Source organism: Quercus lobata, unplaced genomic scaffold (genome assembly GCF_001633185.2).
Source record: "Quercus lobata isolate SW786 unplaced genomic scaffold, ValleyOak3.0 Primary Assembly Scq3eQI_2022, whole genome shotgun sequence".
Classification (NCBI taxonomy): Eukaryota; Viridiplantae; Streptophyta; class Magnoliopsida; order Fagales; family Fagaceae; genus Quercus; species Quercus lobata.
The window spans coordinates 6,417-78,505 of NW_022154713.1; the positions used below are offsets into that span (position 1 = coordinate 6,417).

The window sequence follows — 72,089 nt, forward strand, 5'->3', positions numbered from 1 at the left end:
TTTGAAAAATTCCTTGAGTTTTATGCAAAACAAATTTGATGCTTGAGAATTTAAGGGGAATGGATTGAAACTCTTAATTTTGGGAAAATTGGGTTCAAAACTTGTGTTTTTGAAAAATATTTCATCTCATACTCATGCATTTTATTCATAAAATTCAATGCTTTGAGGAGTTTTTGTACAAAATTGCTTTGTTTTTCAAAAATTTATTTTTTTCCAGAATTTCGATCGATCGAACCTGTTTTTTGATTAATTGAAATTGCATTTAAAATCTTTGGTCAGCCTCTGTTTATTTTGATCGATGCTCAATTGATATTGGATCAATCAAAGCATTTTCGATTGATCAAACCTAATTTTCGATCAATCGAAAATCGTATAGAGAGTTTTTTTAAAACCTGATTCTCATGTGGTCAACTTACTTTTCAAAAAGTTTTCAAACACTCTTTCTCTCTATTCGATCGGTCAAGGCTTAAATCAAATTTTTTTGTCGTTTTCCTCCAATTCTTTTGCAAGGTTTTTCTCCCCTAAGGCCAGTAAGACTCTTTTACCCTTCCTTTTGCATTTATTTTCAAGTTTCATGCATTTTTTGGGAAATTTCGAACCTATAAATTTTTGGGGTTTTTGATGATTCAAGATTGTTTTCTTCAAATTGATCAATGGGTTTTTTGTTCTAAGATTATATATAACTATTCTTGATGGTTTAATTTGATCTATTTGGTGATTTGTGAGAAATTGAAAATTCTAGGGCTTGAATATACCTGAATTAGGGATTTTGTTCAAATTGAGATTAATTGATGAAATTGGCTTGTTGGGTTGATTGAGTTGATCATTCTAAACTGTTTTCCAACTTGTGTAATGATCAATTGGTCAATTTATTACAAATTGAACAAGTGGTTTTTCAAATTTTGGGATTTTTGTTATAAACTCTATGCTCAAGCCAATTTTGTGATTCTAAACTCAAATTGAACTTATTCTCATTGCATTAGAGCATGCATCATAACATTACACTGTTTATGCATCATATAGATTGTTATTTCTATATTTTTTTGTGCTAACTTGCAGTCTGCCCTTGGTTTTTCTTTTTGTTTCTTTTTGGTTCTTTTTCTTGTGTCTTTGTCCTTACCCTAGCACCATGACTAGAAAGACTAGAGCCAATAGGAAAGCCTCCACTTCTTCTGAGCCTTCTTTTGAGAGTGATAAGTTTTCGAGTGTGAAAAACCAAGAGTTGTATGAGACGCTGAACATTAAGAGAAAATTTTGGGTTGACAGAAAGGTTGTGTTAGATGAGCTTGATTCAGCCATTAGGGCTAATTTTGAGCGTAGGGGTTGGTTACCACTGATGGATATTGATCATCCACCCCCAGCTACCCTGATTAGAGAGTTCTATTCGAACCTCTCTATCTACGTCTATGATTTCAACACTCTAGTTAAGTGTTGGATATGAGGTGAAGAGTACACCATTACTCCTAAGGTAGTGGCTGATGCTCTTGGGGTACCGTTGGTCCAACATCCTGTCTATTCCTATTCAGAGTCTCCACCCCTTGACGACATTATGTCGTACATCACTGGATCTATCCAGTGAGGTTCTGATCCTCGGATCACTACTGCTGAGTTTACTGAGATTCACTATCTTTTCTTTAGGATAGCTTGTCATTCTTTGTGGCCTATCTCTCAATTGCACACCATTCCTTTGGAGCATTGTGCATTTTTGTATGCTCTTGTTACTGATGCTCTTATCAGTTTTCCTCATCTATTTCTTCGTTTTATGAATGAGGTCTATAGGAGTTCTTCTATCGCTCATGCTATTTTCCATCCGGTTTTCATTCATCGGATTTTGTTGTTTTTAGGTTTAGATGACTTTCCCGCTTCTAAGCTCGTACACATAGTTGCTCCTATAGGTGCCTCTTTTCTTCGGCAGAGGGCTGCTCATATGAGAGCTGGCTCTAAACATCCTAGGGATAAGCCTTCTGGTGTCGTACCCCCTCCTCCCATTTCTACAGGTGATACTTCGATTGAGGCGTCTGTTGCTCTTGCTGTTGCTACTGTTCCTCCACCATCTACTTCGGATGTTTTTGACATTTGTCGTACGTTGGAGACTGTCATGACTGTTCAGGTGGCTCATGGTCAGCTTTTGGTGGACTTGCGTGACGAGATCCATGCTTTGCGAGCAGATCTGGAGCATTTTAAACGATTACCTCCGCCACTTCCTTTTGATGATGGATTCTGATTATCCTTTGGCATTGCGTCATGAAAAGGGGGAGTACATTTGGACATTTGTAGAGGGTTTTTGTAGTTAGGGGGAGATTTTGTATGTTGGAGCTTGTGGAGCTTATAGATTGTATCTAGGTGCTTCATTGTGTATTTACCTTTTTTTGGCTCTTGATGTATTTTTGTTTGGGTTATTCATGATAGGGGGAGATACATTATTTTGTATATGTTTCTTGTTTCACATTGCTTATTGATTTATATTTATGAGTTATTCATGATATATGTCTTTATTTTGTGTTATGTGAAATCAAGAATTTTTTTTTTTTTTTACTTGTATTTTCCACACATGCGTTTATGCATTTGTTGAATGTTTCAGGAAATATATAGGTTGATTCAGTCGTGCTACTGTCTACACTTGCAATTGATGGATAGTAGTTAGGTTGGATTTTCTGTAATGGGTTTTATTGTTTGTAAATGGTTGTTTTCCTTGTAACTTTGAGCATTGTGTTTGTGTTTTTTCATGGATTGTCAAAAGGGAAGTTTGTTAGGTTCTAAGTAATTATGAACTAATGTATTAGAACTTTATTTTGTAATGTTGGCAAATCATGATCAAATAGATGTTGGTCTTGTTTAGACTTGCTCAAAGTATAGGTCTTTTATGTAAAGTTGGAATCGAGTTAACTGCAGAATTGAATGTGCAATTCTAACTGGCTCGATCAATCGAAAGTCGGGCAAAATGTTTTTTCTGCAAAATTTCCAACTCAGCCCTAAGCCCATATGCCGTGTAGGGTTTTTTGTTTTGCCCTAGGTATAAAAGGAAAACTCTAGTCACGTTTTTGAGGTTGTTTTGCTTGCTGTGTGTGTGAATCTTTTATGAGATCTGAGAGGCGGTTGCCTTCACACATGCTTAGGATTATCAAGAAGGAGATTTCATTAAGAGCTTGATGATCGTTTCAGTTGCTGCAATAAGAGCTTAAAGATATACAAGTGGGAGTGCTTGTACTTGCTGGGAATCCAAGAAAGAAGGAGTCTGTGATCTCGGAGCTTGCATATGGTCGTGTCAGTAAGTTTTCTACATGAGGTAGCAATAGGATGTTAGTGGTCTAAATCGCTATTGTATAAACTTCGATTCTTTCATGGTGGATTTTGTTTTACCTTGAGGATAGTTAGATTAAATCATTCCCAGGTTTTGCCGGTTTGGTTTCCTAGGTCATCATATCTTTGTGTTTTTTATTTTCCGCACTTTACATTGATATGATTATATGATTGTGTTAACCTAGATCTGAAATTTGGACTAAGTAATAACTTGGCTAAATAACTAGGTTAATCTGGTTGTGTTTTTAAGGAGTCTAAAAACAAACACAATAAAATCCTTTATTTTCTACTTTTTCTTCATGCGAAAATAAGTGAGATAAATGGATTTTTTACTATAAAATTATAATAATTATACTTAATTTAATTTGATACACACAGTGATTCTTAATTTTGTTAAGAAGTCTCAACTTTGTCAAGTCCCAATTCCCAGTATATACCATAAGATATGGCTGATTTGCTCGTTAAAAGTCTCAATATTGTATATCAACAATGATATTCTATTTTAATTAATGGTAAACCCATGGAGTTCTTCACTCCCACAAAAGGTCGATATCTTTTTCTTCTTTGTTCAAATGTGTTTTCATCCATACTAAGGAAGATAAATTGCTTATTTGATAAAGAATACTAATTCTCCCTTTAACTGAATTGACACCTTTGGATGTTCTATATAGAAACATCTAGATTCAAATCCAACCTCCCCCATTATAACTATCGAAGTTCGAATGATCAAAAAGCATATTAATCCACCCACTCAATTCTTGTCTTCTAATGTAAGCTCTTTTATTTATTTATTTTTTAATTGAGAAGTTAAAACTTACTTGATTATTTATGCATAATACATAAACTGTTATTATTGCTTTGATATTAATTTATTTTTTTTGATAATCTGCTTTGATGTTAATTTACTTACTGTTAAATATTTTAACAATGCGATGTGTTATACCATGTTGTGTATGCTAGAGTGGATGTGGAAGGGAGCATAGGATAAGAACACTTAGAACACGAGGGTTACGTGGTTCAGCCTTGTCGACCTATGACTACGGAGGAATCTCTCAAGGGTAGGAGTGTCAAATGGGTGGGTTTGGGGTTGGCATAATTGGTTTGGGTATGTAAAACCCATTTAACTAATTGTTTCTAACCCAAATCCAACTCAATCCAATTATTATGGGTAAACCCCAACCCACCCAATTACCTGATTATCAAAATTACCAAAATGCCTAAAGTGAAAATGACCAAAGTTCAATGCAATCATCTGAAGCTTTTTCTTCCACCAGCGCGCTCAGTCTCTCGACGTTCCTCATCGGAGCCACCACTTGGATCCTAACTACAACGATGAGCTACACGGTCGGAGAGATGTTGGACCAGAGGATGGTGGCGAGGCATAAGGACTTGAAGGAGATCGTGGAGGCAACCAAGGAGTATTTCGATAAAGAAGCCGCCATTGGAGACTAGGTCTCCGAGATGCTCAAGGTTGGCCGAGCTCAACTTGATCAGAGTTTTAGATAGCTCAAGAGTAAGTCACTGAGTTCCTTCATTTTCTGCTTTCCACTTGAAAAAATTTGTTTGGTTATCGAGAAAATGTAGGAAAATTTTTTTAAATTAAAATTTTTAAATAATTATTTTTATTGTAGAGACTGTGTATCATTCAAATAGTGTGTTGAGTAACTTAAGCTTGAGTGACCGGAAACGTCTGAAGGCTGGGTTTTTATTATTTATTTATTTATGGGAAGGGCTAAGTTGAATTTGGGTATATTATTTTTGCGTTAAATGGGTTTTTAGTTGAAATCCAATAATTATTGGGTTTAATTGGTTTGATGCCCATTTAACCCAGCTAATAATTGGGTGGGTTTGGGTTTAATTAGAGTGGGTGAGTTTGGGTTTGGGTTTAATTAGAGTGGGTTTGGGTTTAATTAGAGTGGGTGGGCAAATGGGTTTGGGCTTACTTTGTCACCCCTACTCAAGGGCTACATCTTTATTATGTAAGAGTGTAGTACAATAACCTGTATTATAATAGACCCTAACATGAGTGTATATAGGCAATTATACCCTAGACTACTAGTACAAATAGGAGCGGATTTAGGCCTATTAATATGTCTAATATATCTCTAACACCCTCCCTTAAACTCAAGGCTAAGCTTGATGAAGGCTTGAGGTTGGATAAGCATGAGAAGATCCCTTGGAGATGCCTTAAAGAATGCCTTTGAAGAAACCATGATGAAGAATGTGCCAATTAACCAATTTCAGAGCTTCAAATGAAGAAACGAAGTCCAAAATTGGAATCTACGCGAAAATCTTAGCAAGATAGGTCCTCTCGAAAAGTTTAACTTTTGGTCAAAGGTCAACGCAAAAGTAAAAAAAAAAAAGGTTCAAAGTCAACGGTCAGCCACGGTCCAAGTCGGTTCTAGGTTTTCGAGGTCGGGTCATGGATCGGGTTGCAGAGGCCCTGACATCATTCTGATGATGTGGCATTAACTAGGATTAGGGCTTGCGTGGCTGATGACATGGCACGCTTGTGTGTCGATGACGTGGACAAGATGAAGTCAGCATGACATCATCAGGGTTTTTCGGCACGTGACGGCGTCTATCGGCTCGTGGAGGCGAGACAGAATTCTGGAGGCGCATGAGGACGTATAAGGGCTAGTTTCTCAAGTTACGTAGATTAGAGGACGACAAGGCCGTCATGGCGGCACGTGTGCTATAATCTGATCCGTAAGTCAAGAAACTTTGGCGGCGCGTGGAGTCAAATCCAAAGCTAGTGATCGTGCATGTGGCTACCGATGGAGTCTGGGATCTTGGGTTTTTCTTGTGATATGCCATGGGGCATGTCTGTGTGGTTGGTTTTGTTAGGCGAAGGCTTGATGTGCACAATTCTAAGAATGTAAGTCACGATTTGCTTGGTCGTTGGATTTTGACATAGCATTGAGCCATAGTGGCTGCGAGAAGTCGTTGAGTCCTCTCAAATTTTTTTACTTGTTAGGCAAACCCAATGTTTTCTTGTTTTTTATTCATTAATCTTCTATACTATTAATAAGAGAATTCATTTGTTTCGTCTTCAATTTTTGGTGTACCAAAATATCCTCATACAAATTTTGAAATAACAAGCCCTTTAGTTTAATTTTTTCCTACAAAAAAAAAAAAAGGTTAAAACAGTAATACTATCTCACGTACAAAAGAGAGAAGGGGGGGAGGGGGGAACCATTACTTTCACCACGCATTTGAATTCAAATGTCTGATCCTTATTTGTAGTTGTTATCTATTTGAATTCAAATGCTTCAGTTATCTTTATCAAAAAAAAAAAAAAAAAAAATCCAAAAAATGTTAAAAGAGTAATACTATCTCACGTATAAAAGGGAAAAAAACACCATTATTCTCACAACCCATTTGTATTCAAATGTCTTATTCCTATTTGTATTTGTTATCTATTTGTATTTAAATACTTCAATTATCTTCATAAAAAAATACAAAATTACTTCCAAAAAAAAAAAAAAAAACACGTAAAAACTAATCATTATGGATTATACTTTTGAATATAAAAACTAATCATTTCAGGACTGTCATGAATCCTCTTGAATTCCTAAGCATTTCTATATTAGGTGGTCAATACTAAATAGCTCAAGGGTGTGGGCATATGGATTCCCATTTTGAGGGTTTATATGGACTCCATAATTTTTCTTTTTTTTGAGAGTTTCAACTTATGATGTCTGCTTCTGATGTTAGCTTTTTATCATCAGACCAAGACACTAATCAGTTTTTTGTGTAGGTAGGGATTAAACCCTAAATTTCTTATACAATCATAAAAAATTTTACTGGTTAAGCTAATTGAAACCCACCCCTATTTAAAAAGTGGGGTACCCACAACTGTGTGAATTGGAAAATTTTTTATTTTTTAAAGTTACAATCATGGCCCCAAATTAATATCCTTTAATTAGCAAAAATATGATTCAAAAAACAAAAAGGCTAAATATATAATTTTTTTTACAAAGTATTTATGCTAAGTAATCATCTTTTTAAAAATATTATGGTTTATTCATCTTTATGGATTATACTTTTGTCTCTTAATTAATTAAAAATATTATGGTTTATTCATCTTTAAGGATCAGATGATTTTTTTTTTGTTTTTTTTTTTTACATTCAATTTTGTCTCTTAAAATATTTTTTTTGGTCTTTTAGGAAAACAAATCCTAAGCAGTGATATCCTAATAAATAATTAAAATAATTATTTTAGTATTGTATGCGTTGATGTTAGACAATTATTTTAGGATATTTGATTTTGATCACCTTTATATTATTATTGTTTTTTTTTTGAAAACTTAAAACTTAAAAGTTATCATGGGATGAAAGTATCTAGTTAAGTAGTTATACGGTTGAATTTTAAAATAGGAACTTAAGGAACAACACTTAAAAGTACTAAACCTAAATTTTATCCATCTAAATATATATTAAGAAAATGAAATAACTCCTTTTTTTCAAGAAGAGGAAATAATTATAATAACATTCTTTGAATAAAGATATCATATTCCAGAGAATATTTTTATATTCCAAACCAAAAACTAAAATTGGGCTAACTTTATTTAGAAAAAAAAGGGGCTAACTTGTGTTGTATTTTTTTTTTTTTTTTAGAATACTAAATATTTTTAATACACATGAAAAAAGAAGAGAGTACACATTTATAGTACTCTGGGAATACCTAATAATTTTTCCTTATATTTTGCTTGAATCTAATAAACTCTTTTATCTTGCCTATTATTATGCATTTATTTTATCCTACCTAGAATTAGAAAAAAAAAAGAAACCGAGGATTTAGGGTGAGAGTGAGGAGGTGGCACGTGGGACCCCAATCCTCCGCCCACGGTTTTTCTTTGTAATTTAATTGGAGTACATCTCTCTCTCCCTGTCTCTCTCTTATTTTCATAATTTGATCTCCCTCGGTTTTCTTTGTAAGTATCAAGTTTAATTTATTCTTTCTGGGTTCGACTAATTTTCTCTCTTAACACCTTTCCTATTAATTAATTAATAATTTATTTATTTATTTATGGCAAACGGACTTCGATTCATAATTCTTCTTAGTTTTATTCCTTGATTTCTTGGATTCGAATTTGAATATCTCATTCATTCTGTGATTTATCTGGTTTCAATTTACTTTCACTCGGTTTCTCAAAATTTAATGTCATACTCGATTGACTAGATCTACTAATTAATTAGAAATTCTCAAAAAATCTGATTCTTTTCATTCCTGACTAATGGGTTGTTATTGTTTGTTTGTAAAAGTTTTGAGCTTTAGATAGACATTTAACCCAAAATTTTCTTTTGTTAGTTCACTATTGTGAATAACATTTTCTGGGTTTCTCAAAGAAGTTTCAAAATTTGAATAAAATATTCAAAATTTTCATTAGTTGTTTGGTGTTTGAGTTTGTGGGGTTCTCTCAGAATGGTCACAGTTAATATTGGAACGCTCCATAATGTGTTGGACCACGTTTATGGTGCATTTATGCACAGAACAAAGATAAGCCCACTATTTTTCTCTGGAGGATGGGGTGGCTCAAAGCTTGAATTGCTGGAGAGAATGATCAAACAGCTTTTCCCAGAAGTGGTTGGTCAGAATTGTCCTCCCACATTGGTGAAACCTGTTTGGAACACAGTTTGGGAGACCAAGACTGCTTGTTTAAGAGAAGGGGTCTTTAGGACCCCTTGTGATGAGCAACTCCTAAGTGCATTGCCTCCTGAGTGCCACAATGCAAGGGTTGCTTTCCTTACTCCCAAGTTTGTGCCGCCACAGAGGATGGCCTGCGTGGTTCATCTTGCAGGTATATTGGTTTTATTTTCTTCCACAGTAATTCAGAAATAGGACTTTGCATTGAACTTTAGCTTAATACTACATTGTCGATGGAGAGTTTAACCGTTTAAGCGAGTTTCTTGTTTTATTGCTTTGTTTATCTGTCACAAAGTGTTTGTTTTGGTGCTGTGATTAATGTATTAGCTTGTGCATGGTTAATGGTAGGATTTTTTATTCTCAATTGGTCAAGCCTTAATTTGAGTTTACATTGTTTTACTGGAGAATTCATCAGGTTTTTATTAGCCTTATGATAATTTGCTGCAACCATATAAGGTTTTGACCTGCAGCAAAGTAAAGAGGGCTGGTTTAGATTGATTGGATTGGCTTTACGCTGGCTGAAATCCCTACTCTAATTATGCATTTCAATAAAGAAGTAAAATCTGGTGTTTAAGTAAGGTTCATACGGGAACAGCTCAAGCTTTAATAGTTGACTTGGTAAATGAATGGCTTCCATTTGTTTCATGAGCTAGGTTTTTGGATTAGCTCCATTGGCTATCAATTGGTTGGAACTTTAAGTTTTGGTTTAAATGCATGGAAACGACTCAAAGCTTTAATATTTGACTGGGTAAATAAATGGCTTCTGTGTGTTGAGCTAGGCTTCTGTGCGTTTCATGAGCTAGGCTTCTGGATTAGTTCCATTGTCTATCAATTGATTGGAACCTTTAGTTTTGATATAATTTGTTTCCTTTTGAAATGTTTGACTCCTTTCATTTTTGCTTTTGGTTTCCTTCCCCCCTCGGATGCAGGGCCAAGGGGTTATCCAAAGGGAAAATTCCTCAATGAAGTCTAACTTTAAGGATAATGTGATAACTACACTTAGTAAAGGTTAACTAAAGTATTTTTAATATTTTTGGCAGATTTATATGTTTTTGCATTAGGTTTTGTTTATATTCCTCCAATGTATGTTACTGCTGGAAAATACTATATCCATTGGGAAATAAGTATTGAGGTTTGTCCTCTTGGCAGTTAGAATGTAGTTATTAGTCAGTTGGTGAAATGTTTAATTTTTGGTTTATTAATTCCAAACTGAAATGCAAATATTTTTCATTTGAGCATGTGTCTTCCATCACTATTGTGAATTATTCAAGTAATTAATTATTCATGGGAATTTCTATACTAACTACAGTTGATATTACAGTGACCTTTCTGATACTTTGAAAACTACAATTTTTTTTATTCCTTCTGCACACATTCACTTGAGTATATTCTTGTTTGTGCTACTTTCCAGATTAATTTCTGAATTTGTTATACTAATTTCAGATATTAACAATGTTCATTATTTCCTAGTATCCTGCCAAATCTCAAAATTCTATTTCAAATTACACCCTTTCCACTGAAGGAACCTCCACCCTTTGGTGCATTTGACATTTGGTAGTTAGCCATCTGGACTACAACTTGTAGCCTCTTTTTGCAGGCACTGGGGACCATACCTTTGAACGGAGACTGCGCCTTGGTGGGCCTTTGTTGAAGGAAAACATTGCAACCATGGTGCTTGAGAGGTAAATGCCAATTCTGTGTATTCCTAGAAATTGATAGAAGTGCTTCCGTTTAAATTACTTAATGTAAACTATGAGCTTTTGAATAAAGGTAAATATTTAATTGCAGCCCTTTCTATGGACAAAGACGCCCTATGATGCAGTTTGGTTCAAAACTTTTGTGCGTTAGTGACTTGCTTTTATTAGGAAGGGCAACCATTGAAGAGGCCCGTGGACTGTTACATTGGTTAGACTCTGAAGAAGGGTTTGGCAAGACGGGTGTTTGTGGATTGAGCATGGGTAAGGCTCAAACTGAATCCTTTGCTAGAGATTAAAGTTAGCTAGATCTAATCTAGCTTTGAGATCATATCTTTTGTCAGTCAAATTTGTCATTTCAAACTTTGAATTAATTTGTTGGCTTACATAAAAATATTATTTCAGTGTGTAAAAAGAAATGTATATATTGTTAACTCTACAAGTGGAGCACTCACACCCCAAAGATAAGTCTCTTTTTTCCGTCCGAACTTTGATGGTTTTTGGGAATTCAGGAGGTGTACATGCTGCAATGGTTGGATCACTTCACCCTACACCTGTTGCAACCCTTCCTTTTTTATCACCACACTCTGCTGTTGTGGCATTCTGTGAAGGAATATTACAGCATGCTACTGCATGGGAGGCACTAAGAGAGGATCTTGCAGCACAGAAGGCTGCAATGACTCTTGAGGAGGTGAGAGAACGGATGCGAAATGTATTGTCTCTCACAGATGTCACACGCTTTCCGATTCCCAAAAACCCCGATGCTGTAATATTTGTTGCTGCTACTGTAAGTACCAGATCTCAATATTACCTTCTGAACTTGTCATTTAAGAAAATTTATGAGGACTCCATAGTTGTCTTCTTTATCCTTATTAATTGTCTTATCTTTATAGTACTTATAGGCATGTTTTCTAAGCATGGCTGACAAGGAGTTGGCAATTTCCCTCTTTTAATAATTTGATAATTTATCTCGTGAAAAAGAAAAAAAAGAAAAAAAAGGGAAAAGAAATGGATAAAAAAGAATGCTGTTAGATAGAATTGAAGCAACCTTTGAAGCTCGTGTTCCTCTCTCTCTTTCCCATCCTTGCAGTTGACTGTCATTGCATTGTAACACCTAGGAAAGAATGTTCTGTACTCTTTTCCTTCTTTTTCTGGGTGATTTTTGTGTTGTTTGGGGGGGTGTTTAAGCGCCTTTGGCTGCAATTGGTACAAAGTTTATACCATCTGAAATTTAGTGTTAATCAATCCATGGAAGTTAATATTCTGTAGGTAAGTCTTGTATGCATTAGGAAGTCTTCATTATAAACTGTAGTTCTCTTGGGCATATAAATCTTGATGCGCTCAAGCACAATCCACATGCATCTCTTTACAACAGCCTCAAAATTTACCAAATGTTTGGTTAGAGGGAGAGAGGGAGATGGTCCAAATATACTAAAATTAGCTCATTCTAGCCTACTTTCCCCCTTTCTATCTCCCCTTTCCCTGTCCCAAACATACCTTTTGAGACCAAAAAAAAAAAAAATCACAAACACAAAATAATTGGGCACAATCATAGGGGCTAATTAGGAGTTTGCAGCTTTCAGAAAAATGAGAAGTTCAGCTGCTTTAAGAAGCAGCTGGTAACCTGCCTTAAAAGCGTAAGGCACCTTACAAATTCACAAAATGCTGAAACAACTCTGAGTTAACAAACCAGATGCAAGCAGCCTTTGCTTTTTAAAACCTGAAGCACCCACAATAAAGGGCCTTCTCTTTTTCCCTGATCAAGAATTCAAGATCCCGTGCAATAGTTATTGCATGGGATGCAATACCTATGGACAGTTGGGAGCACAAGTTAAGAAGTTAACTTTTCTTCAAGGCTGTCCAATTAGGCAAAAAAAGAAGTTAACTTTTTACCTTTTTTCTTTTTGCGTGATCTGATGTCTGTGGAGAAAGTTAACTTTTTAACTTTTACTCCCAACCATCGATCAGGTATTGCATCTAGCTACTGCACAGGATCCATACCCCTTATTGCTTATGATTGGTGTATCTTCATTGTGTAATTTATTGCTCTTTATTTTTTACTGCTTCCTCGCCAAATATAGCTTTGGGAGCTATATTCTTAAACTGCAATCATGCTTCAGGATGATGGGTATATTCCAAAACACTCTGTGATGGAGCTTCAAAAGGCTTGGCCTGGTTCAGAAGTGAGATGGGTCACTGGTGGGCATGTCTCATCCTTCCTTCTACACAATGGTGAGTTCCGGAGGGCAATCGTTGATGGTCTTAACAGATTAGAATGGAAAGAGTCTCCATCATGAGAGTGGCGTCACCATATGAGAAGATACTGCATTTATTCTCTTGGTAATCTTCTTCACCTCACTAAACCTGTAAAATGAATCATAACTGATATTTGAGAAACCCCCCCCCACCCCCCGCCCCCCCGCGGTTCCAAAACAATAACCAAAAAAAAAAAAAAAAAAAGATAGTACGAGGTGGGGTTGTTTTGTGAATTACTATTTAATGTGTATCAAATTCAATGTGTACTATCATCTGATAAACTTCATTTGTATGTGACATTGAAATCAATGTTAAATGGTGAAAACTCTGATGAAACTTTTACTCAAATTTGGTTTGGAGAAGTGTGGATTTGTTTGGTTACAATGCTGATGAAAGTTCTATCCCACCCTCACTTTCACAGCTTCCAATTGACAAACGGATGTCAATAATAAATGTCATTAATACAATACTGATTCTTTGGTTACAAGTTGGCCTACATTGCTGATGAAAGTTATATTCAATTCTGGTTTGGAGAAGTGTGGATTTGTTTGGTAAGGACATGTTGTCCAAACTGTGATTTTCATTTTCTCCTGCCATTGTTACGGACCCATCAAGAATAGAAAGTCATATGTATAAATGTCACGTTGATGCTTGTTTAGTACAGTTTATTTTTCAGTTTTTGAAGTATATTTTCCATTTTTTGAAAATGAATTTGTTGGACAAATTGCACCTAAATGTTAATAGGTCTTTTTGATTTTTGTGGTTTCTTCTCTATTTTTGTTGTTAGAGCATTAGCATTGGGGAATGCTAATGCCAAATCTAAGGGAAATTTGACATTTTAAGCCCCAAAAACTCTTGCATCAGGGAATTGTAAACGGCAGTATTGCAAATTTTTTTGCAATACTGTTACAGTACAATTCTAAATATAGAATTGTACTGTTCACAATATTGTAAAAAAATAATAATATTTTACTATGTTTTTTCCCATGAAATCTTCTCTCCTCTCTCTTCCTTCTTTGTTTCTCTGTTTGCTCTCTCATCTCTTCAAACCCAAACATCATCCTCCTCCCAACATCAACATCACACTATCCTCCATCGTTGAAGCTTCACCAAGTCTCTCACCCATCTCCATCGTTGAAGCATCACTACCCACACCCACTATCACCACAGCCACAGCCATAGCCACCACCACCACCCACAACCTCAACCCCAACCACCATTAACCACCATAAACCAAAACTCACTCACCCACCCACCTGCCACCACCGTAAACCCCAACCCAAAATCATCCCACCACTAGCCACCACCACTACAAACCATACTCACCATCAACCAAAACCCACTCACCCACCTACCTTCCATCACCGTGAACCCCAACCAAAAATCAATTTGCCACCAATACTGTAACCCATACGCATTCACAAGCAGCACCTAAAGCCACTCCGATCAACCCATAAACCCAACCACAAAAATCAAACCCCAACCCAAAATCAATCCGCCACCAACACCATAACCCATACCCATCCACAACCAGCACCCAAAGCCACTCTGATCAACCCACAAACCCAATCACAAAAATCAAATCCCACCAAAATCAATCAAAACCCAACAAAATTAAAACTCACCAAAAAACGATCCACGATCCACCGTAGAGACCCACGATCCACGATCCATCGCCCAGCCACACCCAGCACCATAGAGACCCACAAACTCGAGAGGCAGTCAGGCATAGAGAAAGGGAAATGGAGGGGCAGAGAGTAAGTGACAGAGAGCATGGGAGAGAAAGTGAAAAAAAGGATGAAAAAAAATGATGAAATTCCAGAAGTCTGAAAAAATATAGCGGTTGGAAATAAATAATAAAGAATTATTAAAAAATAATATTTTAATAAAAATAAAGTTTTGGGATGTAGGAGAAATGGTAAAATGGTATGATATAATGATAAAGTTGTTTTTTGGAATGGTAAAATAGAATAGAATTAGAATTTTTTGATGCTAATGCTCTTATAGCACTTAATCAAAATGGTAATATTTAGGACTGAGCAAGGGACCCGGCCCACCTGGAAACCCGACCGAACCGACTCGACCCAACAGGTTTTGGGCGGGTTTGAAAATATTTGGGTTGGGTTTCGGGCCTAAATCTCGGGTTATTTTCGAGTTCGGGTCGATGTCGGGTCGGTATCGGGTCCTATAAATGTACTACTTCAACCCAAATTTTTTTTTGGGAAAAAAACCTTACCATTTGTTGTTGTCTCTTCAGCTGAGTCACGGAGGAGTGAGTACCCGTCAGAATCGTCATGGGTTGAGGACCAGGAGAGTTCCAAAGGGAAAGGGAATGTCGTGGCTTTGGTCGCCGTCGCCGAGGAAGAGGAAGCTCTGATTGGCGCGCTGGATTTTCAGGCCGTCGAAGCCGGCCAAGGAAGTATTGGCTTCTGAGATTACCGTCGCATTTCCGAATCTTTACGTGTCAGAGGGAGCGATTTTGCTGATGAAGGGAATAACGGAACTCTTGAAGTGGAAAGAGATCTCCATGTAGAAATCGCGCATACGGCGGAGCACGGAATGGAATTGGAGTTTTGGGGTTTATTTGGGCTGAAGGAAGAAAATTTTACTTGTGGGTTTGGAATGAAATTGGAGTTTGTTTGTGTGAAAAGAGAGGAATTGAGTGTTTGTTTGAGTTGTGGGTTTATTTGATTTTATTGGAGTTTGTTTGAGTTTGTTTTGGGGTTTATTTGAGCTGAAGGAAGGAAATTTTATTTGAGTTTGAGTATTTTATAGCGTAGAGTTGGGACGCCATCGGGTCTATGATAAATCATCATGGATATACTACTTGTGTTTGTGCTTGTGCACTATTGAGTTGTGAAGTGAAATGGGATCTTTGGATGGCTTGGAAGGAAGGTATGTGGGTTTGGCTTGTTGAAGTTTTCTTTTTGTTTTGTTTATTGGGGTTCTCTCTCTTTTTTTATTTATTTTATTTGATCTGTAGAAGTTGAGACTGTATGGCTCAAATTGAGGCATACAAATCAAATATTTTGCCTCGTTAAAATTAAAAAAAAAAAAAAAAGTCCAACCCGAGACCCGGAAAACCGACCCGATTGTAGATCCATTTTTCGGTTCGGGTCGGGTTTTAGACAGCCAAACCCAATTAATATCGGGTCAGGTTTCAGGTCACAACAAATCCGACCCGACCCAAACTCACTCCTAGTAATATTTATTTAGATTTTTTTTTTTTTTTTTTGGATACCCAAATCTTGATGGATTAAAAACAAACTATTACCGAAGACTTAACAGCTTTTGTAAAACTGAGTACATTGTCGTAGTAGTAGTAATTTAAAGATTACAGTGGAACCCACTTCAGTTTCTGGGCAAATCATTATAAGATCACTTGCAGCTTGCAAGTGGAGCACCACTCAAGCACTGGTTATGGAAATAAGTCGAATAATCGAAGTTTAATTTGCAATTTACCACCTATTGGAATCTGACCACAAAGCCTATTATAACTCACATTAAAGAACTGCAACTTCAGTGCCGTAATCTCCACAGGAATGCTTCCATAGATCTTGTTTTGGTTAAGATCCAAAGCAATCAATCTCTTGGCGAGCACCACCTTGGACAGATTAAACTCCAACAAGTTCCTCAGACAAGTCCACGATCTGTGTACTGTTGTTTGACAGTGGCAGGTTGGATAGGACCAGTGAGATTGGGAAACTTGTGAAATTCAAGAGTGCCGAGAAAAGGAAGGTCACCCACTTCAGGTGGGATTTGGCCGAAGAGATGGCCAGAGAAGGTGGGGAGGTAGTTAATGCGGTTAGAGGCGGAGTCACATGTGACACAATACCGGTCACAGCAATCGGTGTTTGGGTCCCAAGAGGCAAGTACGTAGGGGTTGTTGAAGGCTTGTTTGATTTGGAGTAAGACTTTTTTGTATTGTGGGTTGCAGAGTTCGGAGAAAGTAGAGGAGATGAGAAGGGTATAGCAGAGGAGGGAGAGAAGGCTAGTTGTACTACCCATGTTTTAGGGTGTGTTTGGATAAAACTTATTTTGCTGAAACTGAAAACTGAAAACACTGTAGCAAAATAATTTTTAAATGTGTGAATAGTGTTGTGGGACCCATTTTTAATGAAAAAATTGATAAAAAATGAAATTTGTGGATTCGTAAACAGTGCATATATGCACTGTTCACTGCAGAAAGTCAACATTTGCGGTTACTGTTATTTTGCTGAAACTGAAAACTGAAAACACTGTAGCAAAATAATTTTTAAATGTGTGAATAGTGTTGTGGGACCCATTTTTAATGAAAAAATTGATAAAAAATGAAATTTGTGGATTCGTAAACAGTGCATATATGCACTGTTCACTGCAGAAAGTCAACATTTGCGGTTACTGTTTATTGAACAGTAACCGCAATACTCCAAAATGCGTGAAAACCAAAAAAAAAAAAAAAAAAAAAAGGAACAAAATGCAGCTCCAAACGCAGAAGCTGAATACAAACACACACTTAGTATTCTAGACGAGAATGGTGGTGTGAAATTTGTTATTGAAAAAGAGAGATTTATTATTGGGCGTGGGCTGTCTAGCGGTCACTCTCTTAGGCATTGTTTGGTGAGGGCTTAAAAAGTTGAGGGATAGAAAAAAAATTTAATTTTTCATCTATGTGATTGGTTGGAAGGATGGATAAGGTGGATGAAAACCTTTTTTGTTTGGTTGAAAAGAAGAATTAGAGGATAGAAAATGTAATTTGCAAAAAATTTGCTCCATTACCCTAATTACATAAAAAAAAAATTTAATAGTTTAAAAGGGAAAAATTTTTGTTAAGCCCTTGTTTGGGAGGAGGGAATGAAATGGAATGGAAAAAAAATAAAAAAGTAATTTTAGAATATTCTTCCCTTCCCTTGTTTGGGAGTTTTAATAGAGGGAATGAAAAGTTCATTTCCTTATTTGGGAGTTTAAGTGGGAGGAAATGGAATAAGTAGGAGAGAATACTCATTTCTTTTTATTCCCTTAAAATCTCAAATTTTCATTCTCCCTGAAATTGGGAAAAATAAGAGGGAATGAAATTAGATTTAATGAATTTTTTTACTAAAACTCCAAAAATACTCTTATATATTCAATTCTTTATTTTAAAATATGGGTCTAATAGTAATATTATCATAAAATGATTTCATTCCATTTCCTCTATATTACTCCCAAATAAAATAACTTATATTCTATTTATTTTCATTTATTTATTTTAAAATATCCACTTAAGGTTATTTAATTCCTTTCCATTTCATTCTTTTCCCTTACTTAAATACATTCCATTCTATTCATTTTCATTCCCTTATAATTATTCCATTCCCTTATGAACTCTTAAATGAAGCTTAAGAGTATAAAATAAATAAAAACTTAAGGCAAAAATGCAAAACTGACCTTCCAATTTTCACCATTTTTCATTTCAGTTTTCTAACTTTCAGTTTTGTTAATTCAGTCCTTTAACTTTCAATTTTTGTCAATGCAGGGCTCCGTTATAACTCAGTTAGTAGTTGTCGTTAGAACTCTGAAACGATGCCGTTTTGCATTTTTTTTTAATAAATTCAAAATTAAAATAAAATAAGAAAAATCTAAAAAAAAAAAAAATTGAGGGGAACGTCGTTCCCTTGAATAAAAAAAAAACAAAGAAACATCTCCGGGCTCCTCATCTACCGTACCAACTCCTACAAATCCCTCCGCTCTTCAATCGAGCCGCCAAAAAACTCGAGACCATCAAAATCGAAACCCCAAATTCCTCGTCCTCCTCCTCCATTGCAAAAGTCAAAATCAGCAATAAGAAATCCAAGACCAAGAAGATCGATCGCGTCGAGACGAGTCTCAAGGAATCCAGCCGCGACCTTTCTCCCATCAAGTTCAAGTCTGGTGCGGTGGTCGCGCTTGTTCTCTTCATCGTTTTTGGGCTCCTCAACTCCTTGTTTGAAGGCAAGGTTGTGGCCAAATTACCGTTCAAGCCCTTCGGGATTATCATGAAGATGAGCCATAGTGGTTTACACGGCGACGATGTCATCGATTGTTCGATGCCATTTTTGTTTCAGGGGAAGGGGAACGGCGTCGTTTTAGGAGTTCTAACGGCAACCATTAACTGAGTTGTAACAGAGCCCTGTATTGACAAAAATTGAAAGTTAGAGAACTGAATTGACAAAACTGAAAGTTAGAGGACTGAAATGAAAAACGATGAAAGTTAAAGGGTTAGTTTTGCATTTTTGCCAAAATTTAACATTGAGTTAAAAAAGTTGGCCCACCAAAAATTGCCTCCTCTTTCTCCTCCCAACCAAACAACCTCCCTCATCCAAAGCCCTCCTAATTTCCCTTCCCTTAATTTCGGATCCGGATCCTCTCCATTTCTATTTGAAATGGAGAGGGTCCAGTTAAGGGACCAGATTTGTTTAAAATAAATCTAAGGCTTAAACTGTGCCACGTCAATTAAAATTCAAGCCACTTAACTCTTCAAGTTCAACCAGGGTTAACAAACTTAACTCTTCAAGTTCACTGAATAGAAAAGCTCTGTGTTAACTCTATTGAAAAAGAAAAATGCACAACAGAGAAGGACGCTAAGAACACAAACCAGATTTCATGGGGTTGCAAGGTAGACATGGGCGAATGGTGGCTCACTCCAAGTCGATGAGGTCGGGTCTGGTAGTGTTGTGCTCGTTGGGGCTGGTGGCGGTGGCAATGGTCATTGGCGGTGACTTGATGGGATCTGGTTTGGAAGATGAACTTGTGGATCTTTCCCCAGATTTGCTTTGATTTTTTTATTTAGGTAGGTGATATTATAGCAAATCTGGGGATATATATATATATATATATATTTTGATGCTCAAATCTGGGGATATTATAGCAATAGGCATGGGTTCTTTTAATGTACTTGGTATATCATGGTGATACAGAAATAAACCAAGGCAGAAGATTAAAAAAATAAAATTTGAGAGAGACGGACGCTTGGCTTAAGACTTAAGAATTCAAACAGCACAGGAGTTCAAAAAAAGCTCTATCATTTTTCATTTGGCTTTCAAGTACCTGAACAAGAAACTCTTTCTCGTTGCTTTCTACAAAAATGGCAGCAAGTTTAGTAATTAGCATAATGAGCCTATTGTTCCGATGGAGAGAAGAACACTCTACCAAAACTAAGCTCTTTTCAAAACTAGGCTTCACAACCTCAGCCCCACGCCCCAAAAACCCAGCCTCTCTCATGCCTATTGCTTTGATTTTTTATTTAGGTAGGTGATATTATAGCAAATCTGGGGAAAGATCCACAAGTTGATCTTCCAAACCAGATCCCATCAAATCTGGTTGTGTTCTTAGCGTCCATCTTTGTTATGCATTTTTCTTTTTCAATAGAGTTAACACAGAGTAAACACAAAGCTTTTCTATTCAGTGAACTTGAAGAGTTTAACCCGGGTTGAACTTGAAGAGTTAAGTTTGTTAACCCCGATTGAACTTGAAGAGTTAAGTGACTTAAATTTTAATTGACGTACCACAGTTTAAGCCTTTGATTTATTTTAAGCGAATCTGGTCTCTTAACTGGACACTCTCCATTTCAAATAGAAATGGAGAGGATCCGGATCCCTTAATTCCATCTTCCCCCAAAAATCACTTGAACTAAGAACTACCTTAGTCTGAGGCAGTTAGTCTAATGCAGTACATAAAGGGTAATTGACATGTCATCCAAATTGTGATTTTCATTATCTCCTGTCATTGTTTCGTACAATCAAGAATAGAATGTCATATGTACAAATGTCACGTTGATACCTGTTTTGTACAGTTAATTTTTCAGCTTTTGAAGTATATTTTTCAATTGTTTTTGAAAATGAGTTTATTGGACAAGAACAAAATTGCACCTAAAAAACAAGTGAGCTTCCAAAAAGCTCTACTTATAAAAAGGGAAAGAAAAAAAGAGGTTATTCGGGTGAAAAAAAAATGCTTGCTCATCACTGAAATATCATCACTCTTCCCTTTATAAATTGTAAGGACGCGATTTTGTAACGAACCGTAACAGTGTTGGGTTCGCACGTAAAAAGGCCCAAACAATATCATTTGTAGAGCGTGGGTTTGAAAGGCTAGGCCTTGGTCATCAGGCGATGGGTTTTTCGTGATATCCATACATAGTTAAGTTGTCTTCACCCCTGAGTCTTTCTCCTGGAGGTGGGCTGGGAGGCTCTGGTTTTTGGCCATTTTTCCCAGCCACCCTTTGGCGCACTAACTTTTACATTATATAGCCCCTCCTCGTTGATCTTATCCCTCCATTTGTTGATCAGGCAGGTGCTTACTTCTGTACCTATCCCATCAACTGTCCCCTCTTACTTTTCTGTTTAGTCGCGAGGATCGAAGTTACACCGTCTAAGCGTCTTTTCTCATTAACATGATCAGGACGTTGGCCGGTGCATTTAATGTGGAGGGGACGTATTTTCCTTGAACCTATTTTGCACCGTACCTCCATGTGGGCCCTATTCCACTCACATCCCCTTCAAGGGGCTGTTTGTGATAGCCTTTACCAAGACGTTGATCTTCCCATTGAGGTCCTGGAGTGCCGAGGACAGGGTAATCCTCAGCCGTTCCCCTTGACACCTCGGCCTTCGATCATTCGTCCTCGGCACACGACATCCTCGGCACGGGCCTTGGACCCAGATAGAGTTTGGGCCGGATTCTAAACTTCCCGAACCCACAATAGCCCCTCAAAATCCTGTCATCCGTCTCCTCGGACGGATAGGAGGGTTTTGATGACATCAGATATCTGCCAATGCCTGCCAATCCTTGTCACCTATCGGTTCCCGAGACTTTTCATCTGCCCGAGACACATTCCTAGAGCCCTTGGAAGGCGAAACATGGCCTCATTAAATACTGGCGGCTTTGTGTTTCTCACGTTCTACGGTATGATGGAAATCGAACGGTGGTGATCCCTTGGTCTTTATGGGCGGGAAAAGGTGTGCAGTTACCCTAGAAAGTATAAAATATTTTTTGGGATGGATCCGTCTCTTCAGTTCTGCACTTAAGAGTTCTAGCGTGTATATTCTGGGTTCATCTGAACTTTTGCCCAAATTCAAGTCTATCTCAAGCACAAAAAGCCTGTCCGAAGCGTAATTCTTCTTTTATGTAAGTTCCCTACCTCCATTAACTCGTGCCTTTTCTTTTCTGGGTTTATTTCTCTTTGGCTCCCTTTCTTCTCCCATCACGTGTTGGGTTTGTTTAGTAAATCACAGAGATGACTAAATTGAGACTGAGGAAATTAGTCGATACTGAAGAGGCGATGAATAAGTTCATCGTTGATTATAGGATTCCCCCTAACGTAAGCCTGAAGCACTGTAAGATGGGGGAATGGCACTATAAGAGGAAAACGGGCGCGGTAGTAATTCCCGTCCTCGCCTTTGTAGAGGGGGGGGGTATGAAAATCCCTATGGGGTCAGTGACGAGGGGTTACCTCAGGCACTTCCGTTTAGCCCCCACCCAATACGCCGGTAACGTTTTTAGGATTTTGGGTTGCGTGGACGCTTTAAACGAGAAGATGGGGTTAAGACTGACCCATCATGACGTGAATTGGTGCTATAACCTCTAAAAATTGAAGGGGAAAATCTACTACATGAAGTCGAGGGACGAAAGGGTTCGGTTAATCCAGTGCCTCCCTGACTCCAACAAAGGACTGAACAAGGATTTCCTTATCATCTCTGGTGAATGGCACGATGGCGATCCGTGCCCCATAGTAGAAGGAGAACCAGGTGGGGTACTGGGAATGGAAGGGGGATGACCCTTTACGCCATTCTAATCTAATGTTGTTCTGTAACTAACCATGCATACGTGTTTGTCTTTTTGTAGATCCACACGCCTACACACGGCATTTTCACTTAGTCAACCGGGCGGACTTGGAGACTGTCTTGCAAGCAGCAGTTTTTGTAAATGACGGAGATGGTCAAGTCCGAGCTGCTCATAAGATATTAGGGTACCCCTCTGTTCAGAAGTCATTTGCGGATGCAAGGCACGTGATCAGCACCAGCTGTCCTTGGCTTCCAAAAATTACCGTGGTTGAGACAGGATTCCTTATTTCCTAGGAACTATCTATTCCTGTGAACATCCCACTAGTGGGCCCCTCCTCGTCTTATCAAGTAGCAGAGGACGAAGGTGAGCTAGACCGGCCCGAGGAAGGATTTGGGGTTTTTGACCAAGTCTACCAATCCGAGGATCCTTTTGGTGATATAGGTGCCCCAGCCTTGTCCGAGGCGGAATTGTCATCAATAGGCACCTCTTCTCAAGCCGAAATGGGACTCAAGAGAAAACCCCTGGCCCCCCTTCTCCAACTCCTCGAGGGCCAACCCAGGAAGGATACACAGGGGACGCCACAAACCGAGGCTCCTTCCCCACCACCTCGGCCTCCTATTATCCAGACCAGGTCATCTTCCACCAAGTCACAGCCACAATCCCCCCACCCCGAACTTCCTGCTTTCTCCCAACCAGCTCGGCCTCCTCGACCCGAAGGCACTGATTCAAAGAGAAAGAGGAGTCCCAAGGGCAAGGAAGTCACGGAGGGGGGAAAATCCCACCCTTCTAAGGAAAAGGATGAGGCTCCGCGTACTAAACAACTGAAGATTGGACACCAGGGCAAGGGCAAAGAAACTGAAGTCCAAACTTCTCAAGGCAAGGGAAAGGGGATTGAGGCCCAGTCCTTACCGAGTACCTAGCTTCCTGCCCCAATGCTTCACGGGGGTCCACTACTGGAAACGGCGTCCATAAGGGACCTTGGAGATGGCGAGGGTGGCTACGTGGCAGACGCATTAGGGAGAACCATGTTACTCCCTAATGACATAGATGAACTGAGGAAAATGAGGATGTAGGAGGTCTTCCTCAGTACTAAGAGGTACCTGGGCATGGTAAGATTTCTTGAAACCTAAAACTTTATTAACTCTTGCCACCGGTTTGTCACTAACTACACGCTCATCTCCTTTGCCAGGCTTTCCAGGCAACTTATAGGATGGAGGAAGAGGTGAATAACAGGAGTAAGGCGGCCGAGAACGAACGTAAGAAGCGCATAACGGCCTCGAAGACTCTTGAAGCCTCTGAGGATGAACTTGCCAAAGTCAAGGCTGACTTAACAATAATTATCCGTGAGAGGGATAACGTCTCGGCAGGCCTAGCTAGCGCCCAAAAACAGGCCGAGGACCAAACAAAGCGCGTACTTGAAGCCGAGAATCAGTTGCGAATAGCCAAAGATCTGATCAAGGGTTTAAATAAGCAGCTGGCCGCGGTTGAGCATGATAAAGGGGTGGCAGAATACGCCCGTGATGAAGCCCTAAGGGCCAAGAAGGAGGCCGAGTTTGCCAGAAACGAGGCAGAGGTTGCCAAGGAAACGGCCGAGGATGATGGTTATAATGCGGGGGTGACCGAAACCCAAGCCATCCTTAAAGCCCAGATTCCTAGAGTGTGCAGGTTTTATTACTCCCAGGTTTGGGAAGAGGCATTAAAGCGAGCTGGAGTGGATGTTTCATCTGATTTGTGGAAGGCGGAGAACATATTCTACCCTACTGCTATCCGCGAGGCCACTTCCACCAGCTCCGTGACTATGGATGACCAACCCGAGGAAGGGGTCATCCCGTCGGAAGACTTACAGGTCAGCGGTTCTTATGGCAAGATGCTCAAAGAGGGAGAACTTTAGGATGTGATAGAAATATCTCAGCATATGCATCCTGAGGCACCTAGAGAGGTTACTGAGCCCGTGGTTGGCATTTAGGTGTCTAGTGCTGAGGAGCCAGCCACACTTGCCCAGCCGCCACAGGCAGTTCCCCTTGCTGTGGTCCCCCAGAGTACCAATGCTGACCCTGTTTAGCCTTCCCCAGAAGGGACTATCCTCCAAAGCGTCGAAGCTGATCCCATTCCTTCCTCCCAGGACGTGACCGACGCAAAACTAAAAAAGTAGAAATCCTGGCTAGGCTTTTGTATTCGTTTTTAGTTTAACGATTAACTTGTTTCTTTTTATTTCGAAAACTTTCTAATCTGTTAATAATTTGAAAGCGTTTGTACATGTATATACGAAATCTTGTTCTTCCTTTTTCCTTTTGGTTACTTGTTAGCTGTCCTCGTTAATACGTAATATTGTTTATGAATTCTGCACTGATTCATCTTAACATGTATGAATATTTGTGCATGCAATACATTTAACATCATGTTTCAAAACCCTAGCTTACTTGCACCCGCAGAGCCTTTAGACTCATTTCTAACCCTCATTCAACTAAGATATAGGCATCATTTTAGATATCACGTGTAGCTGCCAAGTCCTGCTTAATGCCTAGGTTTCATGAAAGTGGTTGGTTTCCCCATAGGTTTGAGTCCGAGTACTATACAATACCTTAGTTCTGTCCAAAACTCAGTTTTCTCATCCAAGTAGTTGGTTTTCCCATAGATTTGAGTCCGAGGACCAAACAATACCTTGGTTCTGTCCAAAACTCAGTTTTCTCATCCAAGTAGTTGGTTTCCCCATAGGTTTGAGTCTGAGGACCATACAATACCTTGGTTCTGTCCAAAACTTAGTTCTTTCATCAAAGTAGTTGGTTTCCCCACAGGTTTGAGTTCGAGGACCATACAATACCTTGGTTCTGTCCAAAACTCAGTTTTCTCATCCAAGTAGTTGGTTTCCCCACAGATTTGAGTCCGAGGACCATACAATACCTTGGTTCTGTCCAAAACTTAGTTTTCTCATCCAAGTAGTTGGTTTCCCCATAGGTTTGAGTCTGAGGACCATACAATACCTTGGTTCTATCCAAAACTCAGTTTTCTCATCCAAGTAGTTGGTTTCCCTATAGGTTTGAGTCTGAGGACCATACAATACCTTGGTTCTATCCAAAACTCAGTTTTCTCATCCAAGTAGTTGGTTTCCCCACAGGTTTGAGTCCGAGGACCATACAATACCTTGGTTCTGTCAAAAACTCAGTTTTCTCATCCAAGTAGTTGGTTTCCCCATAGGTTTGAGTCCGAGGACCATACAATACCTTGGTTCTGTCCAAAACTCAGTTTTCTCATCCAAGTAGTTGGTTTCCCCATAAGTTTGAGTCCGAGGACCATACAATACCTTGGTTCTGTCCAAAACTCAGTTTTTTCATCCAAGTAGTTGGTTTCCCCACAGGTTTGAGTCCGAGAACCATACAATACCTTGGTTCTGTCCAAAACTCAGTTTTCTCTTCCAAGTAGTTGGTTTCCCCACAGGTTTGAGTCCGAGGACTATACAATACCTTGGTTCTGTTCAAAACTCAGTTTTCTCGTCCAAGTAGTTGGTTTCCCCATAGGTTTGAGTCCGAGGACCATACAATACCTTGGTTCTGTCCAAAACTCAGTTTTCTCATCCAAGTAGTTGGTTTCCCCATAGGTTTGAGTCCGAGGACCATACAATACCTTGGTTCTGTCAAAAGTTTTCTCATCCAAGTAGTTGGTTTCCCCACAGGTTTGAGTCCGAGGACCATACAATACCTTGGTTCTGTCCAAAAGTAGTTGGTTTCCCCATAGGTTTGAGTCCCAGGTTTTGAGTAGTTGGAGTTTGACCATACAATACCTTGGTTCTGTCCAAAACTCAGTTTTCTCATCCAAGTAGTTGGTTTCCCCATAGGTTTGAGTCCGAGGACCATACAATACCTTGGTTTTGTCCAAAACTCAGTTTTTTTTTTTTTTTTTTTTTTTTTTTTTTTTTTTTTGGCGTGGGACCTTGGCTTTAGGGGAGTTAGCTCCTCGGCCAAGCCTCTAGAACCATCCGAGCGATTGACACTACCAAGCGTAGCCCCTAGTCAAGAATCATAGCCCCTAGCGGAACTTTACACTAGAACTCTATAACCAGCTGTTAGGAACCTATAACCAGCTGTTAGGAATGACAAAGGAACTCTTTCGACTTACCGCCTATGCCAACACACAAGCCTTTCCCCACAGACGGCGCCAATTGTAAGGATGCGATTTTGTAACGAACCGTAACAGTGTTGGGTTCACACGTAAAAAGACCCAAACAATATCATTTGTAGAGCGTGGGTTTGAAAGGCTAGGCCTTGGTCACCAGGCGGTGAGTTTTTCGTGATATCCATACATAGTTAAGTTGGCTTCACCCCTGGAGTCTTTCTCCTGGAGGTGGGCTGGGAGGCTCTGGTTTTTGGCCATTTTTCCCAGCTACCCTTTGGCGTACTAACTTTTACATTATATAGCCCCTCCTCGTTGATCCTATCCCTCCATTTGTTGATCAGGCAGGTGCTTACTTCTGTACCTGTCCCATTAGCTGTCCCCTCTTACTTTTCTGTTTAGTCGCGAGGATCGAAGTTACACCGTCCAAGCGTCTTTTCTCATTAACATGATCAGGACGTTGGCCGGTGCATTTAATGTGGAGGGGACGTATTTTCCTTGAACTTATTTCGCACCGTACCTCCATGTGGGCCCTATTCCACTCACATCCCCTTCAAGGGGCTGTTTGGGGATAACCTTTACCAAGACGTTGATCTTCCCATTGAGGTCCTGGAGTGCCGAGGACAGGGTAATCCTCAGCCGTTCCCCTTGACACCTCGGCCTTCGATCATTCGTCCTCGGCACGGGCCCTGGGCCCAGATAGAGTTTGGGCCGGATTCTAAACTTCCCGGACCCACATAAATCATTTCCAATCACTCAAACCCCCCGGGTGAAAAAAAATACTTGCTCATCACTGAAATATCAATAGTCTTCACTTTATAAATCATTTCCAATCACTCTAAACCCAACCCCCCCCCCCCCCCACCCAAATCTCCAAAGTCCGTTTGGCGCCTAAATTCGATTCTGTTTTCAATTTCTAAAACTCAAAAAATTGGGACCCGCACTCTACCAGTACACTAGAACCCCAGCCTGCGTTCTCCTGCTCTTCCTTCACTTTCATCTTCTCCCATCAGAAAACCCAAAAAAGACCAAAATCCATAAGCCAAAAACTCTTCCTTCCACTTCGGCACACTCTAACTAGAACTATCTTGATTTTTGCATTTTTGTTATAAATAATAATTACTTTTTCTTATCAGTGATCCACCTTACAACAATTAGCAAACATGTTACATTGTCACTATCATTTTAGTTGGGTCCGACTGCACTGCACTTTTTTTTTTAGGGGGGTCTCAGGGACAGAGAGAGAGAGAGAGAGAGTGGTGGGCCTACCTTGGTGTGACAGCCCAAACAACGAATGAAGTGTTCGGGGTTATGGTCAAGGTCTCCCTGTGGTCGTTGCCGGTCTGAGTAGTGGCCGCCTTGGGGTTGGACGACGTCGTCGGATCGGTTGGCGTGACTGGGGTGAAGGATGAAGAACGAAAGGAAGATTGGAGAAGAAATGTGAGATGTCGTGTTGAAAAATCATGTTGTGTGAGTAGCAGAGAAACGAGCATATCGTGGGAACAGTCCGGCTTATTACTATTTGATAATACCACTCATCGCGACTAAACAGTAAACATGAAAGCGGCATGTTGTCTAACTAATCGCGGCTTTTGAAATTAAGTTACAACTTACAAAGACTCTCATCAACTAATTGTGTTTTTAAATATTCTCAAAATGGATAAATTCCTGTAACAAGATAAACCTGTGCCTAGCTGTACGTAAAACACCGAATCTGCTCCCTAATCTCTTAGCACAACGCGGCGAAGGACATGTTTTTTTATTACATAGTTCTCCTGTCTGTTCTCGATCTTACTAAATTTGCAATAAAGCAAACTTATTACTAGATACTACAGCTTTTGAAAAACTTAGTACATTGTAGTAGTAGTAGTAAATTGAAAATTACAGAGAGACCCACTTCAGTTTCTGTGCAAATCCATTATAAGATCACTTGCAGCTTGGAAGTGGAGAGCCACACAAGCACCGGTTGTGGAAATAATTCGAATAATCGAAGCTTTGCAATTTGCCGCCCACTGGAATCTGACCACAAAGCCTATTATAGCTCACATTCAAGTACTGCAAATTCAATTTGGTCAACTCAACAGGAAGACCTCCAAAGATCTTATTGTGGTTAAGATCCAAAGAAGTCAAACTCTTGGGGAGCACAACCTTTGACAGATTAAATTCCAACAAGTTCCTCGACAAGTCCACGATCTCTGTGGTCTTGCTCGATCCGAAAACCACAGATGCATCGCCTTCGAGTTTGTTTCGCGACAAATCAATATAGCCAAAGTCCATGTGGGCGAACGAGGTTGGGATTGGACCGGTTAGTTGGTTGTGAGATAGGAACAGGTATAGTCTCTGAGGAAAATTTCCGAAAGAATAGGGGAGTGGTCCGGAGAGTTTGTTACGGTCCAAGCGAAGTCCACCGAGCTTTGGAAGCTCCGAAAGTGAGGGTGGGATTGAGCCAGAGAGTTGGTTGAATGAGATGTCAATGGAAGTGAGGTTTTTGAGTTTGCTGACGAAATCAGGAATTGGGCCAGTCAGATTAAGCCAGCTGAGTCCGAGGAAGTTGAGGTGTTTGAGATTGACAATGGCAGGTTGAATAGTACCAGTGACGTTGGGTTGTTTGTGGAATTCAAGGGTTTCGAGGTATGGAAGGTCACCAACTTCAGGTGGGATTTGGCCAGAGAGCTGGTTGTCAGCAGTGATGGTGAGGGAGTTGATGCGGTGAGAGGTGGAGTCACATGTGACACAACACCAGTCAGTACAGCAATCGGTGTTTGTTTTCCAAGAGGTAAGGACGTAGGGGTTGTTGAAGGCTTGTTTGATTTGGAGCAAGACTTTTTTGTCTGGTGGGTTGCAGAGCTCTGAGAAAGTAGAGGAGATGAGAAGGTTGAAGCAGAGGAGAGAGAGAAGAGGCCTACTTGCACTGCCCATTTTGGAAGGTGAGAGAATGGTGGTGCATGTGTGAGAAATTTGATGCTGAAAAAAGGGTTGATTTATAGGGTGTGGCGGTCTAATGTTTACGTTTTTATGTTGGAATGTAGTAGCTGACGGAAGCTTTGAGATCTAGTGCCTGGGCAAGTCAAGGCAAATTGCAATGTGATCCCACTCAAACAAGTCAAATAATGCTTGATTCAGCCATAAAAAGTCAAATATTGTTGAATGTTTAAAATAGGCTTGTATTAAGCCTTCTATCTTATCTCAACTAGATCAAATAAGTAGGGTTACTTAAAACCCAATCATTTACCTGCGTGCGATTTGGGTCTAATTTGACTTAACAACACATGGTTTCAAATAATATACTTTATCATATATGGTCTAGTCTATCAACATGTGTTGATGTCCACTTTGGCAAGAAGGCCTAATAACAAGAAAAAACCTAACAATATGGGAGACAATAAGGGAGAAGAATTAGCAAAGTGAAAAGAAAACCATTAAACCCAAATGGCAAGAATAATGGTCTAACTATAAGATATTCAAAAGGCTCTAAAAGAAGCAAGCGGGCCCAAGAGAGCCCAAAGAAAGAAGTAAACCCATGAGAATTATGAAAAATGGAAAGCAAGCAAAGATGGGTGAAGGAGCCCAAAGGAAGGAACTAAGTAAATGGGCTTGGTGGAAAAGCCTATAAACCCCGAAAGTAAAGGATATGGTAATTTGGGCCGGGGAGGCCCAAAAAACTTAGCAAAAGCCCATGGGAATGAAGGATTGGAATGGGTTGGGGATGCCCAAGGAAATGAAATGGGCCGAGGATGCCCAAAGGAATAAAATGGACCAAGGAAGCCCTAAAGGGATGAAATGGGCCAAGGAAGCCCAAAAATAGCGTGAGTACAAGCCCAACAATAGTATTGGGCTACTGGAACTGAGCAGAAGGAAAGTGTATAACAAGCCCAAAAGAGGCCCAGTAAGCACAAGTCAAATGATAACATGGTAGAAACAACGAGGTGACATGGCAAAGGTGTCAGCCGACCCACAAAGAGGATATGGATTGGATTGAATAAGGAAATGTCCATGCCCAAGCAAGACCTAGCCCAGGGAGGAAGCAAGATATAAAGAATGAAAACCCAGTGACTCATCCACGCCATAAGAGGTTAAGAATGAGTAGCAGAACGTGCAGCAAAGGCCAAATGAGCCTCCAGGTCATGGCAAATGCATGAACAATAGACAAGCCATGGACACAAATGGAAGTGGAGCATGCACAAGGCTCAGGCATCACCCACTTGTATATAGTTAATACAGGAGTGGTGGACCATGGGTTAGAGCTATGAGAGGGTATGGTCAAGTGGTAGGGAGAAGGGGGGAGCCTATTTAAGGGTTCCTGCTTAAGCTCTTTTGGGGGAAGTGTCCTGCTGGGATGAGATACCACCCGAAAGAGGGAAAGATAAGCTGGAACCACTAGGTGCATGCCATTGGGGTTAGCAAGAGAGAATGACCACCCTTATTCAGATGGGAATGCCATAGAGGGCAAGAAAACAAAATAAAACTCTTTTGTCTAGGAATGGAATGTGGTACGGCTAGTACAGGTAAGTGGTGATGGCTGGGTAGTTGACAGACTAGTGGGTGGTCTAGGAAGGACATCTATATTAGGACAAAAGTAGTTAAGGGGTAAAACAGTAAAAACTTTTCATGGTAGGTAGTATAAAAAAGGCCTTAGCTATGCACACTAAGGACAAAGGAGGAGTACAAAAGAAGGGGGAAGGAAAACACAGAGAGATAAACAAGAGAAAAACAAGTAAGAAAAGGGGTGAAAGATAAGAGAGAAAACATGAAACTTAGAAAGGAAAAAGGAATTAGAAAGGAAAAATAGAGGGTGAGCAAGAGTGTGATGGTGGGCATTGACCAATAGGCTATTCCCTCCTTTCTCTCTAATAGCTTGCTCTCTAATGAGGATTAAAGAATTCGAGAATAAGCCATCTAGGCCCATTCTCTCAAAGTGGGCAATTTCTATGGCAGGACTTCCTTATGAGATTGCCTATATTGAAGAGTGGTTCCCTTCTTAAACTTGACTCCATTGAGAAATCAAGCATGACAGACTAATTTTTCTTTCTTTTGTTGATCAAGCATTAATATTATTTCCTTTTCTTTTTATTGTTGTTATTAACTCATTCCTGCTGCATTTATATCACTGTATTATTTCCTCATTTACTAAGAAAATGATTTAGTTTTTGGCTGATAGTAAGCACATTCTTCTTATTTTTGTCATATTACTTACCTTCCATATCTCTTTTTTTGGTAACAGCATCCTTTGCCGTGGGCATGTGTACAAGCTTGCTTGGGGTCTGTTGCAATTAAGCTAGTCCTGACTCTCCTACACCAAAACTATTGGGCCGTAGTGTGGTAGGAGATAGTCCATTCTAGAGTTGCAAAAAAAAAAAAAAAAAAAAAAAAAAAAAGGCCCACCACATTTAAATTGGCGACTCCACTGGGGATTTGGGAAAAAGATAGGGAAAGTAGACAAAAGCCCTTGCAAGCATGGGCGGAGCCATGTTGAAGGGTGGGGGGGCCATGGTCCCCCCAAAATTTTGAAATTTTTAAAAATATATATAATTATTTTAATGTTTTCAAAATTTAGTCTACAAAAATAAGAGTTGGCCCCCCTCTAAATATTTGAATTAGTCCAATGATGATTTAAAAAAAAAAAATGGTCTAATAGTTATAGAGACATAACTTTATTTTTTGCAATTCTATTTTTTATTGTAAAATGTGTTTTTATATCTGTTAAATATTTGAAAAAGTTTGGCACCAAACATGTTTAAATTTATCTTTTTCAACATGTTATGTGGCGATTAACAAGTCATTGACTCATTAAAAAATTATTGTCACTAAAACTATACATGAAATGTCTCTTTAGTTGCCACACAATTAGTCAAAACAAAATAACTTCAAATATGTTTGGAGCCTAATTTGTTCCTCAAGTTTTGGATCATTCTTATGTTTGAAAATTACATTAGTTCAATTGAATAATTTTATTTACATTAGTATAAAATTTGATAATTTTTATAGAAAATGAAACTTGTGGGGCCCAACAATTCGTGGACCAGGCCCATTTGCCCTTAGAGAGTCCGAAGGCCCAATCCGAGGAGAGCTGTGGCCCAAGCTCTACAACGCAGAGCACAAAAGAATTTTGGGAGGCAGCCGAGGACAGTGTAGTCCTCGGCAGATCCATAGTCCCACCAGAACAAAGGGGTGAAACTAGTATAGGGACGAATTCGTAAGGAGATCCAAGATACCTTGGGGAGGTTATCCTTACTACCCTTCCAGATAAGACCCAGCGCCTGACAGAGCCGTATTCTGCAGCTTTATCAAACCATCCCCAACAATTCCGGGATTGGACTGATGGGACAAATGTCAGTGTTTGTAAAGATTGACCCTACACGTGGATGAAGGATAGCGAATGCAAGCTAGTATAAAATAAGGAAGTAAGTAAATCACGAGGGGAGGCCCAGCCCCAAAGAGAAAAAAGAAAGATTACGTGGGGAAACATCTCAACCAGATTGGACTTCACGGAAGAAATCCCGCCGTTGGGTAACCGGGATAAGATCTCAAAAGGTCCTCGGATCAGCTCCGAGGAGCTCCATCCCACGGGGTACGACGCCTTAGAGCTTCCTCTAAAGCCATGACCGGGCATCGCCACGACCGGGCATCGCCACTTGGCCAGCGGCTAGCTTTTCAAGCCCACTCTCTACAAATTATATTGTGAGGGACTTTTATTGCGTGAGCCCAAAAATGTTAGTGGGCCGCAAAGGAATCGTGCCCTTACAATTGGCGCCGTCTGTGGGAAGCTTGCGCGCTGGCGCAGGTGGCGGTGGAATCGACTCATGGGCAAGCAGAAGTTTCTGGGATCTCCTCCGTCTCTGACGACATCTAGTTGTTGCTCCGACGTAAGCTTCTGCTAGGGGCTACGTCTCGCAGTGCTGAGGGCGCGGATGTCTCTAGGGGCTTCCAGCCTCAGACCAACTTTCCCCGTCCTGGTGTGGGAGCTTGTGGTCGAAACATAAAAAGATCGTAAGTTTTGGACAGAACCAAGGCCTTGCATGGTCCTCGGACTCAAGCCTATGGGGAAACCGAGTACATAAAAAGATCATAAACCTCAAGATCCATCCGAAGAGAACTTCTCGTTAACGGTTGGGTCAATCCCTTAATCGCACGGGTTCCCCGGTCTACCCTTGGATCCCCCGTGCCAAAGGGAATGATGCGATACGGTACAGCATATTACCCAAAAAGCACAAAGTCCTTCGCTACTCAACTATCATCTCGGACGAATTGTTTAGAGTTTATCGTTCTCAGGAATGGGTCTAGCGTGCATCGCACAGCACTCAACAGCTATCTCGGTTAGTTCCATGAATTTAATCTATTGAGGATTACCATTGTTATACTTGATAATATTTGCGAGTTTAAATTAATAAGGATTTGTGTTAGGGTATTCCTCTGCCCAGAATATTGTTAAAGGCAGGCTTAGACTTAATATTCAGGCCCAAAGTGGTTGTTGCAAAAAAGTATGTATAAAGAAATAAACACATCTTTTATTAAGACAAAAAAACAGTACAGTGTACAATAAAAGCTGAAACAAGCTTACATTAGAGTTAACTGCGTAAGCAAAAGAAAAGTACAAAAGAGTGAGGATGATGCCGAGGAGATATCTCAGAGGAGAGGTTGGCTACTGTTCCAAGATGTCGTCTAAGGAAACTATTCCTCGACGCTTCTACATGCCCATAACTCAGGCAGCCAAAGAACCTGACCTCAGGCTAACACCATCTACAGAAAAGATGCAGGGAGCCGGAAGTTGGGAAGCCCCCGCAGAAATTTGCCTGCTACAAGGCAGACGGCGCTGATGGCGGAAATTCCTTCTTCGGACATACCAAAAATCTGGCATGACCAGAACCTGCTTTAGATTTTGACTAAAAGAGGGAGAAACATCCTTTTCCCACTCTCGAACTGAAATATTCTCTTGAGTCTACGCCTCCTTGGCCCGTACCTCACTATCTGGAGTCTCAGGAAGACACGGCGCTCTTGTGGCGGAGAGAGCTCCTTTGCCCCAATCCTCGCCTCAAACATGATGTACTAGGAGAGGAGACTGAAGAATTTGTGTGAAGGCAAAGCAACTCTTTCTCCTATTTATTTGAAAGATGAAGTGATGGCATTTAATTCACGCAGCGTCCCAAGGAACGCTACAGACAAAATGTCTCCGGCTCGATTTCCAATGCCGTGTGCAACCCTGAGATTAAAGGAGCCTCGTGAAGGCGCACCTCGAACACTGGGACGCCAAAAAGTACCGCGTGACCAAAGACTACGGAAATGCCTCTAAAATCTGTGGGCCTAATAAATTCGCGGCCCAGGCCCGTTCTGCATGGAAGCCCGCGGACTATGGCCCACACCAAGGAATAACCTTTGCCGAGGACAACTTCCTGCTCGGCAGCTTATGAGACGCCTGAGGAAAGAGCATCAAGTTCTGGACAGAACCAAGGCCTTGTATGGTCTTCGGACTCAAGCCTATGGGGAAACCAAGTACAAAAATTTTAATTATTACAAGTTCTGGACAGAACCAAGGTCTTGCATGGTCCTCGGACTCAAGCCTATGGGGAAACCAAGTACAAAAATTTTAATTATTACAAGTTCTGGACAGAACCAAGGCCTTGTCTGGTCCTCGGACTCAAACCTATGGGGAAACCAAGTACAAAAATTTTAATTATTACAAGTTCTGGGCAGAACCAAGGCGTTGTCCTTTCCTCGAACCCAAGCCTACGGGGAAACCGACCGCTCAAAAAAAAAAAAAAAAGGGGGTTTGGACCTCGCAATATAGGCTACTGGATAAAAAGGTCAGGTCGTTTCATCCACGGCTTAAACACCCTAAAGGGTTAGGCCCAACGAAGGAGCAAGGAAGGTGGTGGAACGCCCCAGTATACAATGACCTAAGAGGTCTGTTCATTTAGTGGGTGGTATGTTTTGAAACGGTTATTCCTCACGCGGCATCAAGCCTTCGTTTCTCTCCTCGGCTAGCAGGGGGTAAGTATTACTTTTTACTGGTCTGCTTTATTATGCCGAGCACTTCTATTGAAATTATGGCAACATCTTTTTATTATTAAGTATTTTTGGTCTTAGTCGTCATTGATTTAAATGCTATATTATTGAGCCGAACAGCGTTTGTAAATTTATAAAAGCAAAGAGACAGAACATGCAAAGTGAAATAGAAACAACTTTTATTAATATGAAAAATTATTACAACGTACAAAAAGGGGCTTCCATAAGCCTATACAAAAGAGGGGCTGCCGAAGCAGCACTAACATCCACAGTACAGATAAGCAAACGGTCAAGCGCCTTTTAAACTTGTCTTCGAAGTCTCTCCAATCTCTGCCACATTGTTGCTCATGCTAAAAGAAGAACTCACTTTAAAAAAAAAAAAACGAAGAAGAAGGAAATAGTAAGGAAGAAATCAATGAAGAAGATGGAGGAGATGAATGAAGAAGATGGAGGACATGAGTAAGGAAGGAAGAGAAGAAGAGAGAAGAGATAAAAAGAAAGAAAAGGAGCAAAAGAGGGAGAAGCAGAAGCACTTAGCCCCTGCCTCAGCCCTGACTCCTAACACGCTGGTGCCATATTAGGTACGCTCGTGAGGAGCCGGGTGGTGCTGGTCTTGGTTGTTCTCGACTCAGTCACGCCGAGAAGTCGACATGACGAGCCCCTGCTTCGGATTTTGGCTAAAAGAGAGGCGGGACAGATCTTAAGTCTGCGCCACCCTTGCCCTGACCGAGCCATTTCAAGTTTTGTCAGAATATGGTGTTTTGAGGAGGAGCGTGTTTCCTTCATCATTCGTTATGGAGGGCGTATGCGGATATGATGTATAACAAACGGGCTAAGTGGACGCTAAAGGGGGATGCGGATTTCAGATTTCAGAAGGAAGGAGAGGAGTCTGTACGAAAGTCACTGCCACCTGCTTGCCTTCTTATAGGAAGGGCAAAACGGATGGAATTAAATGCGTTCAAAGTTTCCAAAAGAATCTGAAGAGGAAAGAGGCGCCCATTCCGTTTCCCTACCTTATCAGATGAGCCGCCGGACATAAATGTGCCTCGTAAAGGGAATTCATTTAAGGGCACGTCTGGGACATCCAAGCGGCAGGAGTAGATCACGAGCGGATTAAACGGAACCCCTTGAAAACCGGCTGACTTCCTGGGAAACCGCTCACATGAATGCGGGGTCAAACTAAATGGGCCATATTGAGGGCTCGGGTTTGCCAAAACCCTCCTTTCCAACCCGGAAGTCAGACAGAAGGGTTTTTGAGGAGCTATTGTGGGGCCCAACAATTCGTGGACAGGGCCCATTTGCCCTTGGAGAGTCCGAAGGCCCAATCCGAGGAGAGCTGTGGCCCAAGCTCTACAACGCAGAGCACAAAAGAATTTTGGGAGGCAGCCGAGGACAGTGTAGTCCTCGGCAGATCCATAGTCCCACCAGAACAAAGGGGTGAAACTGGTATAGGGACGAATTCGTAAGGAGATCCAAGATACCTTGGGGAGGTTATCCTTACTACCCTTCCAGATAAGACCCAGCGCCTGACAGAGCCGTATTCTGCAGCTTTATCAAACCATCCCCAACAATTCCGGGATTGGACTGATGGGACAAATGTCAGTGTTTGTAAAGATTGACCCTACACGTGGACGAAGGATAGCGAATGCAAGCTAGTATAAAATAAGGAAGTAAGTAAATCACGAGGGGAGGCCCAGCCCCAAAGAGAAAAAAGAAAGATTACGTGGGGAAACATCTCAACCAGATTGGACTTCACGGAAGAAATCCCGCCGTTGGGTAACCGGGATAAGATCTCAAAAGGTCCTCGGATCAGCTCCGAGGAGCTCCATCCCACGGGGTACGACGCCTTAGAGCTTCCTCTAAAGCCATGACCGGGCATCGCCACTTGGCCAGCGGCTAGCTTTTCAAGCCCACTCTCTACAAATCATATTGTGAGGGACCTTTATTGCGTGAGCCCAAAAATGTTAGTGGGCCGCAAAGGAATCATGCCCTTACAAAACTTTTTAAGAATTTCACTATGAAAACTGTGAAAATGTATTTTATTAATTTTATGAAAGATAGCCATCAAACATAATTTTGATTGAAAATATTAATCTCTTTTTTTGTTGGGTGTGTGTATATATATAACTTATCAAATAAAAAGGTGTGTGTATATAATAAAAAAAACATGTGTATTTATGTGTGTGTATGGGGTTGTCTTGATAAATATATTAGTGTTGCAACTTGGCCCCCCCAAACAAAAATTTCTGGCTCCGCGCCTGCTTGCAAGCTATGCCCTCGAGATCAAAGGCAACGCGAAACATGAGTATTGTGCCCTCACAGGCAAAGTCAAGGCCAACAACGCCCCACCAATACCAGCCCAATCAGGAGGAAAGTGACAACAGAGCAGGGGTTGAACCTCAACAACAGCAAAGGGTCCCCACTGACAATGCCAACATTTTTATCAAGGTGTTGCAATCATTGCAACATTCATAGTAGCAGATGATGGAAGAAATCCGCTAAATGAAGCTGGATAAGACGAAGGAAAAAGGGAGCTAGCACAACCCAGAGCATGTAGCAAATAAAGAGGAGACCCCAATCAGAGGTGCTCTGCAGAATACGGGATAGTGTTTCATCACTATGGCTGAAGTTACAGTGCTCCTAGAGCGTGAAAGGGCTAAACCGCTTAAGGAAAGGTTTTACGTGCGAAAACCTCCTTATCCATTGAAACTGCTCAGCAAGCCATACCCTGAGAGGTATGGGCCATGAACTTTTGCACAATATGACGGCAGAAAGGGAAGTGTCATCGAACATGTGAGCAAGTTTATTGATACCCTTGGCCTTTATGCGGCAGATGAGGACCTGTGTCTTCAGAAATTTTCCAAATTGCTATGTGACTGTGCGTACACTTGGTACATTGGTTTGAAACTAGGGTAAATCCCAACTTGGGATAACATGGTGGACGTATTTTGTACTAAATACTTTCATGGAGAAGAGACAGTAACGCTCACGACTTTGCAAGCAACTAAGCAAAGAAGTGACGAAGATTTGATGGAATAAGTCAAAAGGTTCAGAGATATAGCACTTGACTACTATGACCATTGTGAAGAAAATATATTAGTAGAAATGTGTATGGGTAACATGATCAGGGAATACAGAGTTGTTCTAAAGAATCTAGAAATCTCACAATTCGCATAGTTGTTGTAGAAAGCCAGAAAGACTACCCAATTAATAAGGCCAAGCTTTGATAGGCCTAAAGAATGGAGAAACACTCCACAAGCCATGGCAGCGTCCACCAGCGTCCACCGGGATGGAGTATGAGACCCTTCCATCGCTACCGTGTACCCCAAAGGAGCTATATATGGATTGCAAATGGAGTCTTTAAGCCTAACCAAATTTCTAGAGAACCCACTGGAGAAGAGTGGAGAGACTTGCGTTTCCGCCACTTGCACAATTATGTGCAACATTCTACTGCAAAATGCTGGGCGTTCAGCAGACTGGTGCATTGAAGAATCAAAGAAGGAACTCTAGAGTTATCTTAGCCGGAAGTCCAAGGAACCCATTCCTGAACCACAAGGGGAAGGGAGTAGCAACAGTTGTCATTTGCGCAGATCTAGGGGAAGACGAGGAGGAAAGGCCAGCCCTACCTGCCGCAGCGATTACCACATTGGAAAAAAGTTCCAAGTTCAAGAACTTGTTTGACCAATTGGGGCTCACAGTAAATGAGTGAATGATTGTTGAAAGTTCAAAAACGTGTAAAAATACCTTTGAACGTTTAGATCCCCAAATTAAAACTTAACCAATTCAAGCAATATGTCAAACAACTAGTGTGCGGAAACTTAACATATGCAATAATATGAGATTGGTTAAAAATTATCTAAGCCATAACAAAATAAAATCCACAGCAGATAATAAAAAGGCAAAGATAGAGAGGAAGGAAGATGCAAACACAAAGACAACACGCGATGTGTTATCGAAGAGGAAACCGAAGTCCTCGGCGTAAAACCTCTCCGCCGCCCTCCAAGCGGTAAACAATCCACTAGAAAATACAGTTGGGATACAAGGACAGCAATAGACCCTCCAAGCCTAATCTACCCAGTGCACCTAAGCCCTCCAAGCTTCTTGCTCCAACGAGGTTGCGCCGAACCTTTTTCTTTTCTAGCTTCCCGGATTCCGCTACTAGACCATAGCATCAACCAATGAAGATTGGTTCCTTCCTAACTGCTTCCTAGAAATCCAAACAGCTGTCTCACAGTGATGATGATGGTGAGAACTAGGTTTGGTATAATGTCTCTCAAGGATTTGACAATGGAGAGGAAGAGAGTTGAGGAATTTGAAGAGACTCTAAGGTATAGATTGTGGGTGAATCAATCTGGTTTTTCTTTAGGGTTTCTCTCTCAAAATTCTCTCTGGAAGCTCTCTTTCAATCGTGGGTAAATACTGGAGTGGGAGAGGAATGTGAAACGTCAGGTTTTACAAAACAGGGGTGGCTCGCGGCTTGACCTCGCGGCTTGACCAAGTCGCGAGATCCAGTCGCGAGTTAACCGTATGGCCAGTTGTCCTGTTTTGTCCTGTAGTGCTCCAACTAGCATGACTGTTCATCTTCCAGCATGCTTGGCATGCGTGCTGGGTCTGGCGGCTTGCAGCCGCGAGTCACCCACGAGTCCCAGCCGCGAGTCTCTGTTTTTTTGCACACTCTTGAGCAATCTTCACTCTATCTCACTCACTACCTTACATCAAACCCTCCTAAATACAGGGTTACTAAATGCTGAATTACAAGCAAATTTGGCACGGAATAAAGCCAATTAGATGGTTGAATAAATTCAATCTTACAATCTCCCCCTTTGGCTATTCCGTGACAAAACCCTAAAACAGACTCTAGACTTAACATGTGAGTTGGGAACAGTTGAACAAAACTCACTCACACCTAACTCTAGAAGCTGTGAAGCACTTGAATCATATGAACATAATACTCCTGAAACACAACAATACACCATGATCATTGTAAGCAGAAAATTATAAAATGCATATGAAACAGGCAATATGTGATCAAGCAAAGATGGAGTTAAGAAACAAACCATGGCTTGATCAACCAAGTGAACACCACAAGGTAGTGATCACAGTGCTCATTCACACTTGGAATGAACACAAGGACATACAAGTTAACAAGCACAAGGCAAGACACTTGTATGTTCAACACTCAACCAATGCATAACACACAAGGTATATGCATCTAGGAACAATCCTACAAGGGCACAAGAGTGACAGTACATAAACCAAAATGCAGAACATTTAGATTAAAGTACTGATTTCAACATAGCATAAAGGCTGCATTAAGCAAGGTACATACCATAAAGCCTACAAACTATGCATAAAACATAAACCCTAAAAGCTTACAAAAGCACATGGGTACAAAACACATAACATCCTGAATAACAGTTTACAAAACATAATATAACAACTTAAAGTGAAAACTTAAACTGAAGAAGAATGTAAAGACACTCCCCCTTAGGTAATATTCTCCCCCTCTGATCATGCCTATCACTCCCCCTTTTTGTCATGGAATAGGCTAGTCATCCTCTTCCAGCTTTCTCTGAATTTGATCCAATTGAGTTTGAAGAGAAGTAAACTTCATATCCCATCGAGTGCTTTGATGGTGTAGAGAAGCTGTGAGTCCAGACATCTTTGTATTCAACTCGTGGACAGAGGATACAATGCGATCAAGTTTCTCATCTAGGGAGAGAGTGCTGAAATGAGAGCCACTGTGAGATGCAGAAGTTTCTGGTTTGGCTCTCTTCCGACTATGTCCAATGCTTGCATTGAATGTACGCATGTTGATTGGACTTGGTTTTGGGATAGGAGATTCATCTGCCGTTGGATAAATACCCTTGAGCTTCAAGATCCGTGAAATGAGACTGCAGAAAGGAACGCATATCCGTGACTCAGTTCGAAGAACCGTTTTGCGCAGAACATGAAAGATATGAGCACAGATGTCTATTTCCACATCAGAGATTAGATCATGAAGAAACAAAGCACGTCCGAGGTTCATATACCCAGTGCTTGATAAAGGGTACAAATTGTGAAACATCACAATTGTAAGCACTCTCAGTTTTGGAGAAAGAGAGGAAACACTGATGGATTTTCCATTGGGTGAGAACTCCAAGTCTTGACCAAGACTTTCTTTGAGAAGCTCCTCATCAGGACAGAGATCATCATAAACCGGTGAATGTCGGAAAATTGGTCTGTTGATGTGAAGAATTTCTGCCAGATATGTAGGAGAGACAGAAAAGCTCTTTTTCCGAACCCAGCACTTAAGTTCATCTCCTTCCACAATTGCGTTAGCATAAAATTCTTTTACCAACTCTTCATACGCGTCATCCGGATCAGAGAGAAGGTAATTCCAATCCTTGTGAGCAAACCATTTCGGAATGTCAGTGTCATGAAGTGAGGACTGATCCAAAGCTCTTTCTAGTAATGGTTTGGCATGTAGAAAGAAATTCTCATAAGACTGATAGGCTGCATATGATCTGAACTTGTTGGGATCGAAACTCTTTGATGAAGAGCGAGTCCCTTTTGTTTGAGGCGGGTAATCATCAACATCATTTACTGGTTCCTTCCCTTTGGAACTACCTCCTTTCACAGTAGCTTTCTTGAATGGTGACATGACTAGTCTGTATTATGAACAAGAGAAATGGCAGAACACAATCCAACAAACTTTATTAGCAGTGGGTTAGTGGAAATTTAGGGACAATGAAGAAACCCTAATAGCTGGATGAAAATGGCCCGAAAATAGCAAAGAGGGACACAAATGGCCCAAATTGAACTACACAGTAGAGGGAGACAAAATAAACCACACAAGCTGCTGAAAAAGAACCCACATTCAACAACACATCAACTGGATACCACACAGGATGATTTTGAAACACCACAACAACAATAGATCAGACAAAAATAGCTAACCCTAGCTAAGCTCATGATGAAGAACAAAACCAACAATATAAAATAGCTCAAAACAGAGACAGAAACTACCATAAGCTAAGCATGGACAAAGAGTAATAGTTGAGCTAAAAACCCATCTCAAAACCACATGTAAGGTTGAATTTATTCAACCATCTAATTGGCTTTATTCCGTGCCAAATTTGCTTGTAATTCAACATTTAGTAACCCTGTATTTAGGTGGGTTTGATGTAAGGGTAGTGAGTGAGATAGAGTGAAGTTTGCTCAAGAGTGTGCAAGAAAACAGAGACTCGCGACTGGGACTCGCGGCTGCAAGCCGCCAGAAGCAGCACACGTGCCAAGCATGCTGGAAGATGAACAGTCATGCTAGCTGGAGCACTACAGGACAAAACAGGATAATTGGCCATACGGTTATCTCGTGACTGGATCTCGCGACTTAGTCAAGCCGCGAGGTCAAGCCGTGAGCTACCCTTATTTTGTAAAACCTGACGTTTCACATTCCTCTCCCACTCCAGTATAAATACCCCTATTACCCACAATTGAAAGAGAACTTCCAGAGAGAATTTTGAGAGAGAAACCCTAAAGAAAAACAAGATTGATTCACACACAATCTATACCTTAGAGACTCTTCAAATTCCTCAACTCTCTTCCTCTCCATTGTCAAATCCTTGAGAGGCATTATACCAAACCAGGTTCTCACCATCATCATCATTATGAGACTGCTGTTTGGATTTCTGGGAAGCAGTTAGGAAGGAACCAATCTTCATTGGTTGATGCTACGGTCTAGTAGCGGAATCTGGGAAGCTAGAAAAGAAAAAGGTTCGGCGCAACCTCGTTGGAGCAAGAAGCTTGGAGGGCTTAGGTGCACTGGGTAGATTAGGCTTGGAGGGTCTATTGCTGTCCTTGTATCCCAACTGTATTTTCTAGTGGATTGTTTACCGCTTGGAGGGCGGCGGAGAGGTTTTACACCGAGAGTTTCGGTTTCCTCTTCGATAACACATCGCGTGTTGTCTTTGTGTTTGCATCTTCCTTCCTCTCTATCTTTGCCTTTTCATTATCTGCTGTGGTTTTATTTTGTTATGGCTTAGATAGTTTTTAACCAATTTCATATTATAGCATATGTTGAGTTTCCGCACACTAGTTGTTTGACATATTGCTTGAATTGGTTAAGTTGTAATTTGGGGGTCTAAACGTTCAAAGGTGTTTTGTACACGTTTTTTGAACTTTCACCACAAACAAATGCGAATAATCCAGAGGGAAAACCATAACAACAAGTAGAAAAGAGTTCAAGACAGAAAAACCATACCTGTTACTTGATGATTTTGAGTTGAAAAGAGGCAAACAATGGAGATCGAAAAAAAGAGGCACGGTGTGAATGGGTAAGAGCAGACGAGAAAGACAATGAACAGTCACAAAAAGATCGAGGGAAAAACAAAAAGTTTAAAAACTGCCCCTGTATTTCTAAAACACGTGATTTTCGCGACTGAAATGAGTCGCCAAAGTGTCGCCAGATCAAGCCACCAAAACACTCAAGGACAAAAATTTGAAAAATTTTTCTAAGTGTTTTTCGCGATTGGAAGGTCTACCCGCGAGTGAGTCGCGAGCTGAGCCGTGAAAATCTCTGAGTGAACCTCGCGACTAGACCTTCCACTTGCGAACAAGTCGCCAAAAATTACCCGTGAAGACGCGACTGAGGCACGCGACTTGACATACCGGCGACTGAGCCGCCAAAACAGGGCAAAACTGGGTTTTTGAAATTTTCAGATTTTGCAAACAAAATACTTTCCAAAAACACCTAAAACACTCAAAAATATTTTTGTGCTTGATTTAACAAAGATTGAGCATGTGAAAACACATTTCATCAAGTACAATCACACAAATGAATATGACATTTATTGAACATAAACTTGTGTGTTGTGTGTGGATATCAACAATGAGATAGTCCTTAGTCTAATGTGAAGCTTTAATGATCAATTCAACCAAGACATACACAATTAGCACTAGATCGTGTGACCCATCTCAATTATAGAAGTATGTATATATGACCTCCCACAAAACTTGATAACATGACTTGGAACTTTACATTTGACTCCACTTTTAATCAACATTTGATCTTTTTGATCTTTTGAGGCAATCACCTCTCATTGTGAGAGTGATATTTGACATTTCACTTTAATGAACAAGTCTTTAGCTTTTTGAATAAACATTCACTTTAATATAAGGTCGCTTACCCTTTTTCCTAGTCAAATACTAGAATGTGCGACAGGCTTTTGCAGCTCAATATCTCTTTTCATTTGGAGATTTACATTTGGTGAGCTCTTTTTAGCAAAACAAAAATAAAGAGTGGGAAGATATATAGACACAAGTCTATGCATGTCTCAAGATCAACATAACCATTCACTAATCATTCATGAAAAGTTTGAAAATCTATTTACAACAATCACAACGATTTCAAGATTTCTCCCACATAGATATGAGTGCATGAAAACAAGCAATGCTCGAAAATGCACAAAGCCATTAGCACAAAGGTACAAGGCAAAACAAGTTTTGAGACAAAAACTCAACAATGTCAATCAAGCTTTTTGATTTTCTAATTTTTATGTGATTTTTGGATTTTTGACATAAAAGAAGAAAATGATTGAACAAACAAAGAAAGAACCAACAGAATTCACAGATGGACAAACAAACAATAAACATGTTGCACAAAGAGCTAACAAAGAAGTGTGTGCCCCATCACAAACAAACTTATCATATTATAAATATGTGAAGCACACAACACACAAGAGAGTCAAGGAATTGTACCAACACCAATGGTCTTACGGAGTGATTCAAACCGTGGACCATCGAGAGGCTTGGTGAAGATGTCCGCCTTTTGATTGTCGGTGTGTATGAACTCAAGACACACAACTCTTTCCTCTACCAAATCCCGAATGAAATGGTAACGTATCTCTATGTGTTTAGATTTTGAATGCTGAACAGGATTCTTGGAAAGATTGATGGCACTGGTGTTGTCACAGAAGACACACATCGTTTCTTGAGGAATTCCATAGTCATGAAGTAATTTCTTCATCCAAAGAAGCTGAGTGTAGCAACTTCCAGCATCGATGTATTCTGCTTCTGCAGTAGATAGAGACACTGAATTCTGCTTCTTGCTCATCCACGAGACAAGATTGTTACCAAGATAGAAACAACCACCTGAAGTGCTTTTCCGATCGTCTACACTGCCAGCCCAGTCAGCATCTGAATACCCAGCAAGACAAGCATTTTAGTCTTTTGAATACCACAGACCATAGTTTGCAGTACCATTCACATATCGAATGATTCACTTAGCAGCAGTCAGATGAGATTCCTTCGGATTAGCTTGGTACCTGGCACAAACGCCCACACTAAAAGCAATGTCCGGTCTACTGGCTGTAAGGTAGAGCAAACTCCCTATGATGCTCCTATACAGTGTAGGACTTACTTCGACTCCAGATGAATCAACATTCAGTTTAGTGGATGAGCTCATGGGAGTGGAGGCATGTTTTTTGGAGTCTAGTCCAAACTTCTTGACAATGTTTCTGGCATACTTCTCTTGAGATACAAATATGCCCTCCTTTTGTTGTTTGACTTGAAGACCCAAGAAAAATGTGAGTTCCCCCACCATACTCATCTCAAACTCCTTCTTCATCTCCTCAGAAAATTCAGTAGCACGATCTTCGATGGTTGCCCCAAACACTATATCATCAACATAGACTTGTGCCACAAGGAGATAATCTTCATCATTTTTTACAAACAGAGTTCGATCGGCATACCCTCTCTTGAAACCTCTATCTAGAAGATAATGTGTAAGACGATCGTACCAGGCTCTAGGCGCTTGTTTTAAGCCATAAAGGGCTTTCTTCAATCTTAATACATGATCTGGAAAATGAGGATCCTCAAATCCTTTTGGTTGCTCAACAAATACTTCTTCATTTAGATATCCATTCAGAAATGCGCACTTTACATCCATTTGATAAAGTTTGAAATTCCAGGTGCACGCAATGGACATGAGGATTCGAATGGATTCGAGTCTTGCCACCGGAGCAAAAGATTCATCAAAATCCACTCCTTCTACTTGAGTATATCCTTAAGCTACTAACCGAGATTTGTTTCGAATTATCTCTCCATCTTCATCAGTTTTGTTTTTAAAAATCCATTTTGTGCCTATAACATGAATGTTCTCAGGCCGTGGAGCAAGTTCCCACACATCATTCCTCATAAACTGATTCAGCTCTTCATGCATTGACTCAACCCAATTCTCATCTTGAAGAGCCTCTTCAACCCTTTTTGGTTCAAACTGTGCAAGATAGCAGTGATATGTTACATGATTAGCTAGCAGAATGTTTCCATTCCTGAGGCGAAGACCGTCATCAAGAGATCCTATGATGTTACTTTCCGGATGATTCTTGATAACTCTTGAAGATGACCTCTTTGAAGTGGAAACTTCATCACTACGAGAGATAGGAGGATGAACTTCCGGAGGAGTAAGAGGGCTTGATGTTCTAGACATCGATCTCGTTTCCATTCTTGGGTTGATGGGAGTTGATTCTACTTCTGGTATAGGTTCTTCACCTTCTATATCCAAAGCTTCTACCTCAACATCGGCCTCTTTGGTGCTCGGCCCTTCTACATCATCAATCATTTCCACCTTAGGTAAGGCATCATCAATCTTGACATTTATGGACTCCATCACAGTCTTTGTTCTCTTGTTAAACACTCTATACGCTCGACTTGTAGTAGAGTAGCCAAGAAAAATACCCTCATCACTTCTCGTATCAAACTTCCCAAGATTCTCTCGATCATTTAGGATATAACATTTACTTCTAAACACCCGGAAATACTTCACTTTTGGCTTCTTCCCATTCCATATCTCATAGGCAGTCTTCTTTGTACCAACTCGAAAGAAAATCCTATTGCCAATGTGACACGAGGTGTTGACAGCTTCTCCCCAAAATTTTTGAGGTATTTACTTGTTAAGCAACATGACTCTTGCCATCTCCTGAATCACACGATTTTTTCTCTCTACCACTCCATTTTGTTGTGGAGTTTTGGGAGCTGAAAATTCTCTTTTAATTCCATTCTTCTCACAGAAGGACTCGAATCTTGCATTCTCAAATTCCCTCCCATGATCACTTCTAACTTTGGCTATCGGAATCCCTTTTTCGTTTTGTAGTTTCTTGCACAGAATCTCCAACCTCTCACAAGCTTCTGATTTTTCTCTAAGGAATTCAACCCAAGTGTATCTTGAGTAGTCGTCCACAATAACCATAATGTATCTCTTCTCCCCTAGGCTTTCAGTTCTGGTAGGCCCCATTAGATCAACATGAAGTAACTCCAAGCACCGAGAGGTGACTATCACATTCACCTTGTGATGACTTGCCTTAGTTTGCTTCCCCATTTGACATGCACCACAAACGGTCTTCTTCACTTTTCCAAACTTAGGAAGTCCCTCGACTGCTTCAAGTTTGGAAACTTTTGCTACTTGTTTGAAGTTGGCATGCCCAAATCTGTGATGCCACAGCTCCAACATATCCACACAAGCACTTCTACACGATATGGGTGCCGTGGGAACTATTCCATAACAGTTATCTGTAGTCCGATTTCCTTCCAAAACCTGAATCCCCTCTTCATTGATGATCAAATATCCCTTCTTAGAGAATTGTACCAGAAAATCATCATCACAAATTTGAGTGATGCTCAGCAAATTCGCCTTCAGCCCTTTTATGTACAGCACATCTTTCAATAGCGGCAAACCAGGTATCTCAATGGTTCCTTTGCCTAGGACTTGAGCATGACTTCCATCACCAAAGGTCACATAGTCACCAACCTTTTCTTTGAGTGTCTTAAACAGAGACTTATCCCCTGTCATATGGCGAGAACACCCACTGTCAAGATACCACAAACACGCATTAAACACCTTCAATGAGGTATGCACAAATAGGTTCACATGTGACAGACATTCTTGACCTTCAAACACAAACTCATCATCAGTTTTCATGCTTCTTTCAGATTGATTTTTCATTTTCAGATTCTTAATCATCTCACACAACATTCTATTCTTTCTTTTATATTTCTTAATCAATGATTTAGATTCAGATATGCTACTGTGTAAGACATGATTCTGATTTTCAAGATATTCCAGCATGTGAATAAAAACTCTAGCATGTTTCTTAGTTTTTAACAACTCTACAAGATCATCAGTAAGACACCTTTCAGACATATGCATAGAGTCATTTTCACAAACACTTAAGCTACAATTCAGCATGGTATATTCCAAAACAATCAACCATAACATAGGGGTCTAGGATCACACTTAGGTAATAAAACCACAACAAGTGTACCCGCTCTGATACCAATTGAAAGTTCAAAAACGTGTAAAAACACCTTTGAACGTTTAGACCCCCAAATTACAACTTAACCAATTCAAGCAATATGTTAAACAACTAGTGTGCAGAAACTTAACATATGCAATAATATGAGATTGGTTAAAAACTATCTAAGCCATAACAAAATAAAATCCACAGCAGATAATAAAAAGGCAAAGATAGAGAGGAAGGAAGATGCAAACACAAAGACAACACGCGATGTGTTATCGAAGAGGAAACCGAAGTCCTCGGCGTAAAACCTCTCCGCCGCCCTCCAAGCGGTAAACAATCCACTAGAAAATACAGTTGGGATACAAGGACAGCAATAGACCCTCCAAGCCTAATCTACCCAGTGCACCTAAGCCTTCCAAGCTTCTTGCTCCAACGAGGTTGCGCCGAACCTTTTTCTTTTCTAGCTTCCCGGATTCCGCTACTAGACCATAGCATCAACCAATGAAGATTGGTTCCTTCCTAACTGCTTCCCAGAAATCCAAACAGCTGTCTCACAGTGATGATGATGGTGAGAACTAGGTTTGGTATAATGTCTCTCAAGGATTTGACAATGGAGAGGAAGAGAGTTGAGGAATTTGAAGAGACTCTAAGGTATAGATTGTGGGTAAATCAATCTGGTTTTTCTTTAGGGTTTCTCTCTCAAAATTCTCTCTGGAAGCTCTCTTTCAATCGTGGGTAAATACTGGAGTGGGAGAGGAATGTGAAACGTCAGGTTTTACAAAACAGGGGTGGCTCGCGGCTTGACCTCGCGGCTTGACCAAGTCGCGAGATCCAGTCGCGAGTTAACCGTATGGCCAGTTGTCCTGTTTTGTCCTATAGTGCTCCAGCTAGCATGACTGTTCATCTTCCAGCATGCTTGACACGTGTGCTGCGTCTGGTGGCTTGTAGCCGCGAGTCACCCGCGAGTCCCAGCCGTGAGTCTCTCACTCACTACCCTTACATCAAACCCACCTAAATACAGGGTTACTAAATGCTAAATTACAAGCAAATTTGGCATGGAATAAAGCCAATTAGATGGTTGAATAAATTCAATCTTACACAACAGTTGTCATTTGCACAGATCTAGGGGAAGACGAGGAGGAAAGGCCAGCCCTGCCTGCCGCAGCAATTACCACATTGGAAAAAAGTTCCAAGTTCAAGAACTTGTTTGACCAATTGGGGCTCACAGTAAATGAGTGAATGATTGCCATAAAGGCATTGGTGAGCATTGCTTCAGGGGCAGGAATAGAGTGCTTGACAGCAAAAGCCACAGATGACAATGCCCTCTTACAAAAGGCAAACGAGATCACTTTTAGTGATGAAGATATGGAAGTGGGGTATTCAGATCATAGGAAGCCCCTCTACTTGGCGGCATTCATAAATCAAATCCCCATCAACAAAGCGTTTGTGGATACGGGTGCTTTCGTAAACCTCATCTCGCTGAGTACATTACAAGTGGCAGGAATTTCAGAGAAAAAGATACAATGATGCCTAATGGAAGTAACAGGATTTGGGGGAAGAGGTGAGTATACTTTAGGCCACATTTAGTTGGGTTGAAAGTGGGGCCAATAGCCTCTTTGGCTCGCTTCCACAAGGTAAAAACAGAGGTCTCATACCACATACTATTAGGAAGACCGTGGTTGCATAAGCATCAATTGGTCCCATCCACTTACCATCAGTGTGTAAAAGGAAGGTTGAACGATAGGATGATACAAATAGCGGAAAACTTGTCGCCCTTGAACAAGCAGAGACTCATCTAGTAGAAATTATGTTCTATGATAAGTGGGCGTCATCTAGGGAAAGCTCAGTGTCAAAACCACAAGGCACCTTTGTTCCTAGGTGGGAAGACATTAAAATGACTCAGAGCCTAATCTAAGGAGACTATTAATATAGATAAAGAAAAGGAAAGAAGCACCCACTTTGGAATCAGATGATGCATCGCAATGCGTCGAGGTCCAAACCCCTAATGGCAGAATCATCTACAAGTTATGAAGGTGCGCAGGGCCCGCATGCGGTATGCAAAGGGGCATAAAAGCTTGGTGTGCTGTGTGACTCAAGAAAGTTCAGAGGAAAAAAGTAATAAAGTTCGGAGGAAGAAAGTAATATAGAGAAAGAGGAGGAAATTACAGTAGAAAAGGATACATAGGTAGTAGCAGAAGAAGGATTAGAAGAAGTTAACCTGGCAATTGATCCATGGGAGCCAAGACCCATCTCAATTAGTTCAAAACTATTAGAGGAAGAAAAGTTAGAATTAATATTGTTGTTGAAAGAATTCAAGGACGTCTTCACATGGGACTACAGCGAGATGCCCAGGTTGGACTTCGGACTGGTGGTGCATACGCTTAACGTGGATCTTGAGGCTAAGCTAGTGGCTCAGCCTGCTAAGGTGTTTCATACCGAAATAGAAGAGCAGATAGCAAATGAGGTGCAAAAACTGTTGGCTACTGGTTTCATTAAGCCCATCTGTCACCCACGATGGTTGTCCAATATTGTACTAGTAAAAAAGAAGAATGGGCTGATAAGGTGTTGTGTAGACTTTAGAAATCTCAACCGAGCCTACTCGAAAGATGAATTTTTGTTGCCAAACATGGACCTGTTAATAGACTTTGCAGCAAGAAATGCCATGTTTTCCTTCATGGATGGATTTAGCAGATACAACCAGATTCAAATGGCGCTAAAGGACTCGGAGAAAACTGCTTTCAGGACTCCTATAAGCGACTCCAACCTAGTGGTCTGCTAGGCCAAAGGAAGTTTCTCTTTAAAGGAGCTCAGCTTAGCCCTGTACAGGACAATGGCCTAGAAGATAGAGAAAAAATTCTCAACATTTGAGACAGAGCACGCTTTGAGGAGCGAAAATTGGTACGCGGACTCATTGGCCGCATTAGAATCAGAAATAGCAAGGAAGCAATACTAGGGTAGAAGTCAGCAAGCGAAAGGAGTCCATCATTAAAATGCTAAAGGAGAGATTCCAAAAAGAAAGCTGTGAAGAGGATTGGAGGATTCCCATAAAGGAAGCCTTGATGAAGGAAGAAGATATGGCAGAATTGAAAGCGTTGAAAGACTACGCCCTAGTGAAAGGAGAATTGTACTGCAAGATGCCGGGAGGGATCTTGTTGAGATGTGTAGGGCAAGTGGAGGCCTAAAGAAAATTGAGGGAAGTACATGACAGAACCTATGGGTTTTGTAGAGAAGTCAGCCTCTACCACAGACTCTAGAGGGCAGGTTTCTATTGGTTGAGCATGGGTAAGGATGCGGACCAAGTCCATACCTGATGTGAGGCTTGTTAGCTTGCAGTAGATAGGGAGGAAAGTTATGTTGTCTTCACCAATGAAGATTGGAGGAATCCATTTGTGCAATATCTGGTAGAGGGTATCCTGCCGCAGAAATATAGTGAAAGGTTGGTAGTACGCTACTTCTTGCACAAAGGAGTCCTTTTCCAGAAAGGATATGATAGAGACCCATTACGAAGTTTGGGTCCCGAAGAAGAGGGGGAAATGATAAAGGTGGTACATGCAGGAGAATGCAGGGAGCACCATGGAAAGAAAAAGTTGTATAGATGCCTACTGCAGATGGGTTATTACTGGCCTACTATGAAAAGAGACACAATAGAATTTGTGAAGAAGTGCCACAGTTGCCAAGTATAAGCTAACCTGATTCACACTCACCCACAGAACTTGCATAGCATGGTCACCCCGTGGCCCTTCCACACTTGGGGGCTTGATTTAGTGGGACTAGTTAATCCACCATCGCGTGGGTACATATGGATCCTAGTGCTATGGAGTAGTTTACCTAGTGGGCGGAAGCAATATCACTCCGGAAAGCCATAGAGGAGCAGTGACAAATTTTATCAAAGAAAACATAATTGTCAGTTCGAAGTTCCTCATAGAATCATTAGTGACAATGACATGCTCTTTGTCAACAGTGAGGTAAGAAAGATGCTAGAGTTCTACCAAATCAAACACCATTAGTTGTCACCCTATTACCCCCAAGGGAACGGCCAAGCAGAGGCAACAAATAAGACTCTCATCATGAGCATTAGCAAGATGAATCAAGAATATGCTGGGGGATAGGAAATGCATCTGCCAAACGCATTTTGGGCCTACTGAAGCTCACCTAAGTCTACCAAGGGGTTTTCCCCCTTTTCCTTACTCTACGGAATGGAAGTGATGAGCCCAGCTGAAGTGATGACACCTTCCTTAAGGATCATGTAGGCATGAAAGAAAGAAAAAGAGAAGGAAGTCTTCGTGGTAGAAAGATACGAAGACCTGGGGGGATTGGATGAAAAAAGGGAAAAGGCCCAAGAGCACAGCTGTAGATATAGGCAAAGAATGAGTGAAGTTTATGGTAGGACAACCAAGGAAAGGGTGTTTGCAAAAGGACAGCTCGTACTGAAAATAGCGGATCACATCAGTCGAGCTATGGCTAGACCATCTAAATTTACCCCAAAATGGGAAGGACCCTTTGTGATAAGGGAAGCTCATGCAAGTGACTATTACCACTTGGCCTAGATGGATGGAAAAGATCTAATGTACCCCATTAATGGCAAATGGTTAAAGTGATATTATGCCTAAGAAACATTGTGCAGTTGTTCCTTTTTCCTGTTTAGTTTTTTTTTTTTTTTTTTTTTTTTCTTTCCTCCAAGTGATCACCCTTACAAAGGATGACGCCACAAGAAGGTATTGTAGAATGTTTTAACTTGTGAAAAGTAATGAAAACCATGGAGTATTAGCAAAAACATATTGTATCATAATCATAGTAATAACCATAGCAGATGTAGTAGCAAATGTATCATAATAGATTACAAACCTATAATATATAAGTCATGTTAGGCTTATCAAATAAGTGCTAGAGAAAATAAGGAAGTTACCAGGTAGAATGAAAAGGGAAAGAAAATAGACATGGGGGAAGTAAACAGGAAACTACATGATGTAACAAATCTCACCAAAGGCCTGAGATAAAGGTCAAATCTCCAAAGTGGCTAGGGCCAGCAACACAAGAAAGGAGACACTCACGACATGCCTCCAAGTCTGCCATCTCTTTCTTTAAAGCCTCAATATAAGCATCTATGGCATCCACAACAGGCTGAACCTTCTTCGTAAAGAAAGCCGAGCAATCTCTCGCAGGTGATCTAGCAGGAACCCTACTACAAAGCCAATCCTGATCAATTCCTAAGCTGAGGCTCTTCACTGCAAACATGGTGTCAATGAAGTTATGCTCAATATCGTTCATCACACTCCCTAATAGCTTAAGGAAGTGCTCTCTCATGGATCAGCCAAAAGGAAACCCTTGCATGAGATCCCTACAGTTAGTGTATACTCCCTCCGAATGGGAAGCACGCTCCTCAAGGACTCGAAAGCCATGGAAATCAACATAAGGAGGTCTAGCACCCTAGAAATCCACAGGATCAAGGTCATTGGTCTCAGGCTAGTCAAACCAGATGAAGAAAGCAGCATCCTCACTCACTGGATTAAGAATTATGGCAAAACTACTGCCAACCTCAAACTGAGAAGACAGAGGCACTTCAACAGGAATCGAACTTGGGAAGGAACATGAAATATAGTGTGAGGGATGGACAAAAATGAAGGAACGAATTCATAATAAAGACTAAGGAAGATATGGGAGAAAGAAAAGGAAAGGAAGAAGTACCAAGACTCACAGAAACGGGGGCTGCAAGTGTGGCAAAAGTGGGGGCTGTAGGTGTGGCAGGAATAGGGGCTGTAGGCATCACAATGTCTGCTGCAACCTCGTGCTCCTTAGGAATATTTGTGGCTAAAGGATGAATATGCAAAATGATTAAACATTGTATTAGGAAGTTATATAAAGGATCGGACAAAAGAGAAGGTCTAATAAGGGCAAGAGACATACCCATGGCCTCAGTCTCGTGCTCACTACCATCTTCCTCATCTGAATCAGAGACCCTATTCTCTGCAATGGGCTCATCCTCATCATCCTCGAGTCCCTCCTCGAATCCCTCATTAGAAGATAAATTCGCATTAAGCCCATGAGTGGCAGAGCTGGGAATAGAGGAGGGAGTAACCGCCAAGGAAGAGCCATCTTTATGGCTTGAGAGAAGGTAGCGAAGGGATCACTAGTAGAGATGACAGGAGGAGTGGCAGGAGAGGTGCTCCCAGTCTGAGATGTATCCGTAGGAGTGATACCTTTTTGAGAAGTAGGAGCCTCGACAGAAAAAGGAGTGAACTCACCAACCCTCTTAATCTAGGCACTCTCCTCAATAGGACTAGGTTTGGGTGAAGGAATTGGAGCCTCGGTAGGAGCTCCTTATGCAGCAGCAGGAGTATAGACTATGGGCTTAGCCATAATATCTGCCTCGTCAAAGAAACCCTCCATGGGTGTGCCCATGGTAGCAGCGACCTCCTCACTCGTAGGGTGATCAACAAAAAGGGGCTCAGGGTCAGCCTAAAAACAAAAGAAAGAATAAAGGAATGAAGGATGAGTGGTGATATATATATATATATATATATATATAGGAAGAAAGGAACAAAAAAAAGGAGCATGTGGTGACACGTGACATCAAGAATGCATGTAAAAGGAAGGGATATACCTCCAACTCGGGCTCATCAAGCAAGATGGGGTGGGTGGTAGAAGTATTCTCCTTATGCTTAGACTGCCAAGAAGTAATAAAAAAAAGAAAAGAAAAGAAGGAACGAAGAGAGGAGAGATAAATAAGTATGCATGTGGGGTTGGCCACAGGAAGGCCTCATGAATAAGAAAAGAATGAAGAAGAAGTAAGGTTAGAGATAATATACTCTCCTCTTGGTGGTGGCTGACGAAGGTGGTGGAAATATCTTCCTTTTGCTGCCTCGGGTCTTGCTAGAGGAAGGAGCATCTGTGGATGGCCGTGGGGCAGTAGGCTTGGGCTTGCCTGCAGTAGAGCACCTACTGGAACGAGTACGAACAAAAGGGGGAGGAGAACCCTCAAGAACTATATTACTTATGGGAGGAAAGCCACCCTCATAGGGAATAATATCGAAACAAGTCTCGGAAGAGTCATCACCTCTCTTGGCAGACTTAGGCTTGGCAGACCGAGACAAGGAGCCTTTCTTCGCAGGTGTTAGAAGGTTCACAACCTTCACCTTTTTCTCCCAACTCATGCGGTACTCACCAGCATACAAGTATCATCCCTTTTTCTTTGCCTGCCACTCAAATATAGCAAACCGACTTTGCTTCCTAGTGTACGTCACCACAGATTTGGTAGGAAGAAGTAACCGAGGATTGGCAAAAATGATAGCATGGAGACCAACGGGAGGAATGAGAGAAAACCCATGACTACCCAACAACTCCTGCTCAAACGAAGTCATCACAACCTGCTAGTACCCATGCATGGTTGCGGTACAAATGCCCTCCCTTTATGATCTCGAAATGGTGACCGCTATAAAATTCTTGCTCCAAAACTCAAAGAGACTATGTCGCAAGAATGGCTGAACAGAAGTAGCAGACTTCATGATGGCAGAAAAATCATCGAGAATGTCCTAATCTAACCCAAACTACTTTCTCACTCTATTAGCAGAATAGTGCATAAACTAAATGCCCTCGTCAGCCAGATAAGGCAGCCACCCTGCATTAGTGGCTACCAAGTATGTGATCCCCCTATCATCAATGGTAGTCAATGGGGTGGTAGTCCTAACAGTATCAGTAAAAGGGCTCATGACTGAATCAGCATGTGTAACCTGTGCCTAGATTCCTGTATGCTCTCCAACAAAAACCAACTCCTTTATCAAAGAACTTCACAACAGGATGCCCAAATGGCTTCAACCCAACCTAGAGGTAAGCCAACGAAAAGTTAGATATGAAGCGATCACAAAAATCAGTAATAACTTTCGAACATGAATGATACTTCTCTTTAGCAAAACGGATGGACTTGCACTTTGCCAAGTGCCTAGCACAACGCTCCCACAATAGATGCTGCAAGATGATACTGTGGGCGGAAGTGGTGACTATGTGGCAGGAACCTGCTTGCTTCTCATCACTCTATAAGATATCTAGTTGCACATACAGATGACCAAGGAACATAGGGGCCAATGGTAGAGTTACCCTGGCGTAATTTAGTACTTCTACTACTTGTTCATCCATAAAAAAACGAGCAAAGGATATGCTGTGGCTTTCTCACAGTTTATTACATTCCCTATGCAGCTTGTTGAATTATTGGCTGGCCAGTATTTAAAGAGTTAGAGGCTGCCCCAGGGGCTGTTTCTTATTTTTGCTATATTATGGTTATCTCATATCTGGGACTGGAAGGAGAGAGACAGTTTCATTGTCCTCTGAATTCATTACTGCTAACTAGTAAGTTTTTATTGTAAATGTCTAATTTTGTATACAAAGATGTTACCGATTTTTAGCAACTTAAATGTCATTGATTTTAGGAAGACAATGGCACATAGAAAAGATGAGCCCATGGTTCCTTTGAATTTTTGACAAGCTGATGTGATACAGAAAATAACTTAGAGAAATTGATTGATATGCAATGCCAGAGAGGATTTGGACCCAAACCATGCCACATTATGTTAGTCACGGCCTTCATTTTTTATTTATTTATTTTCTAAATTTGATATCCATACAGTTGGCTCAAATTCATCATAGTTTAACTTCAAAAACTAATTTGTAATATGATATTAGAGTGAAAGTGTCTATAAGATCTTAGATTTTGAGATGTTGATAGGTTTAAATATATAATCCCATGTCAAGATGAAGTTCAGAATGAACAGCGTTAGTAGCCAAGGTATCAAAGCAAATGATGAAGCATTGTTCCTTTCCTAGGAGTCAAATGAGAGGTGGTTAACATTAAGAAATAGAAATATTCATCAGTTCATCCAGACCAAAACACTATGCTCTTTACAAACTTGACGTCACTATTGTCCCCAAACATATCTTTACCATCTTGCGCTATCACCACTGCCACCACTGCCTGTTAACATTATCTTGATGTAGAACAAAATGCGCACAAAAGCACTCAATTTCATCTGATTTATTCTAAGGCATCTCTACATATATTGGATATATGCTGTTCCTTTATTTCAAAATCTCTAAAAGCATGAACATGCAAGTTTGCATTACTCCTTTTTCCATTACAGATGCTTGTGCAGCCAAACATCGAAATTGCATCTAAAATATGCTGGCAAACTTTAAGCTGCAGTAATTAGAGTATTTTGGCTATTTGAGGTATAATTATGCAGGTATGAGGACCACTCATCCAGAGGTGTGATAGAAAAGTTCACACTACGATTAATGACATTAAGTTGACACAGGCTCATCTGGAGAGCAAAATACTGTGGCATAATGGGATTTGTAAACTAGTAGATAAAAGTATTATATTAGTCAAGTTGTCTTTTCTCAGAAAAAGTTCCTTCAACAGATCAATTATTAACTTAGAATATGTTTTGAATTCTCACATATGAAATTCATCACTTATTATACATAATCAAGATTAGCTTACCTTGACAGTGAAGGTACTCCAAACCAATGAATACCTTTGCAGGATAAAATTCACAATCATTAATGATTTCAGGTCAGTTGGGAATTCGGAATAAAACTTTGCAACAATTCACAGGGAAAACAAGACCAGGATAGATTGGAAAAAATAAATGTCAGCAATATATTGTATCCATTTGCTTGCACAAACAATTCTTTAAACATTCTGACATTTGTAGAAGGATTTATCAAAACAATTAGTTGCAGCCTATAGGACAGTACTAATAAAAATCTTACTAGGTCAAAGTAGATGACAAGTTTTTATCCTTGATATCCTGTCTCTCTCTCTCTCTTTGTGGTTCTAGGTTCATTTATTTTCTTGGCAAGTGCAATGTGAAGTTCTATTTGGTAGAAAATATCAAATTTGTAATGATCTTTAGTCTTATATGTTCTAATTAATTATTGACTAAGACAATTATATTTTCATAAGTAATCACAGTCAATTTTCTTGGCATGTGTTTGTGAAGTTCTATTGGGAAGAAAGCATCAATTATGTAATGATGTATAATCTCCTAAGTAATTATTGGCTAGAGTATGTATAAATTCCTAAGCAAGCACAACTTTTCTACGCCATGAATGCTATGCCACTGCCTTATTTCTTTTACTTTCTTCCTTAAATGTAATATCACTGCCTAATTTCTTCTGCCTTCTTCAAAGACCTTGACTCTCTCTCTCTCTATTATATGTATACATACACATGTATGTAACTATGTATATATAGACATGCTGGTGTTTGTGCTTGTGTGGGTGGTGTAAGCCTTTATTAGATAAGGTTTGTGGATTGGATTGGAAAGAAAAGCGACATAACATTTGATGTTTCTAAATTGTGTGGTCGTTGGAGATTGTCAAACCAGCTTTTGTTTGGAAGCTCCATTTAGCTAAACTCCATAAGATCTTTATGGATTCTCACTGAAAGCCATGTAGCTGAAACTTCATCATTTCTCACAATATCTCTTCTTCATTTGTCTTAATCTTCCAAAGGGGAACAATTGTTGGTGGATTGCTTGCTGGAGTTTGTTACATGCCATTAATGGGAGTTTCCACTGAAGTGAAGCAAACCTATTAAGTAAAAGCCATTACAATGTGTTGGCGTTATATATGTTAGTCTTAGGCGGTGTCTAACCTAAAATGTGTCCAAGTTATGACACTTTGTACTCTAGTACATAGTTTGAAAACAAGACGGCAAGGTCATTTTTATGATTTTGGGAGAACAATGATCTCAAATGAAAAAAGAAAATCAGGAGGCATTTTGAAGAATTATTCTCAAGAGATTGATTCAACCAATGCTGACTTTTTTCGTCTTCTAAGCATATTACATGGACTGATTGATTGGTGTAACCATATCTTAATTTCAAAGTTTTAGGTTTAATTTATTTTTTGGCAGCTTCAAGTTCTTAAGGACATATAACATTTAGGCTTCTTTTCTTCTGGGGTAGTTTTTATATGATCTTAATATGCTAGTTCCAGTCTCATCAATTTTGCCTCATGCAAAGTATAACCCCAATAACTCTCTTTCATAAGATTACTACTAAGGCCATGGATATGATTAACGGATAATGTCAAGATCATAAAATGATTACATATTTTGAAACAAAGGAAACTAAATTCCTTGAAATCTATTCTCTTTTTACACTTTCTTGGTTATTCTTGTTTTCTTAAAGCATTGTATTTTAGTATGTCTTGAGACTTTTATTTGATGAAATCTGAGGATAATTATATATCCACAAGGTATCAATATATACTGGAAGCATATTTGTGGAGTATGAAAACGAATGGCGACTAAAATCTTAAAGTTTTAAAATTTAAGCTCCTAATAATTTTAATTGCTCTTCATAATGCTTTCAATTTCAGTACTTTAGCATGTTAGACATGCAATGCTTAATAGTCAAGCGCTTTAACTGGTAAAAACGATTTAATTTATTCAATCACCAACTACTTGCAACCTAACGCAGTGGAAATGCTAATTTAGTAGGTGTTTTTATCCCCCTAGTGATTAATCTCACCCTCTGAATTGTTTTAATATTTTCTTTTTCTTTTTTCAATCACATACAACATAAGCAATATCGATATCATTTTAATTACCATCAATTACCAACCGTGATTACTATTTCCACCACCATAATGATCAATGACTCAATATCACTAGCTACAATCATCGTGATCATTAGGGGTGTGCAGAAAACCTACCGACCCGCCAAACCCAACCCAACCCAACCCGACCCGTCTGGTTGGGTCGGTTTTTAAGGTTTGGTGAGTTCGGTTGGGTTACAAAAAAATTTTTTATGGCGGGTCGGGTTGGGTTTGGGTCATAAAATTACAAACCCACCAAACCCAACCCGACCCACCCATATTTAATATATATGTTATATTTAATAATTTTTTTAAATCAATTGTAGGGCACTTATTTATATATATATATATATATATATTTATATATATTATATATTTAATTTAAAAAAAAATAGCTGTAGAGCAGCATTTCCTCAGTTTCTCCTACTAATACTAATTTAATATATATATATATATATATAATATTATATAATTAATAAATTTTTTTAAATAGCTAGTTCTTCCTATCCTATATAAAAGCCAATTAGTTCACACAAATCCTAATAAATTACTATTGCTGTTTAGTCATTAGTGTTGTTTGCCTTTAAGGAATTACATTGATACAAATCTTTAGGTTTTTTTTTAATATATTAATATATTTTTTTTCTACTCAATTTAATAATAATAATAATAAAAATTTGTCAAACCCATGGGTTCAACCCGACCCAACCCGACCCATGTGGGTTGGGTTGGACTTATGTGACGGGTTGGGTTGGGTTGAATTATTTTTGACCCACCATGGTGGATTGGGTCAAAAAATCCCCTCAACCCGACCCATGCACACCCCTAGTGATCATCATGTGTATCATACTATTGTTAATTGTGGTCGTGACAATTGTTATTGCAAACTTGCAAAGCACCACCAACTTGTCGACAACACCATCAAATGTTAAAAACTTATACAGTTATACCACTATTGTATTACCATCACTGTACACTCCAATCCCACTCACCATTGTTGTTCTTATCATGATTATCACCACCACCAATACTAGTAACCTTCAAGTAATGTGAATCTAAGAGCATCCACAGCAGTGGAGCTAAATTTTTAGCAATTTAGCTCCATCAAAAGTTACTTTATCTATTTTACCTACACACATACTGCAGCAGTGGATCTGTTTTAGCTTTCAACACAATAAAATAATATATTCATCACAATAAAATAATATTTCCACTATAATAAAATAATATATCACCACCACTACATAGCACAAACATCCTCCACCACCACCACCATCGGCCACCAGTCCACAGCAGGAAAGAAGAAAAAAAAGAAAAAAAAAAACCAACCCAAATCGAACCCACAAATCCACAACCACCACCACCACTGGTCGCTAGTCCACAACAGACAAAAAAAAAAAAAAAAAAAAAAAAAAAAAAAAAAAAAAAAAAAACCAACCCAAATTGAACCCACAAATCCACAACCACCACCACCGGCCACCAGTCCACAGCAGGGAAAAAAAAAAAAAAAAACTAACCCAAATCGAACCCACAGCCACAAATCACAAATTGGACCCAGCCATCACAAATTGAACCCACGCCGGTACGACCCACCACCACCACCATCTCTACTGTGACCCCTAAAATCCAGCAACCCAAACGCCGAAATCCACCAAACCTAAATCCAGCTACCCAAACGTCGAAACCACACACTAATCTCAACCTCGATACCAACGCACACCAGAGCACAACCACGACCTAGCGGCGGAGTAGAGGTGAGGGAAGCCACTTCGATCCACGAGGCCGGAGCACAACCACGACCCAGCGGCCGGAGCACAACGTTGAGAGAGTGAGGTTGAGAGAGATATCGGAGTTGAGAGAGTTGAGATTGAGAGAGATGAGATGAGAGTGAATGAGAGAGAGAGAGAGAGAGAGAGAGAGAGAGAGAGAGAGAGAGAGAGAGAGAGAGGCTTTTTTTTAATAAAAAGCTGGAATAAAATAATGCTTTTTTTTTTTTAGCTCTAATGAACAGTGCACAACTATAGATAGATGTGCACTGTTCATGTGGAGCTAAAAAAAATGGATATAGCTCCATTGCTGGAGCACCATTTTAGCAACAGTGTAGCTATATTATAGCAATATAGCTACACTGCTGCAAATGCTTTAAAATGCTCATTGTTTGTGTTTGTTTGTTTGTTTGTTTTTTATTTTTTATTTTTAAGAGTTTCAACCTATAATGTTTGCTCTTGATGATAGCTATTTATTATTAAACCAAAACACTAGTCAATTTTTTTATTAAACACCATTCAGTTTCTATTAAGAACGACCATTTTGGGAAAAAATTATAATATATGTGGAGTTTCATATTTCGGCATTTATTGTTATCAAATTGTATTATCAATTTCTTGTATTAATTTCACAGTTCTAAAATTTTCGGTGCAATATACTTTCAATATTAATAGTTCAGTTCTAAAATTTTCAACACAAAATGCATAGCTCTATTAAATAGCACCTGTTTTAAGTTAAATAATTATTATATTTTTTAATTTCTTTCCAATGACGAACTGTTCCAACCTCTCCTTAACATGTGCATTTCTTTCATTTCTCATGCAGTATATATAAGAATAGAAATAAATTTCTAAATGCTAATCAAAATTTGAATTAATATTTTTCACTTTTTACTCCTTTAATGGTTTGTTTTATTTCAATATTAACAAAAGAAAAGATACAAAACTATAGGGTTGAATTTATTTAATCATTTTGTTGGCTTTATTCCGTGTCAAATTTGCTTGTAATTCAGCATTTAGAAACCCTATTTTTAGGTGGGAATCATGTAAGGGTAGTGTGTGAGAGAGTGTGAAGAAAAGTTCAATAGTGTGCACTCAAGAAGGGCCTCGCGATTGGATCTTGTGATTGGCTCATGACTAGCAAGTTGCCAAAGGTGGCACAAGTGTGAAGCATGCAGGGGAGTTGAAGAGTCATGCCAATTGGAGCACTATAGGACAACTTCTAGACTGGCCAAGCAGTTAGCTTGCGACTCATTCCAGTCGCGAGCTTGAGTTGCTAGAATGCCTTGTTTGTTAGAAACCTAACTGTTTGCATTCCTCAGTCATCCTACTATAAATACCCTTATACCTACAAAATGTAGAGAGCTTTCGGAGAGAATTTTGAGAGAGAAACCCTAGAGAAAAACAAGATTGACTCATCCAAAATCTTCATCCTTTGATTCTCCAAATTCCTCTGCTCTCACACTCTTCATTGATACATCATTGAGAGGTATATTAGCCAAATCCTTATCTCACCATACCCATATATGTGAGGAGGTTATTTGGTGCTTGGGAAGTAGTTCAGAAGGGACCAATTCATTTTGGATGATGCAATGGGCAATTGCGGGATCTGGTAAGCTAGAGAAGATAAGGTTCGACATAATCCTGCTGGAGCAAGAAGCTCGGAGGCTTAGGTGCACTAGGTAGATTAGGCTTGGAGGGTCTTCTACTATTCATGTATCCCAACTTTATTTTCTAGTGGATTATTGACTGCTTGGAAGGCGGCGAAGAGGTTTTTTGCCGAGGACTTCGATTTCCTCTTCGATAACAAATCGATGTGTTGTCTTTGTGTTTGCATATCTTTTCCCTTAATCTTTGCCTTTTAATTACTGCTGTGGTTATGATTAATTTCGGTTTAGATTGTTTTACCAATTCTGTTTTAGTTTATTTTCATATTCCACACATACATTGTTTGATTATGGGTGAGTTTGGTTTAGCTTTTTGAAAAAGTGCATAATGAAAAAGTTGAGTTTTCAAAAAGTGTATAATGAAAAAGTGTTTTTTCAAAAAATGAGTGTTTGGTAAAATCTGTTAAAAAGTGTTTTTTGAAAAAGCTGAGTGTTTGACTAGTACTTATAAAAGTGGCAGTTTGAAAGGTAAATTACCAAAAGGACAATGTATATATAAGAGAGTTTATTTTATACTTAAATCAATATTGTGAAATTATTTTTTTCTCACCAATATTAGCTAATAATAACTTACCACTTAAGATTTATTGTGAAAGTATTGTGAAAATATTGTGATAAAAATTGATACTGATTTTAATTTTAACGTGCTATTAAAATTATGTTTTTCTCTTTCTAAAAAAATTATTTTTTTCTCACCAATATTAATTAATAATAACCTACCACTTAAGAATTATTGTAAAAATATTGTGAAAATATTGTGATAAAAATTAATACTAATTTTAATTTTAACATACTATTAAAATTATTTTTTTCTCTTTCTAAAAAAATTATTTTTTTCTCACCAATATTAGCTAATAATAACCGACCCCTTAAAATTTATTGTGAAAAAATTGTGATAATATTTCATTATTCTTTTTTTCCTTTTTTTTTTTTTTCCACTCTTTTTTTATCCTCCACATGGCATTTCTTTCTTCTTCTTTTTTTTTTTTCCTTTTTTTCCCCACTAAATTTCTCCTCCACACACGTACCCGTTCTGTTTTCTTTTTTAATCCTTCTTTCCTCCTTTCTTTATTCCTTCCCTGCCATTCCTCCAAACACCAGAACATTCTCCTTCTTTGTCATCTTTTTTTTTTTTAATCCTTCTTTCCTCCTTTCTTTATTCCTTCCCTGCCATTCCTCCAAACACCAGAACATTCTCCTTCTTCGTCTCTTTTTTTTTTTTTTTTTTTCATAGCACTTCGTTTGTTGGTTCTTGGCGGAATCGATAGCATCCCAGAGCTCGGTGTTTTTGACGGAGTCGGAGTCGGAGTCAGAGTCGTCTGGGTTTGATTGGGAGGGGTTCACTAATTTGATCGAACCCAGAGCTCGGTGTTTTTGACGCTTACGCTTCGATTTTGTCCTGTAATTCTCTATCATTTTGCTATATTCTGATTTTTTTTTTTTTTTTTTTGTTTTGCATTTTGAGGAGTCCTAATTTGCAAGGGATTGATTTTTTTTTTTTTCCTTAGCTAATTTGGGAATTTGTTATAGATTTTTTTGTGTTTGGATTTGGAAATTTGTTGGGAGAGCAGAGAGATGATTTGGGAATTTGTTATAGATTTTTTGTGTTTGGTTTTGGAAATTTGTTGGGAGAGCAGAGAGATGAGATGAGAACTGATGATTTATCAAGGGTAATTTGGTTATTTTTGGAAGAGCCAACGGATCAAAATCAAAACGCGCATGAGCTTTTTGTTTATGGACCTCCAGAGCTCCATAAACTTGCGTTTCTTCACAAATATAAAACGCAACTTTTCCAAAGAGTTGCGTTTATTACTTACCAAACACTATTTTCAGGCTGGCTTTTTTGAAAACATGCGTTTTGGGTTGAAAAACGCTGAAACAAATGGGCACTATAAGCTTGTGATGGTAATTTGTAAATTGGAGGTCTAAACGTTCATAGGTGTTTTACAAACTATTTGAACATTCAAAAACAACTATTTTTAAATATATTTCAACCAAAATTTTTTGTATGATCTATAAATGAAACTTGGGCGTTTTTAAAAAAATCAAGAAAATTACATGTGTATATATATATATATATATATATATATAAATTTTATTTTATACTAAATTCTACAATAATTTTTTTTTAATATGAAAATTTAAAAAAAAATCATCTTCAATTTTGTTGCGAAAATCTAGTTTTTTAAATAATTATGGTTAAAAATACTATATCTGTAATTGTAAATAGCAACTAAAGGAGTGATAACAAGTATAACCACTTTAAAAATAAGTTGATAGACTATTGAGTTTCTATTCCTTAACTAGTAATTGATATAATTAAACATATTTGATAATTTTTTAAATCTCAAATGCAAACTATATTATATATTTATGAAAAGACATTGTTTAGTAGATCCCTAAGTTGGCTTGCTACCAGTTTATTAATTTTATAATTAATATGTCTTGGCAGTTAATTAACCAATTTCTAGTACAATATAAATAAAGGAAATAAACAACAATCACAAAACAACTCTCACACACATTAAGTGTGCGTTTGGCAACACTTATTTTTGCCAGGATTTTACCATTTAGCTTATTTTTGCAACTATTTATGGGCCCCATTGCACTTTTTAGTACTATTTATGGGTTTTACTGTACTATTTTAGCTAGCTTTTACCTTTATTTACAGTACTTTTAGCAAAAAATTTTCAATTTCAACAAAATAAGCGAATCTCAAACAAACCCTAAGACAAGGAATTGATCATGAAGTGAAAACTTAATCGGGAAAAACACTTTGAGGCCAAGACCACATCAAATTCGCTATGAAGATTGTTGTGATATAGATTCATTTTCAAGGCTTTGAATTCTTGTACCTCTAAAGAGACACCATAACCAAGTTATGTGCTCTTGCTTGCAACTCCTAGCTCTAGCCTTAAATCTTCATAGTTATCCAATGCTGCAAGTTAATTCTTTAAAAAAATTTATCGTCTCTATGGGTTTCAAATCATCACTCCAACACATGGTAAGTGATCTTTTTTTAAGTTTCATTTTGCTATAACTCGATTTTCCAAAAATTGAGTTTCACATTGAAACTCGATTTTTGGAAAATCGAGTTTTAAAACAGGGGCATATCCCTAAATAGTTTCAAATAGAGGGTATTTTGCTGGAAAGTTTGTGAGAAAGGGGTAAAACCCCATTTTGGCCCAAGTTTGCTCAATCAAGTGTTGGGTGAATGTTAGGCAAAACATTCAGCCCAATAACTTTTTGAATATGCTTGATTTTGTTCAACTAATCTTCATTGCTCGGCCAAAATTCGTAAACATGCACCATGAACAAGTTTCTTTAGACTTCGACTTTACTTACACCAAAAGAATACAATGATCTTGAAAAACAATTACAATGAAACTTTTTCCTAACAAAGAAACTTTTTTCATAGAATTTAGCCAACAACTAAAACCTTAACAATTTATACATAACAAAAAAGTCCCATTTTTAATGGTAATTTTTTCATGATTTGTAAAGTCACGCAACAAACAAACAAATGGCAGGGGCGAAAAAGTTTCCTTTCTAACAAATGAGATTTATATTGGGTTGGGGGCCTTAAACTGAAACTCGACGATGGGCTTGATGCATGACCCAAAGGCTATCGGTGAAGATCCAAAGAATTCAATATATTTTATGCCCTGGGCCTAAATTGAGATTGGCAATAGTGGCCTGTAAACAATCCCTATAGTGAACATGTCAACATGGCTAAAAAACATATTGTAAGAAATAACCTAGTAGTAAAGTGTTTCTGCAGAAAATAGTCCAACAGTAAAGTGTTTCTACAGTAAACTGGCTCAGCAATAAAATGTCCCAGCAGTAAAATGAGATAAAACAAAATAAACCTTCAGCTGTTAGCTATTTTACAGATTAAAGAAAATATGTTCACTTTTAGACTCATCATTTGTTAGCTCTGGAGAAGAGTTTTCTAATACAACAATATGAGAGAAAAATTCGATAGTAATAATTACATCATAACCATCAATAGTAAGTGAATAAGTAAATATCGGGTTACAAATAATGAGGAAAACTTAGTGGAGATGAAAGGAGAGAGAGAGATCCTAACTAGCGCAGCAAGATCATTATGGTGCCAAGACATGCTTGTGAATATAGTGAGTAATGAGGAACATTTCAAGTAGTATGAGTAGTAAGAGAGAGAGAGTGTATAGTAAAGCTGCTGGGACTTTTTGTTGGGGGTAAATAAGTGTTTATAAGTAGAGTTATGAGGAATGCTTTTAAGCTAGGAGTTGGGGAACTTAGTTTCTAAGCTTGAAACTAAGAACTTATTGACTTTTTTAGAGCTTAGAGAAGGCTTAAACAGATAGGTTCAGGAAGAGTTCTTTCTTGGTGTGTATCTTAGCATGTATTCCTCCTCCCCCCCCCCCCCCCAAAAGCATTAATGGAAAATTCCCTTTATATCTGGGTTTTAAGGGGGTAATTAGCAAATAATCTCTACTAAATCTTTCTCAATCTTCAAAAAATCTTTAGAGAATCATTCCTAGGATTTTAGCTAAGAGTAGTAAGCTCAACTTTTAGAAGGTTCTTGTGTTTTGGGAAATAACAGCTAGGATTCTGACTTAGCATTGAATGCTGATTGGCCTTGGCTGATGGGATTAGAGCATGCATTAGGCTAATGATCTTGGTTATGTTGCTGCTAGAATCAGAGCTCCCTAGGGTAGATTGTATCACCCTAAGCTAGGTGTCAATCTTGGAGCCCTTGCTGGGAACTCTGCTGGGATCCCCTTGGTGCCCTCCAAACTACATTACCCTAATTTTCCCCATTTGGGGTTCATGTTTTTGGTCCATGAACCAAAGAGTACACGATTTTAGTATGAAAATGAATTGATTTCAAGTTGTTTCAGGAGCTTTAATGGCCTGGTCATGGCTGCTCTTGGTTCTTGACCGGATGGGTTAGAGAAGAAAGAAGGGATAGTTGGCTAAAGCTTCCTAGCTTTCTGTCACATCACCTTTAGCTTTATGTCACATGAGAAATGATGGAATTTCAGCTTGTGAAGGAAAGGTTTAACCCTTGATGGACATGTGTCCTTTTTTGATCTGATTGGACAAGTTGGGACTTGATGGGAATGGGATCCAACTGTTTAGTTGTGCTGAAATTTGGCTTGTCAGCTTACCTGATCTCTAGTTGTTGGGATTTGTGTATGGGCTAGGCTGGCTTAGTTGGGCTTTGTAGTTGGGCTTCTTTGGGCTTGGTTATCCCTACAAAATGAAGAGTTTTGCCTTGAGTGATATACATGGGCTTTTATAAATTTTGTAAGAGAGGTATTTCTTGAGGGATGAGTAATTATATTTCCCATGAGTGAAGGATTTAGTATATGTAAAACAAGTGCCAAAACAATATTTGAGTTTTGTAGATATATGCAAAAATAGCATTTGGACTTTTATTAAATAGTGCCAAATTAATATTTGGGCTTTATTAAAATAATGCCAAATGAACATTTGGGCTTTGTTAAAATAAGTGCCAAATTAGTATTTGGGCTTTGTAAAATAGGTGCCAAATTAACATTTGGACTTTATAAAATAGGTGTCAAATTAATATTTGGGCTTTGTAGGATTTTGTAAAAATATTGTCGTATAGCAACGGGCTTTTAGAGGTGCCGTATCTTAATGAACTTTAGAGGTGCCGTATCGTAACAGGCTTTAGAGTGCCGTATCATAATGGGCTTTAGAGGTGCCGTATCGTAATGGGCTTTAGAGGTGTTGTATCGTAATGGGCTTTAGGGTGCCATATCGTAACCAGCTTTAGAGTTGCCGTATCGTAACGGGCTTTAGAGTGCTGTATCGTAACAAGCTTTAGAGATGTCGTATCGTAACGTATTGTAACAGGTTTTAGAGATGCTGTATCGTAACGTGCTTTAGAGTGCCGTATCGTAACGGGCTTTAGAGATGCCGTATCATAACAAGCTTTAGAGTGCCATATCGTAATAGGCTTTAGAGGGGGGTTTTGTTGGGCCTTTTGGATTTTCCCATAAGGTTAATTTTTTAAGGCTTTTTATAAAGATAGTATAGTTTTGTGGCTCAATATGGTAGCAATATGGTGAGTATTTTTATGAAAACCCAAGTTGGATAATATGTGGGATATAATGGGTAATATTTATAAGAGGGTCCAAGGCAATTTATGGGGCTTATATAAGGAATATTTATGGAAGCCCAATAACATGAAGAATATTTGAGTAATATATAGGGAACATTTATGTGGGCTCAAAGTAATTTATGGGCTTATATGGGTTTTTTTGTGAGTGGGCTAACGAAATTAAGGCCCGAAAATTTGTACCTCAACATTTAGCCCCTTGAGTCACAGATGAGCAGTTTCTATTTGGTCACACGTGCAAGTTTGAAATTTTGGTGGCAGTTGTGAATAGTGGGCTTCTACAACTTCCCCACGTCCAGCACTTTCCCATGTTCAGCACTTGGTAGTTCTTCAGTTACTCCCCATGTTTCTTGCATTAAATGCTGGTCTCTTCCCCATGTCTTGTCATTTGCACCATTCACGTTTATCAGTAAAAGGCTGACCTTGGCTATTTCTTCTTTTATCTTTTTGTTTGGACCGAAAAACAGAGAGATTAAGGCAAAGAGAGCACCTTTTCTTCTTCTTCTTATTTTCGGCCAAGAGTGAGAGAGTAATACCCACTTCAACTAAGGCAGAGAGAGTAACTGAGATTCTTAGCAAAACAGAGAGAGAAACAATGCTTCTTCTTTCTCCTTTTCCTTGCTGTCCAAGAGTGAGGGAAATTGAGTCTTTTCCTTTTTCCCTTGTCGATTTTGACCAAGTGAGAGAAAGACCCATAACTTCTCTTGCTTCCCATGGTGGTAGTGAGTATTCTTCTGCTTCTTCTTTTTTTTCTTATTCTTGAGAAAGCACTATTTCTAGTTTCGTGAGTTATGGCTGAAGGAGAAGAACCGCTGGGTTCTGGTGATGCTAGTATTATTAGGAGCGTGGCTGAAGCAGTTGCTAGGGGTGATGATGTGGAGGTTAGGCTAGGGGAGCCCTTGCTGCCACTGCAGGACCTTTGGTATTGTTCATCTGCTCTGTTCCCAACAATTGGGACTCCTAAGTTCAGCCCACCCGGGGTGCCAAAGAAGTGGATTTTGAAAGGTAAAGCTCCCAGTCATGAGACAGCGTGCGTCCCAGCTGCTTCTAGCATACTAGACCTACGGTTTCAGTGGAAAGAGCTTCTATCAGCTCTTATTCAGTTTTTATGTCCTTATGGCACAATCGTTGGTTGGTCGGATTGGGTGGAGTAGCAGGTTGCGATGAAGGATTTTGTCATATTTTGAAAGATGCCAAGATTTTTGAAGCTGTGGTTTTATCCCATGGGTGGAACATGTACAAGGATGTGAGAGCACTTCGCTTTCTGGTGCGCCGCTGGAATACCAATACCCACACCTTCTTTTTTCCTTGGGGTGAAACTACGATCACCCTTGAAGATGTAGAACGGTAGAACGGATCTGTTTGTTGCCTAGCATGGGGGAGGTGAACCTGCTAGAGTTAGGATTGTCTGATGAGGAGTTTGTGATTGCTGGAAAGCTGCTGGAGACTTTTGGAGGTACCTCTGCATCTTGGGGAGGTAATAGAGCCCAATTTTCTTTCTGGATTTCTGAGTTTAGGGAGTCTGAGGATGTTAATACAAGAAGAGTTATTTTTTTAGCCTTGTGGATGAGTAAGTGTGTGTTCAATTCTGACCCGATTCAATTTATAAAACCTTGTACTTTTCCTTTAGTTGTAGTGTTGTGTTGAGGTGTGTCCCTACCCTTAGGCACTTTTTGTTTAGGGACTTTTTACTCTAAGCTTGATAAGTTACACGGTGATGAGCTTGAAGGGTCATCATACCACATTTTTGAGGTCAGTATTAATGTGGTATTGTTACAAACCTTCATATGGGAACATTCAAAAGACTACATTAATGTTGGTAAGGATGTAGGTGATGTGAAAGCAACCAACTGGGTGGTCGGAGTCGCTGGTC

The 72,089-nt window shown here is 39.5% G+C and overlaps 3 protein-coding genes across 4 annotated transcripts; 2 read left to right on the top strand and 1 right to left on the bottom strand.

Moving 5' to 3' along the window:
• The first annotated feature begins 8,133 nt into the window (after positions 1–8,133).
• LOC115973052 (protein ABHD18-like) lies at positions 8,134–15,611 on the top strand. 2 transcript variants are annotated; one of them, XM_031093290.1, is made up of 6 exons: positions 8,134–8,237; positions 8,728–9,104; positions 10,548–10,632; positions 10,739–10,908; positions 11,157–11,431; positions 12,765–13,251. In XM_031093290.1, the coding sequence occupies exons 2-6, from the start codon at positions 8,729–8,731 to the stop codon at positions 12,939–12,941; spliced, it is 1,083 nt and encodes a 360-aa protein (XP_030949150.1). In that variant the 5' UTR covers positions 8,134–8,237; position 8,728; the 3' UTR covers positions 12,942–13,251. The 2 variants fall into 2 exon arrangements, with proteins under 2 accessions (XP_030949150.1, XP_030949151.1); XM_031093291.1 differs by lacking the exon at positions 8,134–8,237 and adding an exon at positions 15,158–15,611 and having other exon boundaries at positions 8,264–9,104; positions 12,765–12,984.
• A 2,992-nt stretch (positions 15,612–18,603) lies between these two features.
• On the bottom strand, positions 18,604–29,895 carry LOC115973047 (polygalacturonase inhibitor-like). Its single transcript, XM_031093285.1, has 2 exons — positions 28,051–29,895; positions 18,604–19,027 (listed from the first exon to the last, which is right to left on the bottom strand). The coding sequence occupies exon 1, from the start codon at positions 29,698–29,700 to the stop codon at positions 28,708–28,710; it is 993 nt and encodes a 330-aa protein (XP_030949145.1). The 5' UTR covers positions 29,701–29,895; the 3' UTR covers positions 18,604–19,027; positions 28,051–28,707.
• LOC115973048 (translation initiation factor IF-2-like) lies at positions 23,175–24,565 on the top strand. Its single transcript, XM_031093286.1, has 2 exons — positions 23,175–23,575; positions 23,908–24,565. Exons 1-2 carry the CDS (start codon positions 23,175–23,177, stop codon positions 24,563–24,565), a joined length of 1,059 nt encoding a protein of 352 aa, XP_030949146.1.
• Positions 29,896–72,089: the final 42,194 nt, after the last annotated feature.

Bases quoted from the DNA above. Each gene is read 5' to 3' on its own strand.
- LOC115973052 (XM_031093290.1), top strand. From the start codon at position 8,729: ATGGTCACAGTTAATATTGGAACGCTCCATAATGTGTTGGACCACGTT. The intron at 10,633-10,738 runs GTAAATGCCAAT...ATTTAATTGCAG, and splicing joins GCAACCATGGTGCTTGAGAG to CCCTTTCTATGGACAAAGAC. The intron at 11,432-12,764 runs GTAAGTACCAGA...ATCATGCTTCAG, and splicing joins TAATATTTGTTGCTGCTACT to GATGATGGGTATATTCCAAA.
- LOC115973048 (XM_031093286.1), top strand. From the start codon at position 23,175: ATGGGACTCAAGAGAAAACCCCTGGCCCCCCTTCTCCAACTCCTCGAG. The intron at 23,576-23,907 runs GTCCTTACCGAG...GGTGAATAACAG, and splicing joins GGAAAGGGGATTGAGGCCCA to GAGTAAGGCGGCCGAGAACG.
- LOC115973047 (XM_031093285.1), bottom strand. From the start codon at position 29,700: ATGGGCAGTGCAAGTAGGCCTCTTCTCTCTCTCCTCTGCTTCAACCTT.